The following is a 72089-nucleotide window of genomic DNA, read 5'->3' on the forward strand; positions in this document are numbered from 1 at the left end:
CCAATTTTCGTTCCTCATTATTTTCACAAATTAATAGAGGACCATATCAGCGGCATCTAAACTAATTTGATCTTAGGGTTGCACAGAAGATAAATAGCCAACCAACACAAGAGGGATTTGAAAGCCATCCCGCCCCCTTTTTGTATTCCCCGGGGAATCATTTGACGAGATGCCCCCAAAGCGGCCTGTTTAAGAGACTAATATTAGTGTGGACACAAAAGCAGGAAGCCCCGTGATGACTATTAGCCCAAAGCGTGTTCGCCTCCCACACAGTGAACGCATCCATTTCTAACAGTTCCGAATTATATGTGACATGTCGATATGAGGTTTATAAATGGGAACGGTGAATCTGACCGACCTCCTTCTAATACCGCACACACGATCAATTATACAGAAGCCTATTTCAACAATACTCCCATTTTTGCCAAGAATAGAAAAGGACTAGAAATAGAAAAGGGGGGAAGGGCCTGATGGGACAGCAAATGATAAAATGTCCTGAAACTGTAAAGGAAAACATATTGAAAACAAGGCAACAGCCCATCCAAGACCATCAAGAGAAAACAGGGAAGATGGGGAAAGGGTATTTCTAGTCTACTTGGATCTACTTGACCAGTGTAAAAAAAAAAAAAAAAAATCTTAGAAACGAGGAAAATTATAAAATGACACCAGTTCACAAATTGAAGGTCAGTGTCCTGAAAACTGTGTCGGACATGTTCGATTTCTAAGAAAGTTCCTGGCAGTGTCAGATGCAGCTGGACTGGGGAGGTGGTTGTCTGGTTGTCTGGTTGTTGCCAATAGACCCCGCTTGACAGCATTGAAATGTGGTGATTTAAACCCACTCTCAGTTTTATGTATTTTATTTTATTCAGTGTGAGTATCAGAAACTCCAGGGGTGCTGAGCCACACAAACTAAACTCCCAGAGACTGTTCATTAGAAACATAATGGCAGTTGAATAATTTACATGGACTAGCATAACTCCCACAAGGGGCAGATTATTCCTTTTAACCTGGAGGGCCCGTATTCTTCCTAGTGAAAAACCATATGAAAAGGCAAATCAAATTCACAAGGTTGTCTCCTCAACATGGAAAGTTAACTATGGACTATGGAAGAAGTTTAACGTCATTAGAAATTGAGAGCCGGCTGTATCCAGTGGGTAACTAACTGGGTGGTGTCTCCTTGCCAAGACACTGAGCTTTTTGGACATTACTTATCTGACTTTTTTTTTTTTTTCTGACTCTCTTTTATAATTTTTGATGACTTCCTTCCCTGTCTTTTTATTTGATGTATTCTTTCTTTAGATATCACAATAAGGTCAGTTAGGTGTTGTTGTTGTTGTTGTTGTTGTTGTCATTGCTTGTTCTTCAGACTATTTGCATTTCTTTGAAGTATCTATCCTAAAGCACCTCCCTGCTCTAAGTGTGGTTTGAGGACCACCGCCCCGCACTGGTGGCACTTGGAAGCTTGTTGGAAATGCAGAATGTTGGGCTTCACCCAGACCTACTGAATCAGATTGTACATTTTAATAAGCTCTTCCAGGACTTGGGTGCACATGAAAGCTTAGGATGCCCCTTCCTACTTCTTGCTCTCCCTCCCCACCTCTCCTTCCATCTCTCTTTCTACCTTTGCCTTTATAGTTGGGTTTAATTTAATATTGAAGTTAATCTCAGGTACGATCTCTTCTCTATGCTGGCCCATTATGTTTTGAATTTATATCTTTGGTCTCAAAAGAGTATTTTCATTTCTGATTTTGGAGGTTTTTCAACTGTTGCATCCAGAGAAACAAGCTCTCTGAGAACTGGGCTTGAAATTATATCCCATGGGGGCGCCTGGGTGGCGCAGTCATTAGGCGTCTGCCTTCGGCTCAGGGGGTGATCCCAGCGTTCTGGGATTGAGCCCCACATCGGGCTCTTCTGCTGGGAGCCTGCTTCTTCCTCTCCCACTCCCCCTGCTTGTGTTCCCTCTCTCGCTGGCTGTCTCTGTCAAATAAATAAAATAAAATCTTTAAAAAAAAAAAAAAAGAAGAAAAATTATATCCCATGGCCCCAGTAGCGTCCCGAAGACAAGCGGACATACTTGAGACATCTCTGAGACACAGCTTCATAACTGAATGAATAAACCTAACCTCCAACTACCTTTGGATTAGTCAGGATTCTACAAGTGGAAAGTTACAGAAAGGGCCCTGAAAAGGTTTAGATCAACAGGAGAATTGTTGGTTCTCATAATGGCAAGGTTTGGAGTTTATGTCATTGTCGATACAGAGACCCAAGGCATCGTGTCACCAGGCTCTTGCTCACTGCCTCTCACACCCGCTCTACTATCTCCCTTTGAGGTTGGTTGTCAACACTTAGAATTTCAGCCCCTGGCTAGCTTGCAGTCTGATAACACAAGACAATTTCTGGTCCTGTTATTTGAGAGACTGGTGTTCTAATACATGTCTGATCAAAATTAACCTACTAATTCCATGACTGCTAGAGCCAACTGTGGAAAGCTGAGGAAGCCAACTGTTGAGGAGATTATTAAGGAAAAGACACAGGGGAAAGAGGTAGGATTGATGGATCTGGACTCCATCCTTGTCCTTTATTCACCTGCAAGGACTGGAGGACCCACCCAGCCCTATGCACATGATTAGTGGTCACCCAGAGAGACTGTCTCTTTTCCAATTAAGTGTTATCATCTTTATGCTACTTCAGTTTCTAATCCATTCATTATTTAGATTTCTTTTTCCAGCAGGAGTCAAACACATAAAGCTAATTGGGCCCCTCTAAATTGTTGACAATATATTTAAGATTGAAAGCAAATGGTTTTCCGTAACTTTATTATAATCACCGTATCATGGAGCTTGCTGTATTGACGTTTGTGTGTAAGTCCCATGATACAATTTTTACATATGCATGAAAACAAGAACAAACCACTTTGAGGGAGAAGCTTGTCAAGTTTAATCTTGTTTCATATTTGGAGTGATGTCTCATTCAGGGACCATGAACTTGACATTGTTGTTTCTTTATACGGAAAGCTTCAGAAGGAATCACAGAATAAAAGCCCAAACTTTACGAATAAAATTAAAATCAATCATCCTTGGAAGGCATTATTCAAACTGATTACTAATCAGAGCAAGTACGGAACATGGATCCCATGGTGGATAATGTTAATTTTTTTCTTTCTTTTCTCATTCCAGTCAAATACAGCTTGCTCTTAAAAGTATTTGTCTAAGATTAGGACAGAAGTTGACACCCTGTGGTGGAGGGAAGACATTGATTTGGGGAGCTATAACATTCCTCAATTTGTTGAAATGATGCTGGGCTCAGCCGCCTTTGTGTTTTTTTGTCCTATAGTAGGATACAAATCCTTCAAGTTACAACTCAGAAGGAGTGAAAAGTATCAGCTTTCCATCAGGAGGGTGAGCAGTAGTCTTGGACCTCCCTTGACCAAGGCAGATGTTGGGGAAGTTCATCCATTTAAATAGCACTATTTAAAAATGGCTGTAACTCCTGGATTCTCTATGTATCCCACCAAAATAATACTGAAGACTACTTCCTGAGCATTTAAAATATGTATATCAATCAGAATATGAGAAGAAAACTCCAACTGAGTAATTTAAACAAAATTTAATAATAGGATGTTGGTTCACAACCTCCGTGGTAACTTCCCAGATATAATTTGAAATTGGCTCCATCATGCAGAGGGCAGGAAAGACTGAAGAAAGAGGAAGGGTGCTCCAGACTGGTAAATGGCAGGGTTAAAAAAAAAAAAAAAGAGAGAGAGAGAGAACTTAAATATGAGGCTTGTCTTGGGCGGCCATAAGATGAGTGATCTCTACATCTGCCCACCAAATCTTTAAAGTCTGTGTAGCAGACTTAACTAGGTTCAGCCAAGGATACCATGCAGGTGGTCTCAGTACCACATTACTATCTCAAGGCAATGTCCTTGCAGAAACTTCTGGAAGTGGGGAAGCCAAATGGAACCCACATTCCAAAGACAGAGGAAGGGATGATTGCCCAGATCCAACTTTTGGGTCAACTGGCGGTCACATCTTCTTGATGACTTCCTCCAAAATGGAAGTATTTACATAGCTGGGAGTAAATGTCAGGGAAATGGAGAGAGTACAATACCTTGAAGCTAGTAACAGTGGACCTTTACCACTGCTAGGTGTGAAACGATGGGGACCCAATAATGGGAAGAAAAAGCGAGCTAAGTAGGATCAGGGTGGGGCAAGTGGGAAGCTTAAGGTGTAAAATTTAGGGAGATACTCTCAGTGTTCCTTTCCTGGCTCTTGCTCCCCCCCCCAACCTCCAACCAACTGGGTCGCCATTGCCCCTGGAGCTGTTCATTTTTTTCTGTAACCTCCAATTTGTACACTCCTAAGTCAAAAACAAGAGACTGTAGTTGGAATTTACGTTTCTTCTATTCTAGAGCTCTGTCTTGGGTATACCTCTGCTATGTCTACTTGTCCCAGGTAACCACTGGCTCAGTCCTCAGAGAGCATCTTTCCCTGTAATTCTGGTTCTTTTACATCATTAGATACAGACGTGAAGCGGGCTGTGAGAAGATTGACAGAGGAAGCTTGTCATTTGTCATAGGATGTTACCGTTATAAGCTGACTCTGTACTTTCTTTCCAGACCTGCTTTTGAAAACATAGGTGGGCTGAAGGGACATTACCCATGGTCAAGACTACCCATTTTCCAAGCCAAGCCCTAGGCGGAGAAACACTCCGACAACATTCCCCACAATCTTACCGTTTTGCTTTCCCTTTGACTCTCCCACCCCCATCCCAACAAATCCAGAAGACTTGTATCACTTTGGAGATGGGATTAAATACACCATTATTTCACGCATTTAGAGATCTACTTGTTTAGTGTCCAATATCAAAAACTTTTCTTTCAAGCTAGTGTCTCCAGCACAAAAACATATATTTTGAAACTCAGAAGCTGAAAGTTAGCTCTTTATTTCATCTTGTATTTCTGTTCTAACAACTCTACCCTGAACTGGGGGATACGGAGAAAGAAGGGCTGAAGTAGCAGAACATGGAAGCAGAAAAAACATGGGCTAATGTTTAAATACAATCTGCATCTTTCCCCGATGGTAACTACATGTACTCATCACTCATTTCTGGATGTGCCTCGTCTTACCCTGAACCCTCAGTTAGTCAAGAGGATGATGGTTTGATCTGCTCAATCTACATACTTGCCCGCAGGAAGGTCCTGCCTGGCCAGACTGATCCTTAAACTACCGTAGCAGAGAGTCTAGAGAAAAAGGAGAAAAGAAGAGACTGGAAAGAGGCACGTAAAAGGAAGATTTGGAGGGATTTGGGAGGAATCCCAAGTTGAGGAAAGCAGCTGTGACATGTAAAGGCAGTGTTCAGAGCAGGAAAAAAGTGGGAGCTTTAAATAAGTATTGCTGGAAATTGTGCCTTTTTTTGGTGTTAAGAGAAACCTATGAAGGATATGAGTTATTTCTAAATTGCTTTTGATTATATGGACGGTGCTCTTTTAACCACAACTTTACTCTGAGACTAAACCACATGAATCACATCACGTAAGCATTCCTATCTCTTCTTGAAAAGATAGCCTCCTCACTTCGTTCCTCCTTCTCACTTCTCCCCTTCTTCCTACCCAATTCATCAAGGGTTTTTTGTTTTTGTTTTTTAATCAGTTTTAATGGATTTATAGACTGTAGACACTGGGATATTATTCTGCCCACAAATTTAGACAATGGTGATGAAACAAAGGCACTCTCTCACGTACCTGGTCCTAAATTCTTGGCTTTTGAATATTAACTGCCATCTACCCTGTGCTGTGTATCACAGTGCTAATGAATTTTGCTAAGTTTGTCCTGATTCTACCTCATTCTCTCCTCTATGAACCCACATACTCCAAGGGCCTTATCTCGTCCTGAACTTGTTTCTAGCCCAAGCCCAGGACTGACAGCAATGGCAGCCCTTCTCCTTTAGACGGCATGCTTGTGTTACAGTTCGTATTCATTTCCTAGGGCTGCCTTAAAAATCACCACAAAACAGGTGGATGAAAACAACAGAGATTTATTCTTTCACAGTTCTGGAGGCAAGCCGTCCATTCAAGGAGTCAGCAGGGCCATGCTCCCTCTGAAGGCTTTGGGGAAGAATCCTTCCTACCGCTTCCCAGCTTCTGGTCAGTGCTACAGTACTTGGTATTCCTTGTCACTCCAATTTCTTCCCTCTGTGTGCATCTCCCCTTAATCTCTGTGTATCTGCTCTTCACTTTTTTTTTTTTTTTTAAGATTTCATTTATTTATTTGAGAGAAAGAGAGAATATAAGCTGGGGGAGGCACAGAGGGAGAGGGACAAGCAGATTCCACACTGAACACAGAGCCCAACCCAAGGCTTGAACTTAGAACCCTGAGATCATGACCTGAGCTGACATCAAGGGTTGGATGTTTAACTGACTGACCCACCCCGGCGTCCCGTCTGTGTATCTGCTCTTATAAGGACAACAATAATTGGATTTAGAGACACACTACACGATTTTATACCATTCAACAAACACATCCTTTCCCTTCACCCAGAGGCCCCACACCCCCCCAAGACTGAAAACTCCATCGAGTCTGTGGCCAAGAGTGGACACAGAAGTTGGATTTGCACACTGACCCTCTGGGTTGCTGCTATTAAAATGCCGTGTTAGGCATTCAACTTGCTCTGACATTTCAGCTGTGCTGTTTCCAGAAAGGCATTCGTTGCGTGCGCTGTGGTACCATATTTTGGTATGGGGCTGCAGCAACTTGATTTGGTTGCAATAATGGGGTTTAAAGCTCACTAAGATTATCCAGGTATTTGTACTGGGCGCATCGACTCTAAAGCACAATCCAATTTATCCTTTTATAAACACGTGAGAAAGCATGGACAGATTTGCTTGACAATGATTTAAACACTTCTGTCCTACCAGTCAAGGAAGAGCCTGGTTCCTGAGAGTCACTTTGACTTGCTGGCACCTTTCAGTGCTTATGGCTGCCTTGTAATGCAGATTTATGGAACTAGATTGAATTCTAACACAAAGCCAGAAAAAAATGGCCAAAGGGGGGAAATAGAAATCACCTCTTGCTATATAGACCCTTGAATTGAAAATGCAAATAAAATTCAAATTTTTAAAATTAATTTATAAATCAAAACAGAAGAGCAATGCCCTAAGCATTTATTTATATAAAATGATTCATGTCCTGGGGCGCCTGGGTGGCTCAGTCGTTAAGCCTCTGCCTTCGGCTCAGGGCATGATCCCGGAGTCCTGGGATCGAGCCCCAATCAGGCTCCTCTGCTGGGAGCCTGCTTCTTCCTCTCCCACTCCTCCTGCTTATGTTCCCTCTCTCGCTGGCTATCTCTCTCTCTGTCAAATAAATAAAAAAATAAAAAACCTTAAAAAGAAAAAAGATTCATGTCCTTAGCTTTGAGGGTGGCCAGAGATGTCTCTGGTTGCTGCTTGAGTTTCCTCGAGGTATCATCACGGCCTGGCTTGGGGCCCATCTTGTTGATATTTTGTGTTGACGGTTGCCTTACAAAACCACCGGGGAGATTGAGATGCCCAGTATAATCTGTGGGGAGTGGTAACTAAAGACAGTAATCTCATAAATTTAAAGCAGGGATTGCAAAATATAATGTGTCCTAAGGGCCAAGCAGGTCACAGAAATAAAAGAGGCGAGCAGAGTGAGGGCTTTGGTGCTGGAGAGCCCAGGCCCCTGCTGCTTGGGGCAGCTGCTAATTGTTTTCAGTGATTGTCACCCCATCAGAATGTGAGTTTCAGTACCAGGAGAACCAGATATTAAAATTCATTAAAGAAAACAAAGCATTTCACCTTCTCTGTAAAATTCCTGCTTTTTTTATTTTTTTTTAAAGATTTTATTTATTTATTTATTTGACAGAGAGACAGCCAGTGAAATAGGGAACACAAGCAGGGGGAGTGGGAGAGGAAGAAGCAGGCTCCCAGGAGAGGAGCCTGATTGGGGCTCGATCCCAGGACTCCGGGATCACGCCCTGAGCCGAAGGCAGACACTTAAGGACTGAGCCATCCAGGTGCCCCAAATTCCTGCTTTTTAAAATGCAGATGTCTGGTTAAAGTTTTTTTAAAAACACAGTCCAGGTAAAATCATCACCATCGTTGTCACTCTCATCATCACCTGTAAAACCTCACTTCTGCAAGCATCTGCTGATTTTTAAATTTTCATTCCAAGATTAAAGAGGAAATACCTTTCGCTGGAGGAAAAAAAAAAAAAAACCCAAACAACTTTTTATCAACTTGGCATATTATTAACAATAAGTCTATGTTTTAGACAAGGAGACTTGGTTTATACTCAAAACTCTGCCATTCACAAACTCAAAACCTTTGAGAAGTCATTTTCACTCTTGGGACCTGAATTTTCTTATGTTGGACCCAATGAATCCTGCGTGGTTCCATTGCTCTTGTTGACTCTGCGATTCTGTGATCGCGCACCTTGAGGACAAACACGGTGTCCCTTCCCCCAATATCTTGCACAGTAGCAGGCGGGGAGCAAGCCCTCAGTATATGTTGTTCCATGCAGGACTGCATCCATGAGTGATGAATCGGTGTTATCTCCATTTTTAAGATGAGAAAACTGACTCCCAGGGAGGCTGAGTAATGTGACTAAATTCTTACTGTTACATAGGGCAGAGCCAGGACCGAGAGCCTTCATCATTCTGCCTATAAGGTAGTCAAAGGAAAAACATGGAGTGCAGAACATGAGGGGTGTACAGGATGCAAACCCCTTTTAAATTAGATTAGATCAGATCAGATCAGATCGCTGGAGTTCAGTTTGGTCCACCTCCTTGCTACTGGTCACATTTTTCATAGTTGTTTATTTATTTATTATTAAGATATTCTTTACATGCGGTAAAATCACCCTGTATTAGTGTATGGTTTGGCAAATTTTGAAAACATACAATCATATAACCATAACCAAAATCAAGAAAGACAACAGTTCCATCAAAATTATACATATATTAGGTGCACATAAAGTCCTTCAACTGATGTTCACTCTTTTTCAGATGTTTTCCTCTCCATGTTTCACTTTGGGTCATTTCTATGGATGTATTTTTAAATTCACAGGTATTTTCTTCTTTGCAATCTAGAATATTTTTAATCTCATCCTGTATATGATTCATCTCATACTTTGTGCTTTTCTTTTTTAAAAATTTATATTCAATTAATTACCATATAATGTGTTACTAGTTTCAGAGGTAGAGGTCAGTGATTCATCAGTCTTGTATAACACCCAGTACTCATCACATCACGTGTCCTCCTTAATGCCCATCACCCAGTTACCCCATTCCCCCTCCCCCTCTCCTTCAGGAACCCTCAGTCTGTTTCCTATGATTAAGAAGCTTTTACGGTTTGGGGCGCCTGGGTGGCACAGCGGTTAAGCGTCTGCCTTCGGCTCAGGGTGTGATCCTGGCATTGTGGGATCGAGCCCCACATCAGGCTCCTCTGCTATGAGCCTGCTTCTTTCTCTCCCACTCCCCCTGCTTGTATTCCTTCTCTCGCTGGCTGTCTCTATCTCTGTTGAATAAATAAATAAAATCTTAAAAAAAAAAAAAAAGAAGCTCTTACGGTTTGTCTCCCTCTCTGATTTCATCTTGTTTTATTTTTGCTCTTCCCCTATGATCCTCTGTTTTGTTTCTTAAATTCCACATATGAGTGAGATCATATGATAATGGTCTCTCTGACTGACTTATTTTGCTTAGTATAATACCCTCTAGTTCCGTCCACATCATTGCAAATGGCAAGATTTCTTTTCTGCTCTTTTTTCTTTTCTTTTTTGACGGCTGAGTCATATTCCATTGTATATGTATACCACATCTTCTTTATCCGTTTATCTGTTGATGGACGTTAGGGCTCTTTCCATAGTTTGGCTATCGTGGACATTGCTGCTATAAACATTGGGGTGCAGGTGCCCCTTCAGATCACTGCATTTGTATCTTTGGGGTAAATACCCAGTAGTGCAATTCCTGGGTCATAGGGTAGCTCTATTTTCAAACTTCGTGTTTTTCATACCTAAAGTTAAATTTGTGTTTTTAAAAAAGGTCTTTGATAGCTCTCCTTACCATGCTTGCATTTTCTCTACCTTCCTGAGCATGAAAGTTATAGTTGTAGTAACTTTTAATGTACTTGGTACTAATTTTAGCATCTTTGTTATTTATGGGTCAGTTTTGATAAGCTAATTTTTTTCTTATTTGGGTTATAGTTTCCTGCTTCTTTGAATGATTGATAATTTTTGATTGGATACCAGATGTTTTTAATTTTTACCTTCCTGGGTGCTGGATATTCTTTTATTTAAAAACATGCCCATGAACTTTATGTTGGGATCCATATATGTCACTTGGAAATTCTTGAATCTTTTTGAGGCTTGCTTTTGGGGGGGGCGGGGATATAGTATGCTTTATTGATGGTACATGACAAGGTGCAGTTCCCTAAGCCCTTCCTCTTCTTCAGGAGTTCTGGGATAGAAACTGTGTAGAGGTCAAGAGATTCTTGGTTGTTGGGGAATGAGTTGCGGCAAGGACTCTCTAGCAGCTGAGGGCGTTTCTCTTCCTCTTGCTCTCACTGGGGCTGGTGGTCTGGGGGCCCTTACTCCTTGGAGGCCATGTGGACTGTTAGGTCCATGCCCCAGTTGCTATAGCCAAATTCATTGTCATACCCAGAAATGAGCTTGACAAAGTGGTCATTGAGGGCAATGCCAGCCCCGGCATCAAAGTGGAAGAGTGGGTGTCAAGTCCTCAGTGTCAGGATGCCCTTGAAGGGGCCCTCCAATGCCTGCTTCATTGACTCCTTGATGCCATCATATTTGGCAGCTTTCTCCAGGTAGCAGGTCAGATCCACGACTGATAGGTTGGGGGTGGGGACATGGAAAACCATGCCAGCGAGCTTCCCATTTGGCTCAGGAATGACCTTGTCTACAGCCTTGGCAGTGCCAGGAGAAGCAGGGATGATGTTCCGGGCAGCCCTTTAGCCACCATGTTGAAGCCTGCTCTTTAAGCTTTGTAGGGCTGGAGCAGAGGAGCCCTTACTATAGGGCAGATTTTGCCCCACTGTTAAGGCGACAGCCTCCTGAGCCTTCTGCCCAGCATCCCATGAGCCACAAGGTTTGTCTACTCTGGTGGCAGGAACAGGATCTCTCCCAGATCTGTGTAAGCTCCAAGATGGCTCCACCTACAAATTTTCTGGTAGTTTTTCCCCTGGCCTCACGTAGTTTCCTCACACACATAAATTGGTTAGTATGCAGATGTGCAGATTTCATGCTCCATGCTGTTCTCTGGTACCCAAGTTATACCAACGTTAGCTGCCTGGACCTTCAGAAACGCCCCCCAGTCTCCCAACTCAGAGGGACCTTGAGAGTGTACTTGGGTTTCCCTTTCCCACCCTGGGGCCTGGAAACTGTAAGCAAGCAGCAAGCTGGGGTAATAACACAGCTCCCCTTACTTGTGCCTCTCTCTCAGAGACCACTGCACTACCCCGTGTGCTAATATCTGAAACACATTTTTCATAGATTTTTTTCCGGCTATTTGTTTCTTAAGAGTGTGTGTTCACGAGGGGAATAGCAACCCAGTCCTCCTTACTCCATCTTGGCAGGAAGCAGGCCATTGGTCTCTTTTTGGCTTTCCCAGTCTCTTGTTCAGCTGCTCATGAGGGGATTTCTTCCCGTGTCTCCTCTTCCTTTCTTCCCTTCACAATGCCATCCTCAGATTTCCTTCCTGGTCACGTTGTCTCCGGTTCGTAAATAAATAGGCAATGGGAATAACTTTATTATTTTACTTCTAGTCAATAAGCACGGGTAATTCACTTTTTCAATTGATCTGTGTTGCTTATAAATTGCCACATCAGCCCCTGCTTCACTTTCATATCGATTTCTGGAACAAATGCACAACTCCGCGAGCTGCTCGCCTGTTCTCGGGTCCTGCTGTGCTCCCAGTGTTGGAACTTGCTTCTTGATACCACCTGCTGTCTCCTTCATCTCCGGGGACTTTATGGTGCTCTCATTCATTCAAATTCATTCAAGAATTATTGCGGAGCACCCACTCGTCCTGTATTAGATCCCGGGAGGACAGAGGTCAGCAAAGTAAGCCATTGAAATTGAAGGGGAATATACTATAAAACTATAATAAGGGGAATAAGCTCAAATCAAATATTCATGTGTATATCTGTAAGAATACAACTCTAAACACTTGGAAATGCTGGAGAAATTGTTTTTCAAACACTTCTTTTTAAAACCATAGCTGAGTAGCTAATAAAGAGAAAAAAATGACAGGCTTGATATAAAAATGGTGGAATTGCCCTGAAAGAAACTACCATGGGCATCAAGACCTGCATCCCTACTGTCTTCCAAACTGGTTTCCAACAGGCCGCCAGTGAGAGGGACCGGAAACACACCTGGAGCTCCTTCTTGAGTTTTATAGAGAGTGGACCCTAAGGAGTGAGCCTATGGTGTGAACCAGCCAGATGTTATCCTCCCACAGGGCTTCTGTCCCACCCTTGGCCGCTCTGCTGGTGCAGCAGGAAACCAAAAACAGACAACCCTGACATGTATGACGACAGCCTCCAGTCACCTCATAGGGGTGCTCACACCGAAATGTGAAAACAGAGATGCTCAGGCCAGAAATATAATTTGAAGAATTGCCGGCAGTTCGTAGATAAAATAAGTGCAAATAAATGGTTAACACAGGGGAAGATGATGAAAAGATGATGAACTCTGGTCATAATATAGGTAAGTGGAAATAATATTTTGTAGCTATCGAATTGGTAAAAATACCAAAGTGCCTCCTTTTCCACTGCTGGTGAGGCTATGGGACAACAGACATTCTCACGTACAGCTGATGGTCTGACAAAATGCCTTGACCCAACTGGAGGAGCAGAGCTAGTAAAATTCACATCAATCCTATCTTGGGGAATCTGTTCCAAAGATATGTCAAAAAAATATATACAAATTGATGTCAGCACATGATTAAAAGTTGCAGCTTGGGTGCCTGGGTGGCTCAGTCAGTTAAGTGTCTGCCTTCAGTTCAGGTCATGATCCCAGGGTCCTGGGATTGAGTCCTCTATGGGGCTCCCTGCTCAGTGGGGAGCCTGCTTCTTGCTCTGCCCGCCCCCCCCGCTCATGTGTGTGCACGCATGTGTGCGCGCACTGTCTCGCACAATAAATAAAATCTTAAAAAAAATAAAAATAAAAGTTGCAGCTTGATTTGTAATAAAGACTAGAAACAGNCCCCCCCGCTCATGTGTGTGCACGCATGTGTGCGCGCACTGTCTCGCACAATAAATAAAATCTTAAAAAAAAATAAAAATAAAAGTTGCAGCTTGATTTGTAATAAAGACTAGAAACAGCCCAAATATTCATAGAGCACTAGATGAATAAATTATTGTCGTATAGTACTAAGAAGTTAACTGATATCAAAAAAATTTTGCCATCTGTTTATAAGAAGCATATCAGAAATACAGGTACTTAGAATGATTGAAAGTAAAATGATAGCAAAAGATATATAAAGTCAAACTAACCACAAGGAGGGAGATAAAAACATTAATTTTAGATAAAATAGAATCTGACAAACTCTTAGAAGAGATAAAGATCACAGTGTATTAATAAAGGGTTGATTTCACTGGGAAGATATAACATGTCTAAGTTTGTATGCACCCAATACAATAGCTTAGAAATATGTAAATCAAGACACACAGAACCCAAGGAGAAATGGACAAATCTACCAGCATAAAACATGTTTTTTAAGATTTGATTTATTTATCTGACAGAGAGAGACACAGCCAGTGAGAGAGGGAACACAGGCAGGGGGAGCGGGAGAGGAAGAAGCAGGCTCCCAGCAGAGGAGCCTGATGTGGGGCTCGATCCCAGGACTCTGGGATCACGCCCTGAACCGAAGGCAGACGCTTAACAACTGAGCCCCCCAGGCGCCCCAGCATAGAACATTTTTAACAGCAGATGCAGCTACTGCTAGATCAAACAGAGAAAGATCATCAGGATTGTGGCAGAGACAGCTACTTTCCTTCTAATATGTGGGCTTATTTTTCTTCCTTTAAATAGGCACTTTGCTCTCCAGAGTAAAGACTATATTTCCCTGCTTCCCTGACACTCAGGTGCATTTGTGTGACCAGGTTCCTGCTAAAGGAAAAAGAATAGAAACGGTAAGGACACCGTCTGGGTCGTGCCCTTGGAAGGGATGGGTGAGCCGTCCAGGTCCATCTTTGTCTCCCTCCAGCTGGCTGGAATGAAGATGTGAATGCAAGGGCTAGAGACTGACCATGAGACAGAGGCCACGTGTGGAAGGAAGAGCAACAAACTAGAAGGAATGTGGGCCCTGGATGCGATAAACCCCTCGGATTGCTTACATGAGAACTGTCATGTGAGAGGAAAGTAAACGCCTGTCTGCTTTAAGCCGCTGTTATTTGGGGTCTTTGATACAACATCTATATCATAACAAATGCAGCTTTAGTCTCCAGGAGTGGAGCCGCAGAAACAGGATCTAGGTGACATTTGCTGGGAAGGCACACGGCAGGCTTGCGAGAACGAGCGCTTGGCAGGCTGAACATCTGGGGCCTGGGGCAAATCATTTGGTAAATCTGTCTCCTCGGATCCTTTGGCAGGTTTTTCACATGCTGACACAGCCTTCCCCCTCAATTCCTTTATTTTGAATGACTTCAAGGTAGCTGCCAATAAGTTGAAGCCGAGGAAGACTGGCAGAGCACAGAGATCATTAATAACGCTCGAGAGCTGTAAAACTGCTTAGTTTCCTGTTTTTCAGCCTTGTTCACGTCATGCACTCGGAATATAATACAATATTTGTGTAGCCCATGGGGAGGCGAATGAGGCTACTCTGAGCCAACGGTGACCAGCCTGCATACTCCCATCATCCCAAACAAAGGCTCAGGGGAACAATATATTGGATGTGTTTGTAACCTTATTTGTGCTTAAACCGTATGCCCAGCACACTGCCTGGAGAGCTGTGTTCTACCTAAGATCTTCAGCTGTGGTCATTCCAACATGGAACTGGCCAGAAGGAAGCAACCTAAGAAGCCTAAGGGAATTTGGCCCAAGAACCCACACACCTAGACCACAAATACCTGTGCTTGCTGACTTCTTAATGCAATTTCCAAGTGTCCACGTCTGGACAAGGAGGGATTGCCTATGAAACCATGGCCTCACCAAGGGGACAGACTTCCCAGTGGCCACTTCAATGTGCCACTGCACACATTCATGACAATGCTCTATTGCTTCACCCTGGATGGTGAATGTCATGAATGGTTACCTTGTTATGGCCTTTAAAATGTACCTTTATCATATATTCTTTTTATATGTATGATATATTTCACAATAAAACCTTTTTTTTTCATTTTCATTAAAATAATCTCAACTTTGAAAGGGCTTTAAAAGAGGTTAAAGCTTCCATGGTGGGGGGCAGGGAGGAGTCACTGATTGTTCCTGTCAGGCCCTCTATATCTGTAACTGATACTCGTCGTGGTCATTCATTGAGCACATGAAGGATTTCCAGATAATTACTTTTGTTCTTTCTTAACGTACGGTTCACTGGGTTAAGAAGAAGTCACTTGGTCCTTGGAAGTGGCCTTGGTTCAGCAGCTCCCAAAGCTGAGTTGAGCACCATTTTCTGCCCCAAAGCACACGTTGAGGTCATGTGACACCCCCCAAAGAGGCAGGCATTGGAAGAACACCCCTCCACTAATTTGGCTCCTAGCTTCTCTGGTTAGTTCCCCTGGAGTCATCTTAAAGAAGAAGACTTTCAGTCCCTAAAAAAAATCAACAGTCAGAAGAAAGCACATGGGATCACTGAATCAAGTATCAAGGGAAGTAAACTCAGTTCACTCAGTATTTCTGATCCAGTTATGACTCATTCATGGAAAAGTTTAAAATCCCCAAATCATTTCTTGTGCTCATGTGGAATGTGAGCCTGGATGCTGCAGTTAGCTGGATGCAAAATTCTCTTACAGTGACCTGGGGGGTGTGGAAACACTTGCCCTCCAGAGTGGAAGTTGGTGGAAAAAGTGTATTTACTGTGAGGGAATATATTACTGACCAATCTGTTGACATGAAGAGCATGTTACTAAAACAAGAAAGAAAACAAGAAAAAGAAAGTTGTATTTTTTGTGGTATTTCAATTAAAGGTGGCCATAGGGGTACGTATGTGGGCCTGGGGAATTACTGCCATAAACAAAATAAGATGATCTATCATTTATTAAGCGCCCATTCTGTGAGCAAAATGACGTGACACACTTGAGGCTGTCATTTCTACCTACTCTATGGTGTAGGCTTTATTATCCATCCCCATTTGACATAGGTGGGTTCCGTATCTCTCCTAGATCTGAGAAACAACTCTGGCTTGAAGCTAAAAGGACAGAAAGAGCTGCGAGCTCCCGCCCGTCCTGGAGGGAGCACTTGAAGACCTCTGCTGTGATGGTGCTTTTTCCACCCGAGTCAAAAGGTAGTGTCTGCTTATTCCTCAGTAAATTATCCAGCATCTCCATCAGGCTTTCGGAGAATTCTCCCTCATTCTATCTGATGTGACCCACTGTTGCTCTTCCACACCTCTCTTTCTTCTGTGTTTGATCCTCCTCTCTTGGGTCCCACTTCTCCTTGTACCTGGGGTCCTGATGCAGGCTCCTTGCCTGAGTTTCTGTCTGTCATGACCTCTGCCTTCCAGATGGAGCTTTCTGGAAGCCCTTGTGTATGGTCCTCAGAAGGATGGGTCTAGTGTCAAGATCTTTGCTCCTTCCTCTCATCTCATTCTACACTAGCAACCTAGAACAGCCCTAAAGGTACAGTCCAAACTCCTCAAGATGGCTTATATAGCATGAGAGTCCATTAGATATCACTTTGTTGTCTTAGGTTAAATCTGCTATAGAGGACTCATAAGAATGGAAAGCTAAACATTCCTTCCATTCATCTTCTGAAGGGACAACCAAGTGTCAGTCTTTTGGACTGCTTTCCCTAGTAATAGTAAGGATTAAGAATTCCTTTGTTTCTCCAGAATGTCATCAAAAATAGCTTTGAACACCTTTGTTTGGAAGACGTGGGTCTATGTAAGAGAGAATAGAAATAGGTACTTTGAGGGGGAAAAAAAGAACTGTGACAGAATCCTAGAAAGAACCAATTCTTGGCTTCTGGGAAACTGGAAGTACCGGTGAGTTCTGGCTTGCATGAATAGTAAGGACCAGAATTCTGCTTATATTCACAGCCATAGGGCATGGCCAGACTTCAGATGCACATGTGTTCTGGAATGTTTGGCCCTGAGCCCTGCACCTCGGGCTCTATGGAAAATGTGTCTGTCTCTGCAGTGTTCATCATGGGTGGAGAGATCTTTCTGGCCTTCGCTTGGAGAGAACCCAAGCCAAAGAGTATTGAGAGCAGCAGCTCGAAGGCCTGCAACATCAGAGGTCCCTCATCAACTTTGCTGGAATATGAATACTCCAGAATTCCTGTGAGCGGGAGAGGAAAGGAGCACAGAAATGTGACTGTGAATAGATATCCCTCAATCCTTAGCAGATCAGAACTGAGCCACCTTTCAAAATTTAGAAATACAGAGAAATATGATTTTTCCTACATCTGTAGAGTCCTGGTCCAAATTTACCTCCTCAGTTTTACCTGTATTATGCATATATGAAATTTTATTTTATCTTACTCTGGTTTAGTTAAAAATTTTTCAGTTTTTTCAAACACATCATGAGCTTCCTGACATCAAGCCTTTGCATTTATCAGTATCTCTACTTAAAACACTTCTCTCTCCTTCTTCCCACCCCCAACAGGTGCAAGTGTGCGTGTGCATGCACACATACACACATATGCACACACTGACCGATGTGCATTCATCCTTAGGGGAACAGAAATTTAGAGTGGGACCATCTGACCTCAAGGCTGATGGCAAGCCTGCCTATTTTGATTCATTTGTGTAGCTGATGAGGGATTTGTACTTGCTTAATTTGGTCACCGCTAAATGCAGCATAGAAGACTTGTGCAGAAAAAATAAGACTTGTGTGCAGCCCTGATTTGGAAAGGAACAAAAGTGCTAGCAGAGTTGAAAGAATCTTACACAGAAATATGTTTCCAATCGAAACTGAGAAATACTGCAAACCAAAAGACTGTCACTTGCCTTTTGTTACAAGTCTGATACACTAGCAAAGGCCTTGAATTGCTCATCTCTGGTTACAAATCCATAAACTAGTCCTCTCTGAGGAGCTATTTCAACCTTTTTTTATATAACACTCATTATAAATTAATTCTCCCTGACAACTAACTAGGGAAATATTTTAATCTAGATAGACAAAAATCATCCTCTTCTAAGAAACCTCCGTAATTCTATGTTCTGTTACTAGAAATGATTTCATTAAGGCTCAGGAGTGATTTGCAAACTAATGTTGTTTTGATGCGTCTAATATACGATCTACTTGCCGGGTTTATCTACGGAATTAGTCCCTCTTGGCACAAATTACATTGGGAGTAATCATGGGGAATGATCGTGAAATTGAACCTTGTTTCATGTTTTGATTACCTGTATTATTATGACTTTCTCCCCTGAAGGACTTGAAAAAACAATTAAATTTTTCTTGGGAATAGAATGAGAGCAAATATTATTCTGCTGGGCAGACACGTTAGTGTAAAGTAACACAAAAGTTTCAAGGAAACCAAAGACAACACTGCCCGCCGGAGGTTTGCCTTCTTGTCGGAAGCCTATAGATTAGGTTTGCTATGTTAAAATCAAATAATACATATTTCAGTTGAGGGGATATTGAGAGCAGAATTATAGTTCTGTGTTCGGCACATAAAACACCAGCAAATAATTCAGTGGTTGCTGAAGAGTGTTTTTTTGGGAAGGGATTTTGCCAGCATGTTTTGTAGCTTTGCAATTCTCTGGAGCAAAGTGATAAAGGTGATAAATGTCTATTTTGAATTAACTCCTGGTACAGGGAAGTGCCAGTTGATCTGAGCTCTTTCAGTCATGACAATTCAAATGTATCTCATCCTTTTTATAAAAATCTGCACAATCCCTTCTTGCAAAGCTACAACCGACAAGAAGTACACCTCCCTGGAGGTAAAAGATGGATGGGGATCATTGATTTCTGAAATGTCACTGCCAGGTGGCTCTGGACACTCTGCAGTCATTCCGTTGCACAGTGGTTCCCCTGGCTCTGCTCTGCGTCCTCATCATCATTCCATCTGAGGCTGAGTCTTTGGAAATTACCAAAAAAAGGAACGACGTGGATGTTTATATCTTTTGGAACCTGTTTATGAAATAGGCTTGATTATAAATAGAATGTGACCATTTTACTTTCAAACTTTTGATTCAATACATTGAATCATAAAAATGTTTAAGAGTTAACAAAATAGGAAACAACAAATGTTGGCGAGGATGTGGAGAAAGGGGATCCCTCTCACACTGTTGGTGGGAATGCAAGTTGGTACAGCCACTCTGGAAAACAGTGTGGAGGTCCCTCAAAAAGTTAAAAATAGAGCTACCCTATGATCCAGCAATTGCACTGCTGGGTATTTACCCCAAAGATACAGACGTAGTGAAAAGAAGGGGCACATGCAGCAATGTCCACAATAGCCAAACTGTGAAAGGAGCAGAGATGCCCTTCAAGAGACGAATAGATAAAGACGATGTGGTTCATATATACAATGGAATATTACTCAGCCATCAGAAAGGATGAATAGCCACCATTTGCAGCAACATGGACGGCACTGGAGGAGATTATGCTAAGTGAAATAAGTCAAGCAGAGAAAGACAATTACATGCTTTCACTCATTGTGGAACATGAGCAATAGCATGGAGGACCATAGGGGAAGGGAGGGAAATCTGAAGGGGGAGAAATCAGAGAGGGAGATGAAGCATGAGAGACTATGGACCCCGGGAAACAGACTGAAGGATGTGGGGAGGGGGTAACAGGGTGATGGGTACGAAGGAGGGCACTTGTGATGAGCACTGGGTGTTGTACCAACTGATGTGTCATTAAACACTACAGTGGCTAACTGAACATAATAAAAAAAATAAGCATTAAAAAATAAAAAAAGTAAAATTAAAAATGAACACTACCTCAAAAACTAATGATGTACTAGATGTTGGCTAACTGAACATAAAAAATAAATAAATAAAATTAAAAAAAAAAAAGAGTTAGGAGAGAACCAAAAGATCCTCCTCCCTTGATTGTAGGGAAACTCTGGCCTCAGGAGGTGACGTGACTTGCCGGTTAGTGGATAGAAGAGCCTTAAGTGGAACTTAGCATAAGACAGGGTATACAATAGGTGCTCCAACAGTGTTCGGTGAATTTAATTGAATTGGAATCTATTCTTTTAGGTCCTAGCTCAGCATGGAACGAAGATGACTTATCATTCCAGAGATGTTTCGGATGACCAAGAGTTATCGCGGTTCAGGAGAAGAGGTAACATGTCTTGAATTTATGCTATGTGCCAAGCATTACGCTAAGGGCTTTCTGTGCAAATTTTATGCAGTTCAATCAGAGATACCTTTTATCCTGTTTTTTTTTTTTTTTTTACTTGAAAAAGCCAAGGATCAGGAAGACTAAGTAGGCTGGCCAAAGTTATTGAGCTAGTGAAAAAAAGATATGGGATTCCAACATGGGACAATCTAACGCCAAAGCTTTTTTTTTTTTTTTTAACCACTGCACTGTAATCAAGTGTTTTTATTAGCCAAGTCAAATAACCGAGTGTCCACAGAATGGCTTCAAGTAATGCCTGTCATGAAATACAGGTTTGATAATACGGAGAGCGTTGAACTGAAAAGTGCATACATGGTAGTCTAATTTGACTTCCAGTCCTAGTAACTTGGCAAAACAAGCTGATTCATAACTCTCACGTACTCCTAGTTGGAGAGCTGTATGAACTTATTTTTCATGTGATGATCGCTGAGGCACTGAAGGAATCACACACACTCATGCAGGTGTGTGCGTATACACATCTGAAATTATGACAGAGATAGAACCCATTGAGAAATAACAAAACACTGAAAAAAGACAACAAGCAGGTATGAAGAAAAATCAAGCTAGAATTTCTTGAAATGAAAAACATAGTGCTTCAAGTTAAAACCCCAATCAACAGGCTAATTAGCAGATTAGACCTGGCTGAAGAGAGATCTGGGCAATTTTCCAGACAGTGGCTCAGAGATCTGAAGAGTTGGAACAGATGTAAGACAGTCAAAGCACCATGGAGCGTGTGGTGAGAAGGTCTGACGTTATCTACTAGGAGTGAAGAAGGAGAGAACAGAGAGAATGCGTTTTGACAGTACTCAATAGAATATTCAATAACCAGTGATTGAATACATTTCTAGAACAGATTAAAGACATATATTTTCAGGTGGAATGCACACAACTCCCTAGGAGTTTAAATGACTATATAAATTCCCTCTGTTTTAAGGAAAGTTTTGATCAAAGTCTGTGCCAGTATTCAAATCAATTGTTTTTTTATATGACAATAAATGAAAGGCTCATAAATCCAAGAAAAGTCATTAGTGAAAATGTTTTTTCAACAAGTCTATTTATCCTCTTCTCAAAATAAGGAATAAATAATCATCAGATATTACTTTCATTGTTTCCAAATATTACTTTCATTGATTCATTGCCTGGTATTGGGATGTGTGTCCTTTCATTGTTTTCTACATCCATCCAGGCAGAACTGAAGGCTATCTCCTTCCAGAATTGCTGCCGTTTTAGGGCTAACAAAGCAAGAGACATGTGTCTTTGATAAATCTCAGTGGACACAATCTCACTAGTGTTTTCCTCAGCAAGACTACACATATCCAAGAAAACCTTACTGATTCCAAAACAGTCACAGGTTGTATAACTTCTAAATGAGTCAGGTGGAAATGGGAGGGAAGGGAACTCAAGCCAACAGAAAAAAAGAAAGCAAGCTAAGAAAAAAAAAATTAGTCAAAGAAAATACAAGATAATATGGAAGAGATAAATCCAAATATACTGTTAATCACAGTAAATGTCAATGAGCTAAACTTTGCCAGTTCTAAGACAGTCTCAGTTGGCATTAAAAGAGTATTGCTATATTATATTTTTAAATTTTTTTGCTATATTCTATTTAAAGAAGACATTGTGAAGATATAAGATGACAAAAAGAAAAGCAAAAGGATATACCAAGGAAATGCTAAGCACATGTTCTTATAGGGAGTGTTGGTATGTGCCTTCAGATGGACCACATCCTTAGGCCAAGGACCACATGGACAACAGCTAAGGCAGACAAAATATCAGAGTTGTCTCATCAACTTTTCTAGAATGTCAATACTTCACATTCATGTACAAGAGAGAACAGGATTATTTTATTATTATTTTTCCGACTTATTTTCTTGAGTTGGATGCTTAGCTCATTTATTTTCAATCTTAAAACTTTGTGTTTTCAAATATATATATATACATATATGTATATATATATTTATGTGCTCTAAGTTTCCTTCTAAGTACTGTCACATCCCATGAATATTAATATGTAGTGTTTTCATTGTCATTTACTTCTAAACATTCTAATTTCCATTATGATTTTTTTTTCTTTTGAGAAGTGAAAATTTCAATTCTCCAATATTTGGGTGTGGTTCTCTTATTTTGTAATTATATTTTATATTGAGATATAAATTACGTATAGTGACAAAAGAGGCATAGTCCTTCCTTCATGAAATGCATATTGTAGTAGGGTGAACTAGGTAATATTCAAGTTATAAAAGTAAGGCAATATTAGATCATAATACATCTATAAAGCTGAGAGAGATTAGAGATTCAATACATATATTAACATATTCAATACATATATTAACATATAAAAGGACACGGAAGGGGGCACCTGGGTGGCTCAGTTGGTTAAGCGTCTGACTTGACCTCAGGTCATGATCTTGGGGCCCTAGGATTGAGCTCTGCATGGGGCTCTGCATGCAGCGGGGTGTCAGCTTTTCCTTTTCCCTCTGCCCTTCCCCTGATCATGTTCTCTCTCTCAAATAAATAAATAAATAAAATCTTAAAAAAAAAAAAGACAGATGTGCAGTTAAGCAACCTAGCTGTTATTTTTATGTATTGCAGAATGATTTAACCAGATGTCTGTTTATAATATTGCCCCAATTGCAGTGACACTATTGATGCCCTGGCCATATCCCCTCAGAACTCAGAAATTCCACCAGGAGCCCATAACTACCAGCAGCTGAGAGCTTTCCCTCGCTCCATGGGTGAGAAAAAGGCTGGGAGTGCTAGGGGCTTAAGGCCGCTAGGCGCAGCCCTGCATCACTGATGGATGAGAGAGAGTCAAGACCCTAGCTTCCTTGCTCCTTGGGTGAGACACGGGATGGAAAGCATGTTCTTTCGTACCTCGTGTAGTGCCCTAGTGGGACTAAGCCCCGATTGCTCACAGTGGAAACTTGCTCTGTAACACACGTGTTTTTGACACTCTTCCCTCTCCTGTCTCATTTCCCCAGCCTTTAATGGTGCTTCTAAGACTCCAACCCCAAACACCAGTTAACAGCTTGGAAGAGTCTAGTGTTCTGAAAGGAACAGAGTTTGAGGATAGGCTTCTTAAGCCACTGGGCTGCTGTTATTGTTTCATGACTTACTTTGCTTTTACCAGAGATTAGAGGAATTTATTCATACTCATTAAATAAAGAAGGGTAAGCAAGGCAAGAAACAAATTTTATTTCAGCAGAGAGTTTACGGGTCCTCATTTTACTTTTGGAAAACCTGAAACATTTTTTTAAAATAAATGTCTGTTGTCTATAAGCCAACTAGTCTATGGTATTCTGTTACGGGAGCCCAGACCGACTAAAACTAGGGGTTTTACCCTAGGATCCATGGGGGTCCAAGGGGTTAGGGGTTAGAATTCGGAGTCCTTCAACTTGTAGATTAGATAGATAGAGCTGGATCTAGGTAGACAGACACCTATACATGTATATATCTTTATTTTCCGAAACCTCTAACTGAAATTTAACATTTCCTTCAACTGTGAATAAGGCAACATACCACACAGAATTGGCAGCACCTGTGACTTTATAACTTGTAAATACTGATGCCTCAAAATAGTGGTAGTTGTTACACCCCTTAAGAGCTCTTTTTATCTAATAAGTTACATATATGTATCTGTTTAAATATTTTTATAATTTTTTTGAGAGAAAGTGTGCACACACACCAGCAGGGTGCAGGTGTGTGGGGAGGAAGAAGGGGCAGAGAGAGAATCTTAAGCAGGCTCCCAGTGCGGAGCCCCACTCAGGGTTTGGTCTCCCCCAAGTTGAGATCATGACCTGAGTCAAAATCGAGAGTCTAATGCTTAACCAACTGAGCCACCCAGGCGCCCCTTCAGTATATATCTGTTGTCCTTTGGAGTCCTATGTATTTTATTATGCATTAAAAGTATTTTTTTCTCGAGAAGGGATCCATAGGCATCACCAGACTGCCCAGAAGTTCAAGGCATAGAAAAGAAAAACAACACCTAATGGGCACCATTGTTACCCATTTCCCAGACTGGGAGACTGAGGCACAGGAAGCCTAAGCAATTTGCCCAAAGTCAAAGCGCTGATAATGAGCAGAGCCAGGATAGCAACCCAGGTAATCTGGCTCCAGAGCTCATGACCTTGACCAGACCTGTGGCTGCCTCTCTGACATTCTATCAAAGCTCCTGCACTAGCTTACCGAGGTACGACGGTCTACCCGCAAGGACTGTCGACTGTCTACCCGCTTGGCCGAGCAGACAGGTGTGCACCGTTGAACCTTTCATTGGCTTCACCTGTACCATCCTGCTTGTTGTGCCTTTGCCTACTTCTGAGCCCCTCTCCCCTCTGCTTTCCAGCCACGCTGCGCTCCTGCGCCTGACAGCCTTTGAACTCAGTCTCTCCAGCTCTCCAGACCGCTCTTGCTCCCTTCACTTCCTTCCAGCCCTGGGACCTCCACTTCCTGTTGCCGCCTTGCAGAGGGCTTCTGGGATTAGCTACCAAGGTAAGTTCTGTTTTTCTTTATATATTTTATATGTCGATCCTTCATCGGTTCTGGGTGTTGCAAGTATTTTCTCCCCGTTTGGGGCTTAGCCTTTCACCTTCTTTAACCTAATCATTCAGGGAGCAAAATGTAGGAGTCAAACTGATCAATCTTTTCTTTCATAGTTTGTGCTTTTTGTTTCTTAAGAAATCATTCTCGTCCTCCAAGCCACAAAGATAATGTTTTTGTAGTTCTTCCTAAAGGTTTTTACCTTTTGCCATTCACGGCTAAGCCCTTGATACAGCTGGAATCAACTTTGGTGAAAATTGCCAAGTAGGGATTCAATTTATTTTCTCTATAAATCTGAAACATTTCTTAACAGTTCTTTCTTTTAGAATATTTAAATTACAGAATATTGTATTTCCTAGCAATAAAATCTGAGGTGTTTAATAGCAAGAGAAACCCCGACACTCTCTGGAAGAACATGTTGTAGGTTGTGGCATAAAGGAATGAAGAAAGCGCATTTCTGTTTTCTGTTTTCACTAAGGATTTTCTAAGGAAGTTACAACTGGCCAGTTGAGTACTTAAATTATAAACCCCTTAAAAAGGAGAAGATGGGCTATATGGAATCGGAGCCCTCTCTCTCTGCTTTGGATACTGTTTCTTGAGGAAGTCTCACCTAGCGTTATGTTCAACAACTTGACATTCGAATTCCAGAAAGTGAAACTTCTAGGAAACAAAAGATCAGAAGGAGCGCATGCGCACGCCTGTGTGCATTAAGTACATACCTTTGTGTGTCTATGTTGGGGTTTCTGTGTTTGCATGTGTATGAAGACGCAGAAATGGCAGTGTGCCCGTCATCCTGAAAAACGGACCCCCCCCATGTCCCGCACAATCGAAGGTGATGGAGAGGAAGAGTCCTAGTAACAGGGCATGCTGGGAGCGTTGCTTTTATAAACTCCATTAGTTCAGCAGGTCACCCCAATTAGTCACGTCAGGTATAGGGAAAAGAAGTGAAGATGGAAGGAAGTGGGCAACTGGTGGAAAATCCTGCTGGGGGATCTGCACGTACAGCCTTAATAATTCGTTGGTAATTCTTGGCACACAGCAAGACATGTTAGGGCCTGGACTGTGGACTCGGGAATCACTGTGGATGAATAAAAGGGCACAGCTGAGCATCTAGAGAGAGATAACTGGCTCCTAGGAGTAACTGATTATAGCTGTAACCTCCCTACTGAAGAATCAATAACGCAAGTGTTTTATTCCCTTAATTGGGCTTTAATCTGAAAATGGCACAGCGAGACTTTACATTTCAAAGGGCGATTTTCCCCCTGTGTTTCTTTTTTTTAGACTTCTGGAGAATGAAACAGGATGATTGCCACTTGTTCTCTTATTAGGACTCCCTAGGTACTGCACCTGGGTCTAATTCTTAATAATACTGTAGGACAGTGGTTAAGAGCTCAGACCCTAGGGTCCTATTCCCACACCCACGATTTATTCCTTGTTTATTCTTAACAAGTGACTTTATCTCTATGCCTAAATTCCTTTATCTATAAAAATGGGGAGAGGAAGTAAAAAAAAAAGTATCTACCTCATGGAATTCTTCTAAGGGTTAGATGGATTAATATGTGTTAAATGCGTGATCGGAGCCTGATTAGTAGTATTATAGAATGGTTAGATCCCACTCTTGCAACTTTCCTCCCGCAGCTCTGTAATCTCAGAGTGCTTGCTGCTATAGCAAACTGAGTTAAGAGAGAAAATGGCTAACTGCTTTTCTTTTTTCATTGCTACTTCACCTCCAGGAAAGGGACTTGACATTTTGTTTCTCTAAAATGTCCCCGGCGTTGGGGGGGGGGGGAGTAGGTCGATTGCGCTCTTGTTCTCAATTCTTTGATGTTTCTCCCAGTGGGTATTTAATTTCTCCACGCATCATGTTGACCACGTGATGTGTTTCAGAAGATACAGCATGCAATATGCAACTTCCAAAGCAACTTGAATGGTCATCTCATGGTGAGGTGTTATTGCTCTTTTTCTCATGAAGCCAGTTAGGGCCAGCCCTAAACATCTGGGTAACGAAGATAGAAATTAGATCGCCTCCAACATGCAACTGACAAGAAACATGGTCAAGAAATACACTTTTGTGTTGTGGGCCTCCTGAGAGTTTGTTACTGCAGTATAACTTGCCTGAAACAAGGGAGATGGGGAAGAATGTAGTTCAGGCAGAAGGAGAAACCGTCAATCTGGGGGAGAGAGAAATTGTCCAACCCAGGAAAAGGGTGTTTTCTCAGGGACCCACACCTACTCCTACCCTGCGATTTCTCTGTCTAGAATAGAAGACTGACCTGAGGGGAAAAAAACAAAAAACAAAAACAGCTTAATGCATTTAAGTAGGGAGAAGTGTTTGTCTTAAGAGCTTCTAGCTTTCTTGAATTAAGCACCCGTCTTGAAGGGACCAACCACATTGACTTGTCTACCTAATCACATCGTGAGGACCATCATAGATCTAAAACTATTGGGGTCTCCCTGAAAGATCTAGACTGTGTTAAGCTCCCATTGCAGGATTTTAGCCTAAGCCTAATGGAAACAAGATTAGAAATTTTATTTAGAAGACTGAACCGATGTGGTATATCTTGCATGCAATTGTGGCAGTCATGAGTTCACACCTGCTATGTTTCCTTGGTTCCAGAGACTTCACTTCTGTTTTAGGAACTTCTTTGGGAAAGATGAGCACTTATTAAAACATTAGCAAATATATTTACTGGATTTTTAAATAATTTTTAATATGTTATGTTAGTCACCATACAGTACATCCTTAGTTTTTGGTGTAGTGTTCTATGATTCATTGTTTGCGTATAACACCCAGCGCTCCATGCAATACTTGCCCTCCTTAAATGGATATTTAAGCAATAACTGAATTAGGGACTATGATGGCATAGTCCCTATAGTGGTGAATTTCTAACATGGCCATTTACTACTTTTGATTAATGTACAATTATTATTTTATTTGCTGGTATCTTTATCTCCTCCATTTCTAGAGAATTCTTTGAATTATTGACCTATGTCCACCTAATTTTCCTAGCCTAAGGGGCTTGCGTTTTAACTTCTGAATTGTATTTTATCATCTGCCAGGTTCTTTGCCTATTAAAAGAATCCTGAATTCATTTATTCTGTGGAAAGCATTAAACTATTTGCTGTGTATGTGAAGATATTCCTGGTGAAATAGAATGTTAACAGCAGAGAAATCACATTGACAAGAGCCAGTTCTCATCAGCCTAGAAACACACTATTATTTTTTTCATCTTTTATCTCTCTGATCTTATTGTAAGATACTTTTATGACCCTGCTTCTGCTGAAAGCCACTGTACCATTTTGCTAACTTTCCTTTGCATCAAAACACATTTAGAAATATGTTTACTTTTACTGTCTCCCGTTCTCTCACTTCTCAATCCCGCTCCCATCAGGCTTTTTTTTTTTTTTTTTAATACCTTTCACCTGACTCCACTCAAGCCGCTCTTAACAAAAGTCACTGATAGGGGCGCCTGGGTGGCACAGCGGTTAAGCGTCTGCCTTCGGCTCAGGGCGTGGTCCTGGCGTTATGGGATCGAGCCCCACGTCAGGCTCCTCCGCTATGAGCCTGCTTCATCCTCTCCCACTCCCCCTGCTTGTGTTCCCTCTCGCTGGCTGTCTCTATCTCTGTCGAATAAATAAATAAAATCTTTAAAAAAAAAAAAAACAAAACAAAAGTCACTGATGGGGGAGCTTGGGTGGCTCTGTTGGTTAAACGTCCAACTCTTGATTTCGGCTCAGGTCACGCTCTCAGGGTCGTGAGATAGAGCCCCATTGCTGGCTCTGCACTGAATGTGAAGCCTGCTTAAGATTCTCTCTCTCCCTCTGCTTCCTGTCCCTCCACAGGCTCAANCAAAAAAAAAAAAAAAAAAAAGAAGTCACTGATGATCTCCATGCTGTTTGATCTGCTAATGACCTCTCAGCCTCCTCCAGTGTGACCATTAACAGCACCTGCCATCTGATCTCTCCTCTTACGTGGCTCCTTGAGAACCCATCCCCTTGGTTTTCCTTGGTGGGCTCCTCTTCTTCCTCTTCTCTTGCCCCTGGAATGCTGCAGGCCTCAGCCCGCGGGTCTCTCCTCTCCCTTTTGGGGCATCTCACCCACTTTCAGAATTTCAGATAACCTTTTGATGCTGATGACTTCAAAATATTCATCTGCAGCCTGGATTCTTCTCCTGCTTTCGACTTGTATATTTTAACGACCTTCTCAAGATCTTCAATCAGAATTCTTATACACATCTCCAATTTATCCAAAATCAAAATTCTTTACCCATAAAATTGCTATACCTGCAATCTTTCCCATGTCCGAAAATGGAAATGCTCTCCTTCCAGTAGCTAAGAACAAATATCTCGAAGTTTCTTTTGACTCCTTTCTATCTCATCCTGTATCCAATCCATCAGGAGTTTTTGATGGCTCTACTTTTAAAATATATCAAGAATCCAGCTGCTTCCCATCACCATGGTGGTCCAGGATGGCCTACTACCATCTTGGGCTTAGAAAAATCACTGTTGCTTTCTGACCGGTCTTCCTATTCTTACAGTTGCCCTTTCCTGTAGTCATCATCAACAAATCAGCCAGAATGGTCCTGCTAAACTTAGAACAGATGATCTCACTCTTCTGCTCAAAAATGCCTGGTGGCTCCTCATTTCCTTCAGAATTTAATCCACGGTCTTAACAATACACAGCAAGTCCTGCCCGTGCTTCCTGGTCTCTCTGACCGTATCCAGTGCCCTTCATTCCTTTTCCACTCTGCTTAGTCACCTTATCCTCTTCACTGCTTTCTAACCACATCAGACACATTCGTGCCTCAGGGCCTTTGTACTGACCGTCCCTGGTGCCTGGAATGCTTTCCTACTGAATATCTGCCTGGCTCACTCCACATTTCCCTCGAGTAATTGCCCAAATGTCTTCTTCCCACTGAGGTTCACTGATCCTCATAGCTCTCCCTTCTTTTCTTTATTTAGCCAGGGTGCTTCTCCCATTCCAACATACTATACTCTGTCTCAATTATCATGTTTGTTTCTTATCATTCGTGCTCCCTCCCAGGAATGGGAAGCCAGGAAATTCTGTCGATTTTGTTCGGTGAGCATAGTACCTGGTACATATCAGATGCTCAGTAAGTATTTGTTGAGTGAATTAATATGGAATAAATGCAATGCCGTGCAGCAGGCTTGTGGTCACAAGCCAGAGCAAAGCAGCACTTGGCTTGACCCGTACTGTGGCAAGGTGGGGCCTCGCGGTTAGCTTGAGCACTTGCGTGATGCTGACAGTGACACTTAGCTAAATTTTGCGCGTGAGGTGCCTCGGTAATCCCCCCTGCCCAAGTCCTGGACCTGGCCATGTGTGATAAAGCCTGTTCCTTAACTAAACTATCTGAATAGAGAGGATGATAAAGAAACACCAAAGTGTATCTGAGTGAATTTACAATTTTATCCCCTGTAAATGCAAGCACCTAATTTTTTTTTCTTTTTTTCTTTTTTTTTGAAGTGCTTTTCTGATCATAACAGAAGCAGGGAAACGAAACCATCTTCTTCCGGGGAGTGCAGGGTCTTCAGCAAGAGAAGCACTGTTATTAGCATAATTTCTAAAGGTTATTTGAGTGCACTGCCGAAAAAGTTGTGAAACTGTACATTAATTTTTGGAAGACACTGGAATATAGTTATTTACTTGTTACAAGTTAGACTTTTAAATTTAATTCAGTTCAGTTATTAGCATTTTCCTTCTCAGACATGCAAAGGTCACTTCGTGATCTGGGAAACAGTTCCCAGGCTCCGAGAGTTACTATTCCGAAGGGTGGCGGAGCGGCCGCGGGCACGTCTTTCCATGCATCCAGAAACCCTATGCCAAGCCTGTAGCTGGTGCAAACCCTTTTATACTCAGATCATACTATTGCTGTCTGCTTGGCTTTGGATAGAGAATTCACAGGAAAGGGCCCCAGAAGAATCCATGGCGTGACTGGTACTTCCACCGTGTCTCAGCTGTTGCTCTCTGCTTCTTAGTGTAAAGAATTCCAAGGAGTCAAGGGAAGAGTCTAGGTTTTCACTCCTTCTTGGCTAGTTTCCTGCTGCAGGGGCATGGCAGGCAGGGCAGCAGAGATCTGGAACCTCAGTACGGAGAACGCTTGCTCATGACCAAATTCAAAATTCTTCTGACTGCTTTCATGTGTGCAGTTTTATCGTTTGGCTTTTATTTAAGTCACCAACTGAAATTGGCATTTAAAATGCCATAGCGTTATAATTAATGTTAATTATAATGGTAATAACCCAAGAGCTGGGAGTGGAGTGGGAAGGAGTGCCCTGGCGGCTCTTCAAGTCGCTCTCCTTAAAAGCAACCTGTCCCACTCCTCCCCTGTGGCCGCAGTTCGGTTTAAGTCAACACTTAGCGGAAGTGGGCACCTCTACCTGGCAGAGCTCTGAAGTCCTTTTTCAACCCCAGGCCCTCATTAGGAGGTAACCCAGCAGCCAAAGAATACATCTTTCTCTCCCTCTCTCCTGGGCCACCACCTTCGACCATGCAGGACTGTTTCTGTCCTTTGCAAATGACAAACTGGAGCCGTAGGCTCTAAAGAGACCGTGGGCTGTTGATTTTTTTTTTCCCCCCAAGTGTCTTCATGGAGAGGGTACCACAGAAAAAAAAATCCGGCAGGAACATATGTTTGTGGCTGCTTTTTATAGCCCAGATTGGGGGGGGGAAGGAGGATGGCACTTTGGGATTGCAATTTACATCTGAATTATTTATTTATACGTTAAACACAAGGCTCCCTGGAAGGAGCTTTGCTTCCAACTCACAGAGCACTCTGAGATGTCCAAACTAGTACTGATACAGCTTTCCTTTCTGCAGATGGTCAGGCCAGTGGGGTTGCCTCCGACCCAATCCCAGGGGCCAACCCGATTCCTGGATTTTCTTAAGCGGATCCTAATCTTAGCCCTGTGCCAGAGACACAGATCTGCAGTGAACTTGCCTGGAGAGAGCTTTGTTCGGCCATCTGCTAACTGCATGACTTTGGACACATGGCTTCGTGACTCTAAATCTCCGTTTTCTCATCTGTAAAATAGGAGTAGTGATAACTCTTACTTCATATGGTTTGAACTCTTACTTCATATGGGATCAAATGTATGTGGGGAATCTGGTTCATTGCTTGGCATAAAGAATTCTATAAATATTAGCTATTATGACCATTTCTTATTGGTAGCATGGACTAGCTATCTTCCAGGTAATTTTTATAGAAAAAAATCCAAAAATGTGGGTATGTGCTGCAGATATCCTGATCTATGCTCAGGTTGGGTTTACCCCAAAGTAGGACCTAAAGCAAAGAGTCAGGTACAAGTGATTTATTTGGGCGGGATGATACCAGAAAACAGTGAGAAAGTGGGGGAGTGAGACAAGTCTAAAGGCTGTTGAAAACAAAAATTTATTATATAATATGCAACAGTATAGATTATAGAATGTAATCTCTCTTTCTCTGGAGAACCTTGACTTACACACCACCCTACCTGGGGCACCAAGGTTAATATCACCAGTGATAAGACATACGGATGTCCTAAAACCTTTGACCTGATGCCCTAGGAAGGACACGACACCATTTCTTGGGTATTCTTGCCAGAAATGCATAACCTCCTTCCAACGACGAGATAACGTCAGACAAACTCAAGCTGACTTTCTCTGAACTTCCAAACTATAATGTCTCTGAGCCAGAAAAGCTGAAAAGTTTCCCTTTGGGGTCCTCTAACCTCACTCCCCACATTCAGGATTTCTTATCCTAGCACAGGTATCATGTCTTCTGTCTTCTGCCAGAAGGATCCCAGTCCGAGGTGAACCCTTTCAAACAAATCTCTAGAGTGGCGGATCCCTGGGGAGCCTCCATGCTATTGTCTCTCACCTCGGTTTCAGGAGCCTTTGGTCAAAGTAGGTCTGGGATCCTCATTCTACACTTACTGGTGACCAACTGTTCTAGTTCAAATTCCCATGCAGCTCCTTCCCTAGAGACTGAGAGAGCCGGGTAAATGGGAAGAGATCCAGACCTTATACTCGGAGCCTCCATTGACATGGGCCATGTGATTAAGTCCAGCTCTTCCAACCAAATTTCCCTCTTCTGGGGGCTGAGTTTAATTGCAGGTGGGATGGTCTGTGTTTAGATTTAAAGACTTTGCTGCTACCATAGCATCTTCCATTTGATCAACGGTTTTTAGGAAGGTGACTCTTATCTCTAGTCACAGCACAGAATTCCAGTGATGCCTCTTAACCGTAGAGCTCCAGCCTGGACGCTCAGACACGTGTCTAAAGCTGCCTGCTGAACGTTTTACTTGGCTATGTCACGAGCTCCTCAAAATCACTATCAGCCTCCTGAAACATGCTTTTTTCCTGTGTTTCCTACTCAAGGAATTGGAAATGGGATAATCAGTGACTCAGGCCGGAAACGTCCCCATTCTCCTTGGAGCCCCCCCTTTACTCCTGTGTGTGCTCACTCACCAAGTCCTAGTGTTTCTACTGTGTATTTCTACTTCCCTCCATCCCCACTGCCACTGTCCTAGTCTGTATCTCACCCAAACTAGGAAAACAGCTTCCTAATGAAACTCAAGACATTCCCTCCTTCAGTCATCCTTCATTTAATAACCAGTGTGGTGGGTCTCACCCACAAACCTGATCGGATCTCTCTCCCCCTCAGTGCCCACAATTCCAAGGACCTGGCATTGCTTATCTTCTAAGCTTCATTTGATTCCACTCTTCCCCCAACAACCTGTTGTTCAATTCTACCAAATTTCTTTCAGTTCCTTGAACGATTCAGGCTCTGTTTCACTTATAGGATATTGTACAAATATCTCGTCTACCTGCAGTATTTCCCACCCCCACCCCCATTCTTCACCTGACCAACTGCTGTCCAACTTTGGGTTCTCGGTTTAGATGGTGCTTGAAGTCTGACCTTCAGATCTGAGTGGATTCCCTTCCCATGTACTCACAGCTGCTTTACCTCCAGTTATCACTTTTCTGTGTCTATAACCCCCAGTAGATTATGAGCCCAGAGAGAGAAGTGCCTGAGTTGGCATCCCTTCGTGCAACGAGCTTATAGCACAGTGCCTACTATGTGGTAAGAGTTCAACTAATATTTTCTGAATGAATAAATACATGAATCGTGGAGAGTCACTGTCCGTAACTCATGACTCCCTTATGTTGATCATTACCAAATTAACATCCAGGCAGTCAACAATAGTGTCAAGGCAAGGGCTGATTGTGGAAACCGAGTTTCTGAGCTTAGTTCTAGGGGAGTTGACAGTTCTGTGGCTCTCTTCCTCACTCGTTTGTCTTGCTTGGTAGTTTTTCAATGCAAGATACCAGTGCCATAGGGCACCTGGGTGGCTTAGTCGGTTGAGCGTCCGACTCTTGATTTCGACTCAGGTCATGATCTCACGGTCGTAAGATAGGGCCTCGGGACAGGCTCTGCGCTCAGTGTGGAGTCAGCTTGAGATTCTCTCTCTGCCTCTGCCCCTCCTCCCTGCTTGTGTGTGCATGCATGCATACTCTCTCAAAATACATAAAATCTTAAAGGTATCAGTGCCTTTTAAATTATATGTATAACCCTTTTAAATAAAATTATTAATCCATCAACCCAAAACAATACTTTTCTCTAGACTTGTTTTTCCATCTATCACAGTTGTGATCACACTATATTGTTTTTAAAAGCACTATTCATAAACAACATCTTAATTAAAGTATCACATTCTATTATTTACCCTGAATCTGTGAGCTGAAGTCATTCATCTTGTGATTCAATTGTTTAAACTATCTTTAGGAACACTAAAGAAAATTTAACCACAATTAATATGAGCCTGAATTTTCAAAGGAAAAAATTCTGGGCAATGTATTGCTCTCAGCTAGGATAATTTACTGAATTAATAGTTTCCTAGAATTGCTGACCAAAGAATCCTCTAGAACTTTTAAAGAAGTCAGAGTCATGGGTCCCAAACCTTTTCATTGCTACAGAATTCTCCAAGAAGGATGTGGGATCTGCTGTGCCTTCACTGGTCTTGTGAGATGCTAGAGTTGTGATGTGGACACAGGGATGGGGGTCCCAGAGTCCAGAAGCCTAGTCTTCTCTAACTCATCCTGAACTCTGACACCGTGGGAGAGCTGCTTCATATCTCCAAGCCTCAAGTTTTCTTACCATAGAACACTGATTCTGTTTCCTACGCTATCTACTCTTTGGAATATTGACCAAATCCAAGGCAAAAATAAATATATATGACCGCTTTGAAATTTACACAGCCCGATACCGACATAAGGCATGATTAGTATCAGATAAAGAGCACAAATCTATCATTTCTATTTGTACAGTTTAATCCACAGCACCACACTCTTCTTGCTCGTTTTTCAGTTACAAAGTTAAACCAGTCGTAAATGCCTTTGAGTGAAATATTAAATCAAACAGTGGTAACAACTCACAGTGTAGGCAACACTTTCTATTTTGATAAAGTCTCCATTTCTCTGTCTTCTGAAAATAACATTTTGGCAGATCACTAGAATCTGCAGGAAGACTGACACCTTGGAAGGCAGACAGGGGCTGGAAAATGGCAAGAGGCAGGCTGCAGGCAATCGGGAAATTCTGTGCTGCTCCACTTGGATCTGATGCTTTCTCAAATTCTCTCAAGCCACTTTTGCAGTTTTTGGAAAGATTACTTTAACTTAAAGACAATATTTAAGGACTCTGAACGTACTGAAAGTATTTAATGATTTGAGTAGTGCTTACAAGTTTTTCATACTTTTCACTTAATGTACCCACACAGATTGGTAAGTAGAGTCAATCTGATATCCGTTTTACTCATCACTCGATTTTTGCACATGTATTTGCCCATGAAAACTGGCTATGGGATCACAAAGCCTGACTGATTCAATATTTAATCATAGTTTTGAGTAAAACATTAAATGTTAGATATGTCCTATTATATAACATAGACAGGTGGAGGGAGGGAGAGATGGGGCCATAAGACCTCAGAGGACCCTGAGTTCTCATGGTGGGTGGGGCAACACATCATTGTGGAAAGAACATAGGATGGGAAGTCAGCTAGACAAGGTTTGAAAGGTGGAATCTGCCCTTGCTAACTGCAATGATTTCAGGCAAGAATACCCCACCCATCAGTATCCAAATTCTCATCTGTAGAATGGGAATAATAGCGCCTTGTCGGTGGAGTTGGGAGAAGCCATGTAGGTGAAGAGCTGGCATGAGGTAGGTGTTCACAACAGATGAGTTTACTTCTGTCCCTGGAGCTGATAGTTCATGCCTCTCATGGACCCTCTGACTTTGCTATCTGTCCCTGTATGGCAACCGGTATCCTATTTTGCGGATGTGCTGACAAGACACTGTGTTTTCCCCCTCTTTCACTTGTCAAGTTTTTGTTTGGTATCCCAGCCTATTGTTCAGCTATGATTGCATTTCCCTTCTGTTGACAGGGGAAAGGAAAGGATTGTAAAATAGGTTAAAAGATCAAAAATGATAATAGAAGTACATGCAGCATGGGCAAGAAGCAAATACTAATTAATGGAGCCCCACAGAAGGAAAAGTGAGTCTGACACCCAGAAATCCATTCATTTGCTTCACTTTGCAACATTTCGTGAGATGAGGGTCTGCCAGGTGTGGGAAACTGTTCCAAATGTTTCAAATACTAGACATCTTTTCTAGCACTATCTTTCCTTCATTGTCAACACAATACTCCCTTTAATTTTGGTTGGATTGGTTTTGTTTTTTTTTTAAGATTTATTGATTTATTTTAGAGAAAGAGAGAATGTGTGTGCTCATGAGCAGGGGGAGGGGAAGAGAGGGAGACAAGCAGATTCCCTGTTGGGGTAGTTGATCGACCCTGGTCCCAGAACCCTGAGATCATGACCTGAGCTGAAACCAAGAGTTGGATGCTTAACCGACTGAGCCACCCAGGTGTCCCTAATTTTGCTTGGATTGCTCTTTACATCTAGTGCTGTTTCCTTGGCCAAATTACCGTGTGTCTCTCCCCTCTTTCTCCTCTATCTGTTTCTATCCCATTCATCCCCCCTCCCCCCCTGGGCTATGACTTACATAATAACCTCTGTGAGGTCGTTCTGCCTGCCCCAAACCCACTTGGTCATTCCTTCCTCTGTATGCCTCAGTTTCCAAATCTATGAAATGGAGGTATTAACTGTACCTGTCACATGACATTGTCATGGAGACTCCATTCTACAGCACATAGAAATCAATTTGCAGAGTGCCTGTGTTTTAACTACATGGTTATTATAGTATTAATATTTTATCATTACCCCCGGCATCGTTGTTGACATCGTTATGACATCTGGGTGCCCGTGGTATTTTACTCGTGCTTTATATTCAGTGTTTGTTTTATCCTGTCTGATCCTGAAGGAAACGACAGGTGTGTCTCCTCCAGGACAGTGTGTACTGCTCGCACACAGAGATCAAGGCTCTTCCCTAACTGCAGCCCTAGAGCCCTGTCCGGTGCCTGGTGAAGAGTAGGCACTTATTAGAGATTTACTGGCAGGAAAAAAAAAAAGACAAGTTCTTTGTGTCCATAAAATTTTGTAAAAAGGTGTCCTCGTTTGTGTAAATTTAGCAGTTCTCACCAAGAAAGGCATCTTGAGCACGCAACGTGACTAAAAGAAGACTTTCCTTGTCTTTTTTTTTTTTAAAATCAAAGGTTTAATGGTAAATTAGCTTTTTGTTTTGCAAGGCAATCCCTGGAGACCGAGAATTTAGGGGAAAAAATGTGTGATTGTGTAGACTGGAAATAACTGGGCTCTCAGCCACTGAGCTGCGTCTCACCTTGGGAGTTAGGGAGGCACCTTGGGAAGCTCACTCAGGCATTGAGTTCCCTCGAGAACCAGGCAGCTCGGTGCTGTCAGACTCAGAGTTCATGCTGGGCTGAACAGTCTCAGAAAAAACAATTGCTTGCCTGGACTCATTTTATTAAAACATCTCAGTCTTTGGGGTTGAAGTTATTCTTAAAGAGACGGCATCACGGTTAGAGAAATTTTTCATGCACTAGATTGTATTTTTCGACGCAAGCCTGACTCGCAGGGTGATCAAGGACAGTGTTAGCACATTTAATAGTGAGGGTCTGAGCCATTCTGCGTTGGCCACTTTTTCTTTATGTTTGAAGATGGATGAAGTCAGAAGGAACTGGCTTTAGCAGGAAGGGATGGTCTGTTCAGTCTTCCAGTGGAGGGCACTCTCTCCTGGGGTTTGCTGGAGACCGATCTCCTACTGTTTCTATGTTAGGACTCAGGATTCTTATATTTGGAAAACTTCATTACAGAAACTACTAAGGAGAAGGGCATTTTGTAAAATGAATTGGAGTTTTGCAACCTGAATGGAAAATATTGCAATCTCAAACTTTTAAGTGTTATGAGAAGTTGGGGACTTAGAAAACAAACAAATAACAACAACAAAAAAACACCCCCAAAATCCCAAAAGTCTAATCTCATTAAAATATCAAATTTATCTTATTTGCAAAGTTTAACATCTAGATATCACCTCCTTTAGGATTTTTTTTTCATTGATGTAGCTGAAGATTGTATTTCACCTGAAATTTGCTTTTGAAAGATGTGTGTGTCTGTGTGTGTGTGTGTGTGTGTGTGTGTGTGTGGCATTTACCCACAAATAATTAGGATTGAAACCATAAGATGATAGGAAGAATTCTGGGGCATAATTTCATCTCATGCCCATGGAGGAAGCATGAACACTCCGGACTTTGCTGACACCCAGTAGAATCCTATACTAAAGATGTATGCTTCAGCCGTGTGATTCCAAAACAAATTTCCTAGATATCGGTGCGTGTCCTGATACTAAATGTTTGTGATACGACAGAAAATCCTGAAGGGGCTCTAGGGCAAGGCCAAGGGTAACTACCAAGGAAGGGGGGGTTTGCTGTTTTATTTTTAATGAAAGTAGTGAGCATCCCCAAAGCCTATCATCTCAGAAGGGGAAGGACGTAGGGTACAAAGCAAGTACTCAGAAAGGAGACCTGCAGCAGTGACTGTGGTCGGGGACACCATAGGGAGGAGGGGCTAGAACTTCTCTCCCTTTCTTTCTCCCTTCCCACCCCCTCCCTCTCTCCTCTCCACCCTCCTTCTCTTTCTTTCTCTTTCTCTGTTTCAAGAGCACGTGGCAGACTTTCTTTATATGGCGGTGGCTTCAGTGCTGGACTGGGAAGCATCCAAGAAGGGTCGTATCTAGTATCTGGGCTTGATTATCTAGGAGATGTAATTCTTCCATTACACTCAAGTTTTACAGAAGTTTTTAGCTTGGTTTGGGCAGCACGTTGTGGAGTTTGGTGTGTCTGTGCGTAACACAATGATAAAGACAAAACCAACTCCCTCACCCCCACTCGGGTTCCTTAATCCCATCTTTCCGAGACCATTGTTGCAGGCCACTGTTCAAGGAAGAATTGACATCTTCAGCATCCATGAGGTGACTGGAGGCAAATTAAGAAGTGATCCATGGCAGAGGAGAGAACAATGATCTGAAACCAGTCAACAATATAGGCACACCTGTTTTCCAACCGGATGGCAAGAAATCCTTACCAAATCTCCAAAATCACTCATGTTGGGGGTTAGGGCTTCAATGTATGAATTTTAGGGGAACAGCATTTAGTCCATAACACCACTCCTTTCGAAGTTATATTCTCAAGAAGTATAAAATATGAACCTTTCTTCCTTCATGCTTTCCAAAATTGGGGCCAAGGAAAATTGATGAGCCTGGAGGCTCTGGACAACTCAGAACCTTCACAGTATAGAAAGGGGAAGTGCAGCTGTCACAGAACAATGATGTAAGACCACCAGCTGGATATCAAAGTTCTTGGGGAACCCCCAATCCCCAAGACAACTGTTTGAGAATCAGTCCTTGGTGATCAAGACTTGTTAAGAAAAAAAAAATTGCTAATTCTTACAGAGTTTATAGACAATGAGCTAGATCAACAAAGGTGGTCATCAGAAGAGGGACACAAGTCTTGCCAGGACAGGCATGCAAGGACTTTTTTTTTTTTTTTTTGCCTTTATTATTCTTCTCCCTGACGATACATCAAAGAGTAGTTACCAAGAACGGTAAAGTTATAGCCAGTGAGTCCAGAATTATGTAACCCTAGGAATAATGGAGTATATGCCCAGGTGAATCAAATCCTTCATCAATAGCTCAGCAGAAAAATATATTTTAAATGGTAAATGTAACGTATGAGTGTAGAGTTTTGAGGCAGGAGCCATAAATGACATGGAAATCAGCATCATTGCTATAGAGCAGCGATTGGCAAACTACAGCATACAAGCCAGACCAAGCCAATTACCTGTTTTGTATGGTCTGTAGCCTATGAATAGTTTTCTCCCCATTTTTAAATATGAAACATCCTATTTGCCCCTTTTCATTTTATATCTAGAATAGTCACACGGGGAGATCCATGGCCCTGTTCCCCAGCAGGGAACCATAACTTGGGGGGGTGGAAAAAAAAAAAGGACGCCTGGGTGGTTCAGTCGGTTAATCATCTGCCTTTGGCTCAGGTCATGATCCCAGGGTCCTGGGATGGAGCCCCGAATGAGGCTCCCTGCTCAGTGGGGAGTCTGCTTCTTCCTCTGCCTGCCGCTCCCGCTGCTTGTGCTCTCTCTCTGACAAATAAATAAAATCTTAATATATTTTTCCAAGTTATATATTTTTAACAACAACAACAACAATAACAAAAACCTTTAAAGTCGCTGGAAATTATCCTAAGGGCATGGACCAAATGAATGAACGTTCATTCAAGACAATTAACTAAATCTCCGTTAAAACAGCAAGAATTTGCAACACTTGAGCAGTGACCCACTCCCTCCTTTCTTTCCCCAAGTTCAGCCTGATGGACATTTCACTCTGATTAAGTCCGGCCAAGAGAAGAGGGCTCCCTTTTCCCTCATCAGTCAAGGGACACAATGTCTTTCCAGGAGGTACAAGCCACCAGAATTGCTCATTTCCTCTGGATCCAGGTTGCATGGACTAAATTCCTGCGTAGTGTGGCCAGTCAGGACGCTCTTTCTCCACCCCGTCCCCATTCACAGGGCAGAGGCTTTGTCGCAGGCAGAGCAGGCCATTTCATGCGTAAGCTAGAGGTCCCAAGCCATAAGGGACACGCTCCCATCACCACGCAGAGCTCGGTTTGGAAAGCAAAAGTGTTATTCCTGCACCCAGCTCTGAAACAGTGGCTCTGAGTTTTGTGCAAGGACAGAAGCAACCCATAAGAACAGGGGACTCTGAAGCTCTCCTCAAAGGAGCTGGCTTTATTTGAAACAGAGTGCGGCAAAGTTTAAGTGTAAGGGCACTCTTGAAATCAATGGAGATTTTGGTGGTACCGGACTCAGAGGAGGCGGATAGCTCTGTTAGAGGAACAAGTTAAACCATAAGACTGGCTACTTTACCAGAGAGAACCAAGGAAAAATATAGCTAAGAAAAGCCCTGCTGGAATTGGAACAAATCTCAAAGTCTGGCCTCAAAATCTGTCCCTGCAACGGACCCTGAGTTTAATTGGATCAGACTATGGAGTCTGATGACAATGCCAGGAGCATTGTCAAAGACAACAGGATGGTCAGCTGGGAATTAGTGAAGCCTAATAGTTGGATGTGATACCAGACCAGGCCAACAGCTTAGCAGTGAGATCAAGAGAAGAGACAGNAAAAAAAAAAAAAAAAAAAAAAAAAAAAAAAAAAAAAAAAAAAAGCCCTAAAACAAAAGCCTTAAAATAACTATCATCCTATGTTGATTATACACAGATCTGAGACTATGCTCTCCAAGGAGCAACATCATCACACTGCGGGGGGAACAGACTTCCCTAAAATAGTCTAGTAAAACCACTAAAATGATAAATAAGCTAATGAGAAAAACAAGCCCTTGGGGGAGATTAGTATCAAAAGTCACTACAATGTGTACCTAAAATGTCCAGTTTTCAACAAAATGATTATCAGTATGAAAAGAAACAGGAAGGATAGGGGCACCTGGGGGGCTCAGTCAGTTAAGCATCTGCCTTCAGCCCGGGTCAGGTTCTCCGCATCCTGGGATGGGGCTCTCTGCTCAGTGGGGAGTCTGCTTCTCTCTCTCTCCCTCTGCCCCTCCCCCCGCTTATATGCATGCTCTCTCTCAAAGAAAATCTTAAAAAAAAAAAGAAAAAGGATAAATATATCAGAAGCAAAGAATAAAATTATATTTTATTCTCTTTGGTAATTTCCTTATTCCTTAATGTAACCGAATGTTTTCCCATACATTTTTATTAGTTTCGATTATTTCATCCATTGGGATTTGCAGGAGGCTAAGCAAGAGAAAAAAACAAGTCACTAACTTGGCATTCAGATGAAATAATCTTTTAGGGTATTTTCCATTGCAAGGTGAACTGTGTGTTGGAAAGGACGACTGACCTCACGTGGAAGCTGAAGTTAACCGCCTTCTACCTTTTCGTCTTTGGAATATGTCCTCTTAATTTGAACACGGTGATCTCTCTTTTTCAGTGACTGTTTTGGATATCATCAAATTGAAGTACCATTCATTTTTCAGGGAAGACGATTAAGTGTTTTATTTGTCAGATCTCTAGCTTTCAGTCACAGATGTCTCGTGGCAGAGGAGGCCCTGGGGCCATTTCAACGTGTCATCTCCTCATGCTTCCATGCCAGTTCTACGTTGGGGTAGAGCTGGGGCTCGGTGGTGAATGGTGGAAAAAGGAGAAGAAAAGGAACGGAGGAAGTCTTTCCACACAAGTGCAGATTTGGAAGACCTCTATGGCCAACCTCAAATGCCAGATTATAAGGGAGAAGGAGGACGCTTATTTGGACTGGTCTCAAATCTCAGATTCTTAACAATCATGACATCTTGTCAAAGAGACCTAGTGATAACAAAGGCATAGTTATAATAAGTGGAAGCATACTAATAGTTATGTTTTCAAGGTCGTGCTGCCACCAAATGAAGACTTGGAAACGGATTGCAGACACTGACTCTAATATCCCTTTTATTTACCTCAAAAAAAATTTTTTTTCCCCTTCTGTGATGAATGAGGAAAGCGATAGAAACATGGAAGAATCATCAGAGGTTAAAAAACCCAGGAAGGACATACAAGATAAAAATCCTTCCCAGTGCAGCTGTGACAACAAGACATCTCTGCAAGTCCGTCCATAAAGAGGCTGTGATAATTCAGAGAAATTATTTAGCACTCAGGAAAACATTGCCATGGAATGATGGAGGGTCTGGCAGGAGAAATTGTCAAAAGACTGGCATCAATCACGGTTAAGTGTGGCGTCGCGGCTGATTACGTGTACCCTGCAGCGAGCCTGCCAAAACAGATCTCTGACACGGCGGTGACACGCTGATGGGCGCCTGTGAGAATGATTGATGTGGTGGCCCGCCAGCATCTGGGACTAGAAGGAGCAGATTGATGTTGCGGAGTGTTTTGAATGCAGAATAATTCTTTGTGATCCAGGCATTAATTCCTTGAAGCTGAATGTCCACAATGAGAAGGAGGAGACATCCTGGGGCCTGGCTTTCTGTGTGTGAGCTTGTCCTCCTTATTTGCTAGAGACACCAAGCTTTGGAATGGCCCAAGATTGGTCTAAGGAAGCCCAAGAATCTACAAAGAAAAGCCTTTAGAATTTTTCTCATCAAGGCCTATGAAATATTTGTTTCTTTATACTTGAAACTCAAGAATGGTAGCAACTACCAGTTTTGGTGTCATTTATATACTGTATTTACATATTATTTCAAATCTAATGCCTATTAACTAAGAGATTATATAACAGCCAAATGAGCAGTGATGATTTAGTTTTGAACCCATTGTTTAGAACAGTTAGGTTTTCTAAAAACTTGGAAACTCAGAAATAATTGAGTCATAATATGGTTCTACTATAATAATAGTTCAGTTATAATAGCTTGCTACCAACTCCATTCACTTGCCTTCCCGTCATGGGGCCAAACCTCGTTAGACCTGTCCACGTCCTGCACGTGCAAAAAAAAAATAAGTAGCTATTAGTGCTATACCTATTAACTGTTGATCAGGTTTATCAGTCTAGATCACTACTGGGCAAAGAAAAAGAACGGAAGTCACAAATGCTAGTCATATAATGTAACTTTACATTTTCTAGTAGCTATATCTTAAGTAAAAAAATGGAATTTAATAGTAGACTTTCGTTAACCCAATATATCTCAAGTTTATTTCAGCATGTGGTTAGCATAAAAAGCAATTACTCAATTTGTTCTTTGTACAGAAGCTCTCTGTTTTTTAAATTTATTTTTTTCAGATTTATTTATTTGTGAAAGAGACAGAGCAGGGGTTAGGGAGAGGAAGAGAGAGTCTTAAGCAGACGCTGCACTGAGCACAGAGCCTGACACAGGGCTCCATCTCACCACCCTGAGATCATGACCTGAGTTGAAACCAAGAGTCAGATATTTAACTGACTGTACCGCCCAGGCTCCCCAGAGCCTCTCATTTGGAACGGCCACACTGCAAGTGGTCTATAGCCATGTGTGGCTAATGGCTACACACTGGACAGCATAGCTCTTGTTACTGAATGACTTGGCCTAACTGACCCAATTCCCTGTTCTCGGGCCAAACCTCTACTTTATCAATTGATATGTCCATTTATTAAATGATTTCTTTATTTAGACATTTTCTCAAAAAATTTATGAGGGGCTGACGTGCCTTGAAATATCCCCCTCATTGAAATTCAAATCAAAACCACACTGAGATACCACCTTACGCCAGTTAGAATGGCAAAAATAGACAAGGCAAGAAACAACCAATTGTTGGAGAGGATGTGGAGAAAGGGGATCCCTCCTACATTGTTGGTGGGAATGCAAGTTGGTACAGCCACTCTGGAAAACAGTGTGGAGGTCCCTTAAAAAGTTAAAAATTGAACTACCCTATGACCCAGCCATTGCACTACTGGGTGTTTACCCCAAAGATACAGACGTAGTAAAGAGAAGGGCCATATGCACCCCAATGTTCATAGCTGCATTGTCCACAATAGCCAAATCATGGAAGGAGCCGAGATGCCCTTCAACAGATGACTGGATTAAGAAGCTGTGGTCCATATATACAATGGAATATTACTCAGCTATCAGAAAGAACGAATTCTCAACATTTGCTGCAACATGGACGGCACTGGAGGAGATAATGCTAAGTGAAATAAGTCAAGCAGAGAAAGACAATTATCATATGATTTCTCTCATCTATGGAACATAAGAACTAGGAGGATCGGTAGGGGAAGAAAGGGATAAAGAAAAGGGGGGTAATCAGAAGGGGGAATAACATGAGAGACTATGGACTATGAGAAACAAACTGAGGGCCTCAGAGGGGAGGGGGGTGGGGGAATGGGATAGTCTGGTGATGGGTGGTAAGGAAGGCACGTATTGCATGGTACACTGGGTGTTATACACAACTAATGGAGCATCGAACTTTACATCGGAATCCGGGGATGTAGTGTCTGGTGACTAACATAATACAATAAAAAATCATTTAAAAAAAAAAAAAGAAATATCCCCCTCATTGACCTGTTCCTAGGGCTGTGATAATCTCAAACTTCTGAAACCTTTACTTCAACCTAAGATTGAGACCCCTTCCTCTCCTGGCTCCGACCATGTAGCCATCGCCCCAACGATTCTGCACAACCCTGAGAAAACTGTTAGTTTTGTCAATTATCCTTTTTTGGCAATGTTCTTAAATCATAAGTGGATGACTCAATAAATTCTCACAAAGTGAGCCTACCTAAGTAACCAGCACCCAGACCAAGGAACCTTCCTAACACCCCGGAAACCCCCTTCACCTTCCTCTAGTCACTGCCCCTCCAAGGTAACCGCTATCTTGACTTCTAACATCACAGACTAATTTTGCCCGTTTTTAACATTACACATGGGAACTCTTCTGGGGCTTACTCTTTTCCGTCTGCTTTCTTTCCTTCACGTCATGTGTGTGAGATTCGTCCATGTTGTTCTATGTAGTTTTAGTGCTTTCATTCTCATTGATGTAAAGCATTCCATTGTATGACTCGGTCAGAGCTTATCCATCTACTCTGCTCTTGATGGATTGTTTAGTTTCTGACTACTACAAGTCATGCTGCTATGAACATTTCTTCACGTGTCTTTTGGTAGGAAAAAAGTGTGTGTGTGCGTGCGCACGCGCTTGGACACGTGTAGAGTTGCCGGATCATAGTTCGTGGTGCCTGTGGTAGGTAGAATAATGGCCCCCTGAAGATACCAGGTCCTAATTCCTGGAATCTAAACATTTTACCTATAAGGAAAAAGGATCTTTGCAGATGTGATAAAGTTAAGGACCTTGAGATGGAGAGATGATCCCACAGGTCCTAAATGCAAATTGCATGTACCCTTATCAGAGGGAGGCCGAGGCCGACTTCCGAAATGCAGAGGAGAAAGAGGGATGAAAACAAGCAGAGATTGGCATGATGTAACCACAAGGGGAAGGATGTGAGCAGTCCCCCTCCCGCCCCCTCCAGGCTAGAAGACATAAGGAACTGATTGTCTTCCAGAACCCCCAGAGGGAGCACAGCCCTACCAGCACCCTCGATCTCAGCCCAGTGGTGTGGATTTCAGACTTCTGACCTTCAGACTTATGAGAGAAGGCATTTCTGCTGTTTTACAGCACACAGTTTGTGATAATTTTTTTCAGGACGCTAATAGCGCTAAGTCGTTTTCCCAGTTGGCGATTATCTGTTTAAAAGAGGTGAAAAAAAGCCTTAGTTCTCTAATTACCAACAATATTAAAAATGCAAAGAATAAGCTTTATTCTTTGGTTTAAGAATATTCTTTGGTTTAAGAATGTTCTTTGGTTTAAACCGTTATTCTCAAGGTTTAAGAGAAAACAGTCTACCACTACCATCACCATGTTTAAAAAAAAAAAATCAACCAGAGGGCTCAGAAGAAAAACATCCTCGAAAAATCATTTGCCGAAGGACACAGATGAAAATCTTGGTAAACTGTCTACCATCCTCTATACAATGTCCCAAGAAATGGACTCTCTTAAAAACAAACAAACAAAGCAAAACAGAGACAGACTACGTAAAAAACCGAGTTGGATTAAATTCACAAGAAATGCAAGATAATCCAAACTGCGGCGTGTTATGTCAAGTGGCAAATGCCTATGTGGGAACGCTCTACCATCTTTTACAATGTTTTGTGCAAATATAAAACCTTTCTAAATTAAAACATTTAGTTAAAAAAATGAGGGGGACGGTAAACACAAAATTTAAAATCATGCTCTAACAGCTGGCAGGAAGTATGGGGGATGGGGTTACTGGTCGGCATTCCTTCAAAAGTATCATTATGAGTATCCGTTTTATCATGTTCAGTATACAATCATTGCATATATCATTTTATGTATTAAAGTTCTAAATAACAACTTTAAAACAGTATAAAATAGTAAAGCAGAATAAAAGCACAGCTGATTCACTGAAGACCAGCTCTGATGCTGCAGAAGCAAGACTTGAACACGTTTCTGTAAAAATAAGAAGAAAAAAACATGAAGCATCTCACATACAGAAAATGAAGAGCGGAGCCTATAGAACGAATACAGTAACAGAAAGAAATTTTTCCTGTGTTGAGGGAAGAGCGATGCATTGAATGAGCTCACTCCAGGCAAAACTAATTTAGAGACTTGTTTCTGGATTCAGACTGGAAAAAAATTTTGAGGTAGAAAAAGAGAGACAAAATACCTTACTGGTATTCAGGCGGAATTAAAAAAAAAAAAGACATTTCTAACAAAGAAATAATAATCCATTTACCACAAACCTCTTCTCAGCAACATGACATTTCGGAAAATAGTGGAATAACACCTGGAGTTCTAGGAGAAATGCTGGGGCCCCCAAATTACGTAATAAGTACACAAAGACAACAGAAAGGCATTCTGATATTAAAAAGCCCCAAAATAGGCTGCCCACATTCCTATCTTGGAAAAAAAATAGTTAAGTGGTACCACAATCAAATGAGATTAAGCAAAACCAAGAATTCTAAAAATTGGGAAGTCATAATATAAAAGGGCTGGGCAATGTTAATGTTTAAAAATGTCTAAGTGTAAAGCTGTTTAAAAAACTGAATGTGAAAACAAGATGATTATTTCAAAAAAGTTATATAAGGTGTAAAAATAATTTTATAACTATTACCTCAATCTTAAAATCAAAATATAAGATCTGGAGTTCAACCATGTACATGTATATGTACCAGTGACTCCTAGTAAGGCTCCCTCCTGCCGTTCCTGACAGCATCATTGCCTAGAACCTTCCATTCCTCTATACCAGTACTCACAGCCTCACCACCACCACCTGCCTCACAGACCCTCAGAGATAACTTTATTATGTTTTGTTCTTTACCTAAGTCACTTTAAGAAGCTCAAGGCTTTAAGGTCATCTTTCTTCACCTGGATACTAATCCCCATATACTCCTGTAAATTCCTTAGACTGATTCAATCTTCTCAACTCCACAAAACCTTCCAGTGTCTCTCAATCCTTATCTATTCATCCAGCTCTTTCCGTAATGATTCTTTGACCTCTTTATTCTAAGACCTGATTCTCTCCTGAGGACCCTGCTCTCTGTCATCCCTCCTGAAGAGTAGTTATTTTCTCTCCCACACCTGTCAGGGCCACTGGAGTCAGGGTAGGTATCCTCTCTAGTACTCATTCTTTGAAGATTTCATCAGCCACTAAATGTCACTCTCCGGAATCAGTCTTGTCATAATCGTTGATGGCGTCAATATCCATATTCATGTAGATCCGTTCAATAGACCTACCTTTAATGTTGGAAATGTTTTCTTTCTCCACTATCTGATACGATAACCACTAGACCACGAGCACTTCAAATGTGACAAGTGCAACAGAGGACTTGAAGTTTTAGTTTTATTTAATTTTAATTAGTTTAAATAACCACGGGCACCAGTGGCTGGCATTTTGGTCAGCACAGGTGTCAATGTTAATTTCACTAACCAATGCTGTTGGTTCTTTAACATCTGTTCTTCCAAGTAACTTGTCCTTCTTGCTACCTCAGGCACCTACTTTGAAACTCCAGAACACATCATTATCAAGAATTACACCTCCTCCAAAAACTTGATGTCAAACGTCCCATTCGCCAAGTACCATTGTCTCTCTCTCCAGCTTATTTTCTCTGCTATACTCATTCCAACAATTGTACAAACTCCCTTGGGTATGTATCTCCAGTTCCCTTGCCTCTTGCCATTTTACTGATTAGACAAAACACTGCCTCTAATTAAATTCAGTTCTCAGCGAATTCCCACCAGCACTCAGGTGGCTAAATGTGGCTGGTGAAAACACACAACCACATGACCCGTCTCACTTTCACTCCATATCTACCAACCTCAAGTGGGCTTTTCCCCTCTCTCGCAATCTTCCCACGTTTCTGTGGTCCATTCTCTCTTACTCTCCGAGACAATTAGGTCACACCCAACTCCGCCAACTTTCAACACCTCCTCTCACTGTTCTGATTCCCCTTGCGCTGAGAAAACAGAAGTAATGAACACAGAATTTCTATAATGCTTCCACTGACACCTCTCCTAGCCACCTGCATCTGTCCCCAAATATTCTGCCTCTGTCTCTAAGTTCCAGTGTGTTGTGGATTCCAATCACCGATAGCAATCATCCCCCAGATCTCCTGCATCATTAATTTCTCCCTGTCTTCTGGATATTCTCCAGAGCATGCAAACAAGCTAGAATACTTCTCACAGTAAAATAAATAAAAAGATTTCTTTGCCTCTTCTTTCCCTTCAGCTATAATCCCATTTCTCTGTTCTCCTTTACAGAAACACACCATGACAGAATGGGTTGCAAGTGCTGTCTTCGTATCGTCTTTCCAATTCCCTCTTGAATCCAGCTCACCAGGCCTTTGTCCATACTGCATTCGCTTGGGAAGCCCATGTAAATTTATACAGTGGCCCCATGTAACACAATTTGACTATTACCCCCATCGTTGTCCTCATTCTTAACCTATCAGCAGCATGAACGCAGCCATTCTTCCTTCTGAACACTTTTCACTTGGCTGCTAGGATTCCTCTCATTCTCAGTTCTTCTGCTCTGAACATTGGCCTCTTGGTCTGTTTGCTGGTCCTTCCTCATCTCGACCTCTAAACATAAAATCACTGCAGAGTTTACTCTTCTGGTCTATTTATACTCCTCTATTAACACTCACTGCAGTAGTACCCAAATGTGGTATCTTGACTTTAAATACATCCAGGTGTTGATGAATCCCCAAGTTGATTTTTCCAGCTTTGCCCTGAAGTCTGGATTTGCATTTCTATGGCCTATGTATCTGATCGCCTGTTCAACATCTTCACGATGATGCTGACAGGCAGTCCATCCGTAATGCACTCAGAATCATTCCTCCCGTGGTGTGCACCATCTCAACCAATGGCAATACCTTCCTCTTGGTGGCTCAGGACAGAACCCTGAGAGTAAGTCTTGAGTCCTGTCTCTTTCTCCATCCAATATCCAAACCATCAGCAGATCCAATTTGCTGCTTTGTTTTCAAAGTTTACCTTGCATCTAAGCACTTCTTACCATCTTTGCCATCACCCTTTTTTATTTGGTTCACTGTAATAATGCCCTGCTGTCACTCTTGCCTTCTGAAATTTGTTCATAGACATAATTATACTTTTTTTCCTTTTCTTTTCTTTCTTTCTTTCTTTTTTTTTTTTTTTTAACTTTCAATCCCCTTTATTTCACCCATCTTCCCACCCACCCGCTCTGGCAACCACCAGTTCATTATCCATATTTAAGTCTGTTTTTTTTTTTTACTTTTTTTTTCTTTGTTTGTTTGACATCATTATACTTTTGAAACAAGAGTCATATCCAGCCACTGCTTGCCAACCTCAAACTCTACGGTGACTCCTATCTTAGAGTAATAGTCTTTGGAATGACCTCGAAGGCCCTACTCCTGTCATCAACTCTGTGACTTCGTATCCTACAAGTATCCCCCTACCTTAACCTTCATCAGCTACCCTGCCTCCCAGCTGTTCTTCAGAAAAATCCCTAACCTCAGAATGTTTGCTCAGAATGTTCTTCTCCAAGATACCCACATGATTTGCTGCCTTTCTTCCTTCTGGTCCCTGTTTAAATGTTGCTTTATCATAGAGCCTTCCCTAACCACCGTATAAAAAATTTCATTTTAACTCTCACCCCTTGACGCTCTACGTCCCTTTTATTCTGCTTTACCTTTCTTCATAACACATACAACAGCCTAAGCTAACTGTCCATCTAGATCTTATGTCTATCTATATCTGAGAGAGAGGGAGGGAGAGAGAGAGGGAGAAATAGTCCTGAACACTGTAAATTTTTTCATGCTCTATTTCCTAACATTTATTGGGAATCAATAAATGTATTTTGAATGGATGGAGGAAAAGAAGCAATTAAGGAAGAAAGAAGGGGAGAGAGAGAGAGAGAGGAAGAAAAGAGAGAAAAGAAAGCAAGCCACGTTGAGATATGCTGGAGTAACAGGTCATATGGGGAGATGGAAGAAAAAGCAAAACTTCTTAGTGACTTTTACTTTGATGATGGCACTTTATACTTGATTCCTACAATGAGACAAATAATATTTAAAGTTGTATTTCAAAAATAGTTATATACCTGACACGAATAAAACATTATCAACTATAATTAAAAAGTTAGTAGTAACCACTAGTAGAATCTAAAATAGAATGCTTATTTTTTACTGAAAAATATGAGAGCAAATGAATCCAAGAGCTCATATAGCAAAACAGTTTTAAGGAGATAAACTTCTTTATGAAGACACAACAGTCTCTGATCAAGTAAATCCCATGGTTGTTATTTAAAGGACATACACACAAAATTCAGCTATGAAAATAAGATGGAGGTCTATCAGCCAAATACCATTTTAAAAAGAAGACTTTACAATATTGGACAAAACTGAATTTAAAATAAAAGCATTAAACAGGGAGAAGAAAATTCCTTTATGACAATAAATGACATGGTATCAGCTCTGTGATTAGGTTACTGAAGATGAGGGCTTCCGTCTTGGCGGTGCTCTTTTTCTCTCTCCATCTCCAGCTCTCACATGTTCTCTCTGATGAAGCAAGCTGCCACGTTGTGAGATGCTCTGAGGAGAAGCCCAGATGGTGAGGAACTCCGGTGGGGGGGACCTCTGACCAATAACCTACAAGGAACTGATCCTCGTCATTTGGTCCTTAAGATAACTGCAGCCTTGGGAAAGGCCCAGAGCCACCCCCAAATGCATAGATGTGAGATAAAAATGTTGGTGTTTTCAGCCATTATATTTTGGGCTGATTTGTTACACAGCATTAAATAATACATGGGTCAGAAAGAAAGAAAAGACTACCTGAAATTAATAACAATGAGCATATTTTACATCAAAACTTACAGAATAATACATAATATTATTATAGTCTATGTGAACTAACAGGAATTTTTTTTTAAAGATTTTATTTATTTATTCGACAGAGATAGAGACAGCCAGCGAGAGAGGGAACACGAGCAGGGGGAGGTGGGAGAGGAAGAAGCAGGCTCATAGCAAGAGCCTGATGTGGGGCTCGATCCCACAACGCCAGGATCACGCCCTGAGCCGAAGGCAGACGCTTAACCGCTTAACCACTGTGCCACCCAGGCGCCCCCTAACAGGAATTTAAATTGAGACTTAAAAATGAAAAAAGATAAAATTTCAACTTAGGATATTGAAAAAAAAAAAAAAAAACCTTATGGGATATAACTGTAACTGCCCAGGGGAATATTTATAGCCTTTTTTTTTTTTTTTGCTAAAACATGATAGAATAAGTGAAAATAAATAAAACATTAAACTCAGAAATCCATTAAAAGACCAAAAAGTAAACCTAAATAGGTAAACCATTTCCAAGGCTACATGAGAAAATAAAAGATGGATGTGTATAACATTAAGAATAAGAAAGGCGGGGCGCCTGGGTGGCACAGCGGTTAAGCATCTGCCTTCGGCTCAGGGCGTGATCCCGGCGTTATGGGATCGAGCCCCACATCAGGCTCCTCTGCTATGAGCCTGCTTCTTCCTCTCCCACTCCCCCTGCTTGTGTTCCCTCTCTCGCTGGCTGTCTCTATCTCTGTCAAATAAATAAATAAAATCTTAAAAAAAAAAAAAGAATAAGAATAAGAAAGGCAACGTACAGTCCCTGGGTGGTCTTAGCTGACGCTGGAAGCTCCTTCTGATCATTCCTTTCCAACATAAAGAAACGGGAAAAAAGTGTAGAAACCAGATGCACACGTCAAAGGAAGAAAGACCAAATCCATCAATGTTATAAATGAAGAGGAAACAGGCCAAGGCTATGAGGGGTAGTGAAAGCCAAATGGGCCACAGGGACAATGGAACCAAATGCATGGACCAGATTCCTGAGGTTTCAATGCCTGCATGGACACAAGAGTCTAGTTTTCAGGCTGAGTCCTCAGCAGGAAGAAAGTGCTGAACCTCCTGCATAAAATGAGGGATGCAAAAGGCTATCCTTTCTATGAAAGTAAAGTATTTACCCCACAAGCTGGTCAGTAGTTACGGCATTGAAACCTGTCATCCAACCGAACTAGAAAAAGAATCCCATGCAAGAGATTGGAACTCTCAAGTCTTTCTTTTTTTTTTTTAAGGGTGTAGGGGCACCTGGGTGGCTCAGTTGGTTAAGCATCTGCCTTTGGCTCACGTCATGACCTCAGGGTTTTGGGATCGAGTCCCACATCGGCTCCCTGCTCAGCGGGTAGCCTAGTCTCCCTCTCCTGCTCCCCTGCTTGTGCTCTCACTCTGTCAAATAAATAAATAAAATCTTTAAAAAAACTGGGTGTAGGAACAAGTTTGCGTCTACACAGTGGGAGGGAACTCTGAATTAAGAAATTTACATAAAACTGGTGCAGAGAGGGAAACTTTTTGGACCCCAGAAAAGGCAACCTCAAATGTCCCATAGAGACACGTACATAAATTAAGATTCACTGGTCCATGCGAAGAAACAACCCTATTCCCTAGCCTGAGGGGAACCTCACAGTCAAAACTTTCAAAAGAGGGGTGCACAGCAGTTAAGCGTCTGCCTTCGGCTCAGGGCGTGACCCCGGCATTATGGGATCGAGCCCCACATCAGGCTCCTCTGCTATGAGCCTGCTTCTTCCTCTCCCACTCCCCTGCTGTGTTCTCTCTCTCGCTGGCTGTCTCTCTGTCAAATAAATAAATAAAATCTTTTAAAAAATAATCAGTAAACCATCTACCATAGTAGAAAGTTTATGGACATACAGATAGATCTAGACCTCAGGAACCATAGATAAGAGAACACTCCAAAAAGTTTTTATAGATTTATATATTATATACAATGGTACCCTGAGGTTTCCATTTCTTCCTTTATTTTATAAGTGTGTGTGTGTATAAAATGAAGAATATACTGAATATTTGCAAGTGACATATCTGATAAAGGGGTAATATCCTAAATATATTAAGGACTTACACAACTCAACACCCAAAAAACAATCCAGTTAAAAAATGGGCAGAACATGAACAAACATTCCTCCAAGGAAGACATACAGATGGCCAAAAAATACATGAAAAGATGGTCAACATCGCTGATCATGGGGGAAATTCAAATCAAAACTACAATGAGATGTCACCTCACACCTGTCAGAATGGTTAAAATCAACAGCACAAGAAACAACGGGTGATGGAGAGGACAGAGAGAAAGGGGAACCTTCATGCACTGTTAGTGGGAATGTAAATTGTATGGAGGTTCCTCAAAATGCTAAAAATAGAATTGCCCTATGATCCAGCAATTGTATTACGGGGTATATCAAAAAAGTGCAAAAACTAATTCAAAGGGATATATGCACCCCTATGTTTATAGCAGCATTGTTTACAACAGCCAAGATATGGAAGCAGCCCATGTCCATTGATAAATGAATGGATAAAGAAGATGAGGTGTGTGTGTGTGTGTGTGTGTGTGTATCTGTGTGTGTGTAAATATTTGTGGATATATGTGGATCATATATGTAAATATATATTATATCTATACATTATATATTATATATATATTATATATTTATATATGATATATTTATATATATGATCCACATACACATATAATTTATATATAATACATATATGCATATGTAATACATATATGTATATATAATTATATATATAAATATATCAAATATTTTTTAAGTAGTCTCCATGCAGGGCTTGAACTCATGACCCTGACATCAAGAGTCAGATGCCCAATTGACTGAGGCATGTAGGCACCCTATATGGAATATTATTCAGCCATAAAAATGGAATCTTGCCATTTGCAACAACATGGATAGGAGATAGAATAATTCTAAGCAAAATTAGTCAGAGAAAGACAGGTACCATATGATTTTACTCATATGTGGAGTTTAAGAAACAAAACAAATGAGCAAAGGAAAAAAAAATAGAGACGAATCAAAAAACAGACTCTTAACTCTAGAGAAGAAACAGATGGTTACCAGAGGGGAGGGGGTGAGTGGATGGGTGAAATAGATGACGGGGACTAAGCAGTGCACCTGTTGTGAGGAAGACCAGGTGGGGCATGGAAGTGGTAAATCTCCATATTGTACACCTGAAACTAACACTGTATGTTAATTATATTGGAATCAAAATTTTTATAAATAAAGCTGTGTATGGCTTAATATACAAAATATTCAGAAAGGAAGGAAGAAATGAAAACTACAAGGGAATTTTTTCTTTCTTTTTTTAAATTTTTTTTTTAAATAGAATTTCTGGAAATGAAGACCATAGACTTTGGAAAAGAAGACACACTCATTATATGGGCTGAACAGAAGATTAGACAGCTGAAGAGAATATTAATGAAAACATTGATAATTAGAAATCACCAAGAAGTCAAAAGAGATGAAGAGATAAATATTACCAAAGAGAATAGAGCAAATAAGAAGCTTTGTAATATACCGAAGAGAATTTCCAGAAAGAAAAACAAATGGAGAGGCCAGGAGTAAAGAGATAATATGCGACTGAAAGCAAAGTAACGTAAAGAAGAGCATAATTTTCAGATGGAAATCCACAGCAGGTCCAGAGAGGAAACCCCAAATCCAAATCCTAACAAAAACTTGGGATAAAAATAAAGAGAAGACTCATACTAGCTATCAAAAGTAAAAGACTCATGATCTGAACAAGTAAACTTATGGGATGGACAGCGGTCTTTTCATCAGTAAGAATAAAAGTCAGAAGTCAAAGCCAGGACATCTTCACAATGATGAGTGGAACATACTCAGCTGTTTTACAGTCCCATCAGCCATGTACGAAGGGTTCCAGTTTCTCCACATCCTGACCAACACCTACCTTGGTTTACAAAATATCATTAATATAGCTATCCTAGTGGGTGTGAAAGCTATCTGGTCTCATTTGATCCATGTTTCCTTAATGACATGATGTAGAATTCTCTTCATGTGCTTGTTGGCCATTCGTATATCTTCTTTGGATAAACATCCATTCAAAGTATGGCCCATTTTTAAACTGAATTATCTTTTTTTTTTTTTAAAGATTTTATTTTATTTATTTGACAGAGATAGAGACAGCCAGCGAGAGAGGGAACACAAGCAGGGGGAGTGGGAGAGGAAGAAAGGCTCATAGCGGAGGAGCCTGATGTGGGGCTCGATCCCATAACGCCGGGGTCACGCCCTGAGCCAAAGGCAGACGCTTAGCTGCTGTGCCACCCAGGCGCCCCTGAATTATCTTTTTTAAAAAGATTTATTTGAGAGAGAGATACAGTGGAGGGGGGGCAGAGGGAGAGAGAGAATCTCAAGCAGACTTCCCGCTCAGCGTTGACCCAGAAGCCGAGGTCTATCTCACCACCTTGAGATCATGACCTGAGCTGAAATCAAGAGTCAGATGCTTAACCCACTGAGCCACCCCAGCACCCCAAACTGAATTGTCTTTTTATTACTGACTTGTTAGAGTTCTTGTATTTTATATAGAAGCCCCTTATCAGATTTACAGCTTGCGTATATTTTCTCCCATTCTGTGTTTCTTATTACTTTCTTCACAGTATTATTTGAAGCGTAATATTTTAAGTTCACATGAAATACAATGTATCAATTTTTTTCTTTTGCTGCTTGTGTTTTTACTATTTACAAAATGGTGCCTGACCCAATGTCACAAAGATTTACTCCTGAATTTTGTCCTAAGAGTTTATAGTTTTAGCTTTTACGTTTAGGTGTTTGGTCCAGTTTGAGTTCGTTTTTGTATCTGGTGTTAATAGTCCAGCTTCAGTCTTCTGCACGTGGATATCCATTTGTCCCTACACTGTTGAAAAGACTATCCCTTCCCCTATTGAATTGTTTTGTTACCCACATCAAAAATCAATTGACTGTAAAAGGTGAGGGTTTATTTCTGGATTCTCAATTCTATTCCATTGATCTATAGATCTGTCCTGACACCAGTATGACACTGTCTTAATTACTGTTGCTTTGTAGTAACTTTTGAAATTGGGAAGTATGATTTCTCCAACGTTGTTCTTTTTAAGGTTGTTTTGCCTATTCTCATTCCCTTACGTTTCCATATGAATTTGAGGATTCGCTTTTCAATTTCTGCAAAGAAAAAAAGTCAGCTGGGAGTCTGTTAGGAATTGCATTGAATCTGTAGATCTGTCTGGGGAATATTGCTATCTGAAGAATATTAAAATTCCCAGTTACTGAGCATGGAGTGTCTCCTCATTTATGAAGGCTTTCCTGAAGATTTCAATGCACAAGTCTTGTGCTTTTTTGTTAAGTTTATTCCTAAGTATTTTATTATTTTTGATGGTTTTATAAATGACATTTTCTTAATTTCATTTTTAGATTGTTCACTGTGCACAGAAATACAATTGCTTTTTCCATATTCTGTATCCTACAATCTTATTGTAATAGTCTTTAGGGGATTCCTTAAAATTTTCTAAATGGAGGGGCACCTGGGTGGCCCAGTCCTTAAGCATCTGCCTTCGGCTCAGGACGTGATCCTGGTGTTGTGGGATCGAGCCCCACATCAGGCTCCTCCGCTATGAGCCTGCTTCTTCCTCTCCCACTCCCCCTGCTTGTGTTCCCTCTCTCGCTGGTTGCCTCTATCTCTGTCAAATGAATAAATAAAATCTTTAAAAAAATTTTTTTCTAAATGGAAAAAAAAAGACCATGTCATTTGCAAATAGAGATAATTTTACTTCTTTTCCAATCTGGAATCTTTTATTTCTTTTACTTGCTTAATTGTTCTGACTAGAACATCCAATATAATGTTGAATAGAAGTAGGGAAAACAAACGTCCTTGTCTTGTTCCTGATCTGAGGGGGAAAACATCCATTTTTTCACCATTAAACATGATGGTTTGTTGTGAGTTTTTCAAACATAATCTTCATGACTTTTATTAGATTAAGGAAGTTTCTTTCTATTCCTAGTTTGGATTTTCTCAAATGCTTTCTTCTAAATCTATGTTTTTTCCCCCTTTATTCTGATAATATGGTATTATTACAGTAATTGGCTTTTTACATTGAGCCAATCTTACCTTCCTGGGATAAATCTCATTTGGTAATCGTGTGTGATCCTTTCTATATGTTGCTGGATTCTTCCTGAGACTTAGTCTATTTCCTTGAATGAAGATTTCCTCGTTGGCTGTATGTACTAAGACAATTTCCAAGGACTTTAAATTTTTGTGTTGTACAATTTTCACTAAATTGTTGTTTTACTAGGGCGCAGGTCCACCAGGGTCCTTAGTCTGTCAATCTGAAAGATTCCATTTCGTTCTTTCTTTTTGTTGTATAGTATTCAGTTGTATGATATACTAAAACATTATGTGTTCCACTTTATGGATATTGGATTTGTTTCCAATTATTGTGGTTCCTACAAATCTTCTGTTCATGTCTACTGAAACAAATGTGCAAAAATCCTTGAGGGCATCAATGTACTTGCTTACTGGTTACAGGACATGTGCATCTTCAGTTTTATGGGGTGAAGTCAGGTTACCCAGTTGCAAGTGATTGTCATGAGAGTTCTTTTTTCTTTTTTTTTTAAAGATTTTATTTATTTATTTGACAGAGATAGAGACAGCCAGTGAGAGAGGGAACACAAGCAAGGGGGAGTGGGAGAGGAAGAAGCAGGCTCCTAGCAGAGGAGCCTGACGTGGGGCTCGAGCCCGTAACGCCGGGATCACGCCCTGAGCCGAAGGCAGACGCTTAACTGCTGTGCCACCCAGGCGCCCCTGTCATGAGAGTTCTTGACATTACTTCCCTTCCCAACACTGGGGATTGTGGGACTTCTTAAATTTTACAAATATGGTGGGTGTGAAATGGCTTCGTGTTACAACTTTTGTTTTATATGTTTGAAAGCTGATGAGGTTAAGCATTTCCTTATGCATTTAATTAATGCTTTTATTTCTGTTTTTCTACCTACACACACACTTTATTTTTCTATTGGATAATTTGAATTTATTGATCTGTGTTTCCGTTTTGGAAGTCTTAAAATCCTTCTCTACACCAAAGTCACAAACGTACTCTTATACATTTGTTTCTATAACATAAGCTTTAAAATTTGGCTTTCACGTTAAAATCCTTAAGCCAGGTAGAATGAATTTTTGGACATGGTGTGCTTTAGGGATTCAATTTCTTTTTTTGTTTGTTTGCCGTTGATTGTTTTGTGTTTCTCCTTATGGATAATTAATTTTCTCAGTACAATTTATTAAATCATCTTTTTTTTTTTTTTTTGCCCATTGATCTGCAATACTGGCTTTGTGATATAGTGAGTTTACATATATACCTAGATCTGTTTCTAGACCCTTTATCATACCCAATTGGTCTATTTTTCTATCCTTGAACCAATACGACACTATATAAATCATTATAACTTTGTAATAAGGTCTTTATAATCTGATAGGACAAGTTCCTCTCCTTCGTTATTCCTCAAAATTGACCTGGCCATTCAGATGAGGTTTTTATAAATTATACAATCATGTTGACATGTTCTAAGAAAACTACTTTTAAATGATGATTGGAATTACATTCACTCTCTATATTAAGTTTGGGATAATTGAGTCTTCCTATGCATTAATATGATTTTCTCAATTTAGACATTTAAAAAATACAATTTAGTTAAGTTTTTAATTTTATTTTTTAGCTTTTGGAAATATTTTAAGTTTCTTCCTAAGTTTTTTTTTTTTTTTTGCATTTTTGTTCTTTTTCTAAGTCGTATTTCTTTAAGTCCATTTCCTAGTTCTTTGTTACAGGTTAGGAATGTCATTGATTTTTATATATTAATCTCTTATCTATTAACTTTGCTAAAACTCCCTTATTGGTTCTACTAATCAGTCTGTTTTGTTTTTCTGGGCAAATAATTTTGCCAGCAGGACTTAATTATAGATTCACTTTTTTCTTTTCCAATCCTATGCATTTTCTTTCTTTCTCTCTCTCTCCTTCATACTCATATTGACTAAAAGTGGTAATAGAGGGCATATTGCCTTTGTTCCTGATTTTAAGAAGAATTCTTTTATCTTTTCATCATCAGGCATGATCTTTGCCATGAAATATTCATAGTTTTTCTTTTTCAATTTAGAAAGTTCCCCTCTGTTCCCAGTTTTCCTACTGACCAAAGGATAAAACTGGAGTTCTCAGAAGGTGTTTCTCCTTTAATCTGTCAGTGGTGAATTATGTAATTTTTCCAATATCTAGCTAATCATACATTCTTGACATGAAACCAGCTCAGTAGTGACTTATTATCATTTTAATTTATTTCTGGATTTTATTTGCTGGTATTTTTATTTCATCCACATCCATGAGTGTGATTGGCCTGAAATTTTTCATTTCTCGCATTGTCCTCATGTCTGGATATCATATCGAGTTTTTGCCAGCCTCACAAAATTAGGGAATTTTCCCTGTGTCCTATTCTCTAGAACCATTCCTGTATAGTTTCCATCCTTGACCCCACAAGATTTGTTAAAACTTGCCAATGGAACTTTCTAAGAAGACTTTATATTTTTGAGTGTTCTTTTTATGCTCAGAACAACACTTACATTTTATATTTCTTTTCGGTCCTTTATGGAAGCTATATTTTCCCAGAATTTGGCTATGATGCCAAAATTGTGTAATTTTATTTCTATGAAATTGTTTATGATATTATTTTATTATTTTTTAGAACTTCTGTTCACTATGCAGTTGGGACCCTTTTCATTCTTCTTATCCTTGTTACTTCGTACTCCCTTCTTTTCTTGATTACTCTTGTTGGATGTTAGACAATCTTATTCAATCTTACTGTACTTTTCGAAGGTCTGTTCTTTTCATAGATCTTTTAACCCTGTCTATCTTCTCTGTTCTGTCTTCTCTACTTCATTAACTTATGCTCTTATATTATCTTCTTTTTCTATATTTTTTGGTGTTAGTTTTGTTGTTCCCACTTCTTAAGTTGAAGACTTGGCTCATTAATTTTTAGCCTCTCTTATTTTTTAATATAAGCATTAAAGACTATCAATTTCTTTCTAAGTTCCACTTTAGTAACATCTTTCAAATTGTTTATAAGCAGGATTTTCAATTCAGTTTTAAGAATTTTTAATCTTCCATTGTGATTTATTTAAATTTTATTTCAGAGGAGATAATGCTAAGCGAAATAAGTCAAGCAGAGAAAGACAATTATATGGTATCACTCATTTATGGAATATAAGAAATAGGAAGATCGGTAGGAGAAGGAAGGGAAGAATGAAGGGGGGCAAACAGAAGGGGGAATGAACCATGAGAGACTGTGGACTCTGGGAAACAAACTGAGGGCTTCGGCGGGGGATGGGATAGGCTGGTGATGGGTATTAACGACGGCACGTATTGCATGGTGCACTGGGTGTTATATGCAAATAATGAATCACGGAACTTTACATCAGAAACTAGGGATGTACTGTATGGTGACTAACATAATATAATAAAAAAATATTATTTAAAAAAAATCAAAAAAATTTATTTCTAATCACAAGAGATGTTTAAAGTTTCTTTGACTCGTACTAGAATTCTTTCGTGTTCAGAAAAAGCTATGTTTCTCCTCACTCATCAAGGATAACCCTGTAGGAAATCCATGTCCTTTGCCTTTAAAGACCTCGGGTCCTCCCCAGTACTGCTTCCCTTTGCCTTTTTTAGGCTGGATAAAAATTTCTCTCTCTGCTGGCTTCTCTCCTTTCTCAAATCCCCATCTCAGGCTTGAGAGCATCTGTAACCGCATGTCTTGAGGCACTCACAGGTGTCTTTTTCACAATCTCTTATCTGTCCTCTGCTGCCCAGTGTCACCATCACAGTCAAAGTCTATGCCGGAGCCCTGCCCGAGAATCTCGGGGCTTAGTCCTAATGACCTGCCACCTTGGTTCATGGGCTGCACCTCTCATCTTTTTAGACTTGGAAAAGTTATTCAACCTGCTATGTTTTGTCCATTCTCCTACCATGACTCTCTTTGGGTTCTGACTAGCTCAACCTCTCTAACTTCCTTCATTCTAGTTTGATATATAATTAGAAATGCCCATCTGCACCCCCCCCCATATACTTTGCACTTTAACTTATTTTCGTGGCTACTCACTAGCCCCATGCTTTCTGTGTCTTCATCTTCAGCCTTGGTCCTAGGTTTCTATAGTTTATTCCTTGCAACTCTCCATAGCTGCATTCTTTTATTCTTATTCTTTCCCTTTATTTTTATCCCTTTATTCTGCATGGAAACTAAGTGCTAGAATTTTGATTTTTGTTCTTAATTCTACTACGTACTATTAGTATGGCCTAAGCGGCACTTTAGCACTTCAAAAATATTACTCAGCTCATGTTTATTACTATTCCGGATTAGAGGTACTATTCCTATCATCCCCATTTTATAACTGCAGTAACTGAGGCAGGGGAGGGTGGATTCAAGGTTCAAGGAGAGATTGCTTATTAGGTAGTAGCGCTGGGATTTGGACGCAAAGCATCTGATTCTGATAACTCTGCTCTCAGATGCTACCCCGTGGCAAGGTTATGAAGCCGTCTCTTGCCGCTACTTAGTATCCTTCTCTTCCTCCCTCCTCTGAGCTACTGAAGCTTACTTGTGCTGCTACCATGGCACTTGAAGAAGACTGCCTTTCTTATAAGTTAATTTAGTGTATATTTCCTCCACAAAGTCGTATGCTCCCCAACAGTAGAGAATGTTCTCGTTTTTTCTATTCCCAGAACCAACTGTCACCATCAGGTTGCACCCAGAGTAGCCATTCAAAAAGTGTTTTTTGAATAAAGGAAGACCTTTCATCAAGAGGCCTCTCAGAAGGCAGCACCAGTACGGGGGATAGAGCACAGGGCTTCGATTCAGGAAGACAGTTAAAAATCTGGCTCTTGGGGCACCTGGGTGGCTCAGTTGTTATGCGTCTGTCTGCCTTTGGCTCAGGGGGTGATCCCAGGGTCCTGGGATCGAGCCCCACATCGGGCTCCCTGCTCCACTGGGAGCCTGTTTCTTCCTCTCCCACTCCCCCTGCTTGTGTTCGCTCTCTCACTGGCTGTCTCTCCGTCAAATAAATAAATGAAACCTTAAAAAGAAAAAAAATCTGGCTCCAGGGGCACCTGGGTGGCTCAGTCAGTTAAGCGTCTGACTCTGGACTTGGGCTCAGGTCATGATCTCGGGGTCCTGGGATTGAGACCCACGTTAAGCTCTGCACTTACTGCAGATTCTGCCTGTCCCTGTCCCTCTGCCCACCCCCTGCTTGCTCACTTGCGTGCTCTCTCTCTTTCTCTTTTTCTAAAATAAATGAGTAAAATCTTTAAAAACAATCTGGCTCTGGTATTTGATAGCTCTGTGATCTCGGGCAAGTCACCTTACCTCCCTACCTTTGATTCTCTTAATGAAAAATAGAAATAAAGTCATCTCATTGATGTGACCTCAGTGTTTGACACGACATATGTTTTACATGAGTTAATATAGTCTTCATTTCTTTTTCTTCCCTTTCCCTAAACTACGAGTCCATGAGTCACTCCAACACTCCTCCCTCCCTACTTCTACACAGCTCTGCACGGTCACGTAGACTCATTTCTTCACCTCTTCCTCTTGGAACTTCATCATATGTGCCAGAAGTCCATAAACATCGCAAGAGCAGTGACTGTTTCTGTATTGACCGTTGTTGTGCTGGACTATGCTAGTCACCTTGGTTAGGTGAGGAACTAGGATCTCTTTCTCTTCTGGTGGCTGGTTAGAGTTGGCCAATGGAGAAACTGGCATGAGATTTGGGAGACAAAACGAAGCAGTGGTCATTATTCTCAGAAAGCCTTCTTTGTAATCACCGTCATGGAAGAATGCAGAGAAGCCCAGCAGGTCCCAGCTTGTCCTAACTCTCCTTGCTCCATATCCAGTTGTTCCCTGGCCATGCTGGCAAAATGGCAGGCCAGCTCAGCCCCAGATGCTTGGCTCCGAGGCAAGAGTGCTCCCCTTCTCAGTCTCTCGTCAGGAACAAGATGCGCTCAGCTTCCCTACAACTCCATCTTGTCCACACATGCCAATCTCTAGGTGAATTCAGTCCCTAATATTCCAATTACTCCTTTCCGATGTTTGCTTCCCCAGCTCCTCCCACATTTGAAGAAGGTCTAGATACACATGCAGTATCTCTAGCTTGTGTGTGTGGAGGGGGGGGTAGGTGGGGGGGGTGATACCTAGCATAGAGTCGGTGCCCCCCAGAATATTTGTTTGACTCTAAAGATCATGGATACATCTTAGGACTTTATTAACTATCAATATCTTTTACATTACTAAATTAGTATTTGTTAATTTTTGAAATGGCACATGGAAGAACCAGAAATGATGATGAACACTGATAAAGAGATCAAAGGGACAAGCAAACATAGTCAGCAGACTTTTATGTGACACAGTCGAGCCCCAAGGAAAGAGCTAAAACCTACAGATTCGTATAAAAACACAGGAAAAGTGCTCACTCCATAAAGCTAACGTAGGATACAGTTAAGCCAAGCAACAACATTATAAAGAGATACTTCCCTATTAATGTTTTCTGAATAATGTAGAAATAAAATTTCTGTGGGTGTCATATATAGATAGATTTCATGTCAAAAAGGTCAAACGATGTCCCCTGTTTCTTACGTCGTTCTGCCAGCGGATCACGTGGAAGAAAGACATCTCAAGTAGGAGACGTCGGTACAGTGATTCATGATCGTACATGTTCTAAATCTTCTGCAGGTTCTATTTTAAGACTCCACCGAAGTCTGTCTTTCCCCTTTCTCTCCCTTTTTTAATTTCAACGGCAGTGACGCCCACGCAGACGTTTGATCCCCGAACAAGTGCGACGTGCTCATGAGGTACCCTCAATTAAATGAGGCTTTAGCAGGAGCGCTGGGGTGCGACTTTCCTTTTTGAACTACACAGGAAAGGGAAAGCCAAAACCTATGGTAATGTGACATTTAAGTTGCAAATTCAAACTGAAAAAAAAAAATTAGGAAATGCAAACGTTATGGTTGTCATAGTAATTCTAGCGAAACCACAGTACACGTAGTGGATTTCCCAAGACTCATTTACACTACAGAGTCTTCTGTATTACCCATTATATCACGTATTTTAACGTTACATGGCGTGTGATTCCTGCTAACGTATGCATTGATAGGAACGCAAAACAAGCTCTCCTTTTTTGTTTACGTATTTTGCTTTGGTTCACATACTAGAAACTGAATCTGAAGGCTGTTGCTAAATACACACTAAAATTTACAATTCTGGGTATAGTCTATTCACTCTGTCTTCCTTTCCCATCACCAGAACTTGGTGTTTGGACTGATGCAGTCAACAACAGATGAGATGATCTCACTTGACCTCATCAGTATTCACGTCAAAGTCCTCCAAGGTGAAAATGGAATATTAAAATATGGACAGTTGCCGAATTCTGTTATCCCGGTTGACCCTTCCATCATTCCTATATCCCACATTCCACGTTGCATACCAGGGACTTGCAAGTTTCTTCCAGTCCAGCTATTCTATAATTCTATGATTCTCCCAAGTTACAGACTTCTTTCTCAAAAACCACCCCATCACTTCTTCAGTTGTCGTTCCACTATCCCCCCTGATGAATACTTTTGAAATCTCATTTATTTTTGTAAGACAAGGCAAAATTGAAACATCCCCCGGGCAACAAATAATGGCATGAATATTGTATCTTCTCTTCCCTCCACTGAAAGTTGTGTTTGTCTTAGGGCAAAACTTGATAGAAAAACCCAGAATTGTATAAATAACTTGAAGGCAAATTATTATAGTTCACACCTTCCGAGCTTCAAAGCATCTCAGCCAAGAAAGTATAAAACCCTAAATACACAATTTGGGGTCCATTCTATCAAACAGATCTAAGTGAGGGAAAGGATTTTTCAATTTTCCTGTTACTTTTAAGCATCGCTCCACTTAAACATTCCCCACTTTTTTTTTTCCCGAAAGATTATGTATTTATTTGATACAGAGAGAGAGTGAGTACAAGCAGGGTGAGGGGCAGTGGGAGAGGGAGAAGCAGGCCGCAGGGAGCCCAACGATGCAGGGCTCGATCTTAGGACCCCAGGACTATGACCCGAGCCAAAGGCAGAAGCCTAATGACTGAGCCACCCAGAGGCCCCAAACATTCCCCTGTTCTAACAGGAGACAGATAGCAGGGTCAGGTGCTCTCGGCTTACACCAGATCCGGCCAGTCTGCCGTTGACCTTGGCATCCTCTTCCTTCATATCACTTATCTCAGTGGATTACAGTCCTGTGTTTATTCATCTCTCTCCCATGTAGAACTCAGGATTCAGAATTTAGCCTGTTCCTCTGTTTTGCACACCGTTGCCACATAGTAAGCAAGCAGATATGTATTTGTGGAATTAATTCATTAGCGATCTAGGACATGAGAAGCCTCTATCTCCCCAATACAATGGCCATTATTGAGTTCATGGTAGACACTTAGTAAATTTTTGGTGAAGAAAGGGGGAAGGGAAGTGGGACAGAAAACCTCTAGCAGCTGTCTGAGATGAGCAGAAAGGTTCTTGAAGACATCCAAGGGAGGAACGCGGCTCCAGAGGAAATCACAGCCATTAGCGACCACCAGCGTGTTTGCTGTGTTAAGAACGGAATGGATTTGGGACTGGTTTCTGAGACACTGGTGCCTCCCCCGCCAGTAGTCATGGCAATGTTTGCCTGTGCAGCGTTTTTTGCAAGTCTCGGCTGATACTTGGCAAGCAAAATCTGCTCGGATGTTGGGAAATGCCATTTGTCGTGTCCAGGTGTTTGGTTACATTGGGGCCATTTTGTTTTCATCTGCCTAGTGTTTAGGAATGCCAGGCAGGGAATATACTGAGTTACCATGGCCCCAGCAACCTCGGACCAAAAGTCACCATTTCATAAAATGAGGGATCTGCAAATGTTTGCAAATCAGGAGATAAAGAACGTTTTAAGAAACCCTTTCTGCTTGGTGGAGGGCCCGGGAGTCAAGCTAGGAGGTGAAGATAGTTGGGGAGTTTATTGTTCTTCCTGTCAAAGAAATCCACATCCAGTCTTGGCTTCATTGTAAGTGTGCTATAAACACGTTAGATATTTCCTGTATGCCTCAGGGATTGCCTGTTCTTCACAAGCATTAACTGTTCTGGTCCATATAAAGGCATTGCACATGTCTGGTAATACTGCTCTTTGCTTACTGAATGTCCATCCCCGCCCCGCCACTTCCTTCTACATAAATAATACCATGGTTTCAGGGGAGGTGGCAGTGTGACCAGCCAAGCTGGTAGACTCCCCAGCCACCTTTGCGTGGTCATGTGATGCAATTCTGTCCAATGAGATACAAACAGAAGTTTGGGGATGGGCTGGCATGACCAAATAATAATAAAGCAGAACAATCCAAGACAAGACTTTTATGCTTTACTTCTTTTTCTTTCCCCTCATTCTGCCTGAAATATGAGTATCTGTAGGTACAGAAACTATCTTGAAGCCATGAGATTAAGTTACTTATTTGCTCTACACGGTAAGGATGCTGACACAAAAGTAAGGAAAAAGTCTAGAAGATTTATGTTCTTTTGGAGCCATTGCTCCAGCCCTGGACTGTACTCCTGTCTTTTCGTTACCCTAGAAAAATAAACACTATTTGAATAAGTCACTGCACTCACATTTGTTGTGTGTAGATGAACTCAAACCCCCAGGAACAGAAGTAGGTACTATTTAAAATCCTGTCTCTCTAGTGCAGAAATGAGGCACAAAGAGATTTAGTAACTTAGCCAAGATCTCTCAGACAGGAGGTAGAGAGACTAAGACAGGAGTCCAAGCTGGTGGTTCCTGGACTCTTGCTTCCAGCATCTTGACCTGAGCTCATTCTGTGCTTGGTTCCTACAGATCCCCAGGGCCTTTGCACATTCTTCAAACCCTCCATTAGTCATCTCACTTCCTTGGTTCCAACGTAGTGAAAAACAAAAAGGTCATTGTCCACAGCAGCCTTCACAGCATCCAGTCTTAAGATAAAGGAAGCTATTTCAGAAGGAAATCACTTGTGACATTTCTCTCTTAGAGACACATGAAAGCTTTAAACAAAGTCCTAAACTAACAAGATGCATACCTGTCTTGCAATGGGTTTGGGCAAAATAAACTACGAGAATGAAAACGTCTTTCACTTCCAAGGGCTAAATCACCATCTGTCATTAAGATGGTGTGGCTCTCAGCAGTGCCTGGAGACCTGAGGCTTACCTGTCACTCTTCAACCATCATGCTCTCAATCTTTTCTCTCCTAGCAAAGTTTTAAGTGGAGATGCATAGGTACTGCCTCTTGATATAAATTGTTTTAATTGCTTATTAAAATTGGAAATGTACAAGGGTGAAAAGTGAGAAGAATGCAGATTTTCTGTTAGCAGCCTTTCTTCCAAGAAAACCCACAGCGCATATGGTGGTAACTTTATTAAACGGAACATGGGAGGGGGACAACAATGTGCTTAAAATCTGGAAATAGGCTTAATCCACCCATTGACCTTGAGAAGCGTTTCAGAGAGTAGTCATTTGGCTATTTGAATGACAGCCTTTACAATGCAAATCACTCTTCTATTCAAATACAAAATTTCTGAGCACTAGGATGAAATTACAGGTGATTTTGTCAGAAGCATCTTAGAGCTGCATTTCCAGAAGGCTCTAATGGTCAAATTTAAGAAACACTACATTTCGAAGAAATTCACAATGTACATTAGCATACTAAAGTCTTTGAAGGTTTCTGCAACACAGGGACAGGTTAAGCATTATTCAATCATTTAAATACATTAGGGGGAAATATTAATCTACACAGAAATAGGGAACATCACATCTTTACCTTATCAGATTAATGATTATATTAGCACTTTTATAATTCTCCACACTCACCCATACTCATAAAGTCTCTAGCTGTGCAGGAATGTTGAATCAATTACTAAGGAATTGATCGCAGTTTTTGCAGATTCCGTATTTGCGAATCTGCCTACTTGCTGAAATTGATCTGTAACCCTCAAATCAATACTCACTTCCGTGGTCATTTGCAGACATACAAAGCGAGGAAAGGAAACTGTCACCCAACGTGTGTATCACCAGCTGAGGCAAACAATGCAAGGCTTTCCCTTCTTGTTTTAGTTCTGGTACAGTAAACAAGTCTCCTTTTTTGCAATATACTTAGCACTATATCTTTTGCATTATTGTGCTTTTTGTTGGTGATTTAGTTGTTTAAAACAGCCCCCAATATAAGGCTGAAGTGCTGTCTTCTATTCCTTAGGGCAAGAAGGCTGGGATGTGCCTTACAGAGAAGATACGTGGTGTATTTCACTCAGGCATTAGTTCTAGTACTATTGGCCAGTGTATAATACATAAGTATATATTTTTATATATTTAACAGTAATGAATCAATAGTGTATAACCCAACCCTGTGTTTCTCCTGTGCACAGTGGGTTGGCATGCATTCTCTCAGTGTTTATGACAGCTTTATAGAACATATCTACCAGAAACAGCTGGAGTTGATTGTAGCAGATTCATAGTTAATCAATTTCTTTAAATTTTTGCAATGCGTAAGAGGAGAGAATTGATAGGAGAACTTTATATGTCATGTTCCTCATCTTCAGGACATTCTTATTTAAGAAAAGCAGTGATGGAAACAAAACCAGACCAACATTTACTGAGCACTCGCTCTATGCCAGCCACCATTTTCAGGGCTCTACCTGTCTTACTTCCCTGAATCCCTAGGACACCTTGGGGAGTAGGAACGCTTGAGAACACTTGTTGTTGTTGTTTTGTTTTTGTGTTTTTTCCCTGCCGTAAACTCTGTCCACACCCCCATCAGCTATCTTTCTGTGGAAGTCTCCATCTGAACAATCAGGAGTGAATTCCGCTTCTGCCATCACACTGAGCGAAGCCTGCTCTCAAGATCTAATTCACAAGTGACCTCTTGTCTCCTTTCCTTCCCCTCCTAGAGGGCTCTGTAGTGCTAGATAGGACCCAATGCTCTGCAGTGATTTGGTGATTCTTGTTTGCACATCATTCCTCTGTGGCTGTACGGAGACTATACCCAGTCCACGTCTGTGGCCCCCGCAGCACTTAGCACAGAGCTGGACACGTAGGGCCCAGTCGTTCAGCTCGCTTGTTGAGGAGTGCATGGCCAATCGTGGGGGTGAGTGACCCACAGTGGGGCTTGCCATCGAGGACCACATTGGCTGCTCTTTGACTCCTGCTTGGCTCCCTATTTTGCAGTTTTGACTAGGTTGAGGTGTTTTCCTTCAAGTCTTGGATATGGCCCAATAAAGAGATGTGAATTGAAGTTTAAAAGATGATATTTATTGTAGAGGGTAGAATAATGATCCCCCAAAGAGGTCATGTCCTAATCCTCAGAACCTGTGAAAATGTTACACTTTGTAGCAAAGGAAAATTAAGGTTCTAATGAGTTGACCTTGAGATGGGGAGATTACCCTGGATAATCCAGGACAGCCCAATGTTATCACAGGGTCCTTAAAAGTGAAAGAAGAAGGAGGTAGAATCAGAGGGTGAAAAAGACTGGCTTTGAAGATGGAGGGGGGCCACCAGCCAAAGAATGTGGAGACTTCTAGAAACTTGGTGAAGTAGGGAAATGCATTCTTCCCTTCAGCTTCTGGAAAGAACGTGGCCTGGCCGATACCTTGATTTCAGCCCACTGAGACCCATTTTGGACCGCTGACCTCTGACCTCCAGAACCGGAAGGTAGTTAATTTGAATTATTTCAGGCCACTATGTTTGTAGTCATTTGTTACAGCAGCAATGGGAAACTGATGAAGTGAGGAGCCAATAAGTAATTGTGTTCTGTTAATGCATTTGATTTCATAGCCAAATCTTATAGAATTAAGAAAAAAAAAAACTTTCCCCATCACTTGAATCACGTCTTTAATTCTGCAGCAGGCATAACCAGTAATAATAATTTATATAAGTCTAAATTCATAGTCTTTTAAAAAAACAGTTGAGCAGGGGTGGGTGGGGTACCTGGGTGTCTCAGTCGGTTAAGTGTCTGCCTTCCGCTCAGGTCATGATCCCAGGATGCTGGGATTGAGCCCATGTGTGTCCTCGGGCTCTCTGCTCAGCCTGGAGCCTGCTAAAACAAACAACAAACAAAAACACACACACAAAAAAACCAGTTGAGAAATATTTAATGAGGCTTTGTAGGAGATTGTAAACTGTTCTCTATTTTCTGACCCACACATGGCTAACTAGGATCTCTCTTATAGATTTTTCCACTTTAGCCTCTTTGAGTTGTTTTTTGTTTCGTTTTGTTTCCTGTAGCTCACCCCCAGTTACCTTGTTAATTGGGTCATTAGCTTCTCAGTTCTCCCCAGCCCACAGGATGGCTCAAGCTCTGGAAACTTAAACTTCATCTGATCACACTCAGCTAAAGTCAACAACACACACTCCTGGCCCCAACCTACTGCCCTTCCCTCTCCAGTGAACTTTTGTCTTAGGCTTTCCGGCCAGAGATGTGGCTAAACATCCCACAACAAAGACTTCTCTGACCCAAAATTATCCATAACGCTGAGGTTGAGAAACCCTGGTCTAGATCATTCACTGGGTCCTTTATTACTTATTCATTTGTCATTTTAAAAGCAAACATTTGCCGAATATCTACTCTGTCCTAGACCC

Source organism: Ailuropoda melanoleuca, chromosome 17 (genome assembly GCF_002007445.2).
Source record: "Ailuropoda melanoleuca isolate Jingjing chromosome 17, ASM200744v2, whole genome shotgun sequence".
Classification (NCBI taxonomy): domain Eukaryota; kingdom Metazoa; phylum Chordata; class Mammalia; order Carnivora; family Ursidae; genus Ailuropoda; species Ailuropoda melanoleuca.